The 60,948-nt window shown below is 43.7% G+C and overlaps 1 protein-coding gene across 3 annotated transcripts; it reads left to right on the top strand.

Moving 5' to 3' along the window:
• Positions 1-524: 524 nt before the first annotated feature.
• On the top strand, positions 525-30,128 carry LOC137323969 (cytotoxic T-lymphocyte protein 4-like). 3 transcript variants are annotated; one of them, XM_067988129.1, is made up of 4 exons: positions 525-854; positions 10,684-11,034; positions 15,910-16,013; positions 28,643-30,128. In XM_067988129.1, exons 1-4 carry the CDS (start codon positions 791-793, stop codon positions 28,763-28,765), a joined length of 642 nt encoding a protein of 213 aa, XP_067844230.1. In that variant the 5' UTR covers positions 525-790; the 3' UTR covers positions 28,766-30,128. The 3 variants fall into 3 exon arrangements, with proteins under 3 accessions (XP_067844230.1, XP_067844229.1, XP_067844231.1); XM_067988128.1 differs by having other exon boundaries at positions 527-854; positions 10,681-11,034; XM_067988130.1 differs by lacking the exon at positions 525-854 and adding an exon at positions 1,272-1,361 and having other exon boundaries at positions 10,681-11,034.
• The last annotated feature ends 30,820 nt before the right edge of the window (positions 30,129-60,948 follow it).

The raw sequence follows: 60,948 nt of genomic DNA, 5'->3' as shown, positions 1-60,948 counted from the left end.
ATTCTGTCCGTCTATCACATTCTGTCCCACTCTGCTACTGTTTATCACATTCTGTCCCTCTCTGTTACTGTCTATCACATTCTGTCCCACTCTGCTACTGTCTATCACATTCTGTCCGTCTATCACATTCTGTCCCACTCTGCTACTGTCTATCACATTCTGTCTCTCTCTGCTACTGTTTATCACATTCTGTCCCTCTCTGTTACTGTCTATCACATTCTGTCTGTCTATCACATTCTGTCCCACTCTGCTACTGTCTATCACATTCTCCCCCTCTATCACTTTCTCCGCCTCTATCACTTTCTCTCTCTCTCTCTACCACTGGAATTGCTCTTTCCTAGGCTCCTCGGGTCGAGGGTGGGGGAGAGAAGTGGAGAAAATCTTCCTGTCATCTGGTGCTGTGTTGCTGCCACTATTTGGGGACAGCAAAAGGGGTGCTTTCCCCACGGGACAGCCAACTTTCTGGGGTATGGAGATCTAGAGAGGTGGGGGATGGTGGGGGGGGGAGGGAGGGAGGAGGATAGAGGCAAGACAAAGTAAAACTAGTTTGAAAAGGTATTTTCATTAGGCTGTAAGCTCAGTGCCTAATGTTCCCAACATGTGATTGAAGGGGAAGGAGTGTGGGAGAGAGGGGAATGGAAGCCTTGTAATGAGTGTTTACAGTGCAGATTACAATCTCCAAAACCCACACTAACCGCTTCCTATTACTCATCACTGGATAAATAACGGGCTCTGCTCTCTTCAGTGCCATCTGAAATAAACTGAGTGCAGGTGTCAGATCGTCAGACCCATGGAGTTTCTCATCTGTCTGCTGGTGGTTTTCCTTTGGTCGCACACAGCTGAGAGGCTGGCTGGTAAGGACACCCTTTCTATGCAGTTTTCTCTAAGGAAATCTTTGTTGCCCCAGATTTCACCTCAAAAAATGTGTGTTTTTTTGGCATTTCTCTCGTAGTAAAAGCCTTGAAGGGACTCCCCCCACCCCCCTCTCACCGCCGCGCCCCGGCAATGCATCAGGTCCTGGGTCTGTGTTGGATTAGCTGACTGAGCTGGGGATTGGGGATACAATTTAGTCCTCGTGTCTGTGGAGTGGGAAGAGCAAAGGCTCTTACTTCGGATTGCTTTCCAGTGGGACCCCTGTTAGAAACGTGCAGGCATAGCCTTTTGATAAAGAGAGGAGAGGGGTCAGTTACAGTGAATCAAAGACTCACAGAATACCGGAAGCCTGCAGCAATTAAAAGAAAAAGCTTGCATTTATATAGTGCCTTCCATGTCCGGGACATCTCAAACCGCTTCGCAGCCAATAAAGTACTTCAGAAGTAATCTCTGGATTATTACCTGAGCCATGAGCAAATTGGCATAAGGTAAATAAGATTAGAGAGTTAAATTCGTGGCTCAACGATTGGTGTGGGAGAAATGGGTATTGATCCATGGAGCACTGGCACCAGTACTGGGGAAAGTGGGAGCTGTACCGTTGGGACGGCCTTCATCTGAACCGTGCTGGGGCCAGTGTTCTAGCGAATCGTACAACTAGGGCAGTAGAGAAGGCTTTAAAATAAATAGTGGGGGCGAGGGATCAAGTAAGGGAAGTTGTGATAAATTAAAGAAAGACGACAAGGCAAGAGAGCAAGGTAGCAATAAGGGAAATAATAATCAGAGAGTGGCAGGAAGGGACAGAGCATGCAAACTTAAGAGTGCGCCAGCAGATAAGGCTAGAGATTGCAAAAATAGTAAAAAGACAACACTAAAGTCTTTGTATCTGAATGCACGTAGCATCCGTAACAAAATGGATGAATTGACAGCTCAAATAGAAATAAATATGTACGATCTGATAGCCATTACAGAGACATGGCTGCAAGATGACAAAGGCTGAATATTCAAGGGTACTTGACATTTCGGAAGGACAGGAAGCTAGGAAAAGGTGGAGGGGTAGCTCTGTTAATTAAGGATGACATGAGTATAATAGAGAGAAATGACCTTAGTTCTAAAGACCAAGATGTAGAATCTGTTTGGGTAGAGATAAGAAACAGTAAAAGCATGAAGTCACTTGTGGGAGTAGTTTATAGGCCCCTAACAGTAAACACACTTTAGGACAGGGTATACAGGAAGAAATAATGGGGGCTTATGAGAAAGGAACAGTGATAATCATAGATGATTTTAATCCACATATAGATTGGAAGAATCTGATTGGCAAAGGTAGCCTGGAAGATGAGTTCATAGAGTGTTTTCGGGACAGTTTCTTAGAGCAGCACATTCTGGAGCCAACCAGAGAGCAGGCTATTCTAGATCTAGTAATGTGTAATGAGACAGGATTAATTAATGACCTCATTGTAAAGGAGCCTGTGGGTAGCAGTGATCACAATATGATTGAATTTCGCATTCAGTTTGAGAGAGAGAAGAGTAAGTCTAAGACTAGTGTTTTAAACTTAAATAAGGGCAGTTATGAGGGCATGAAGACAGAGCTGGCTAAAGTGTACTGGGAAATTAGGTTAAGGGATATGTCAGTAGAGATGCAGTGGCAGATATTTAATGAGATATTTCATAACACTCAGCAAAGATACATTCCAGTGAGAAAGAAAGACTCCAGGGGAAGGACATACCATCAGTGGCTAACTAAGGAAGTTAAAGATAGTATCAAATTGAAAGAAAAAGCATATAATTCCACGAAGATTAGTGGCCGTTCAGAAGATTGGACAGAATATAAAAAACAGCAAAGAATGACTAAAAGAATAATAAGGAGGAAGTAATTAGAGTACGAGAGAATGCTAGCTAGAAATATAAAAACAGATAGTAAGAGTTTCTACAGGTATTTAAAAAGGAAAAGAGTAAGTAAAGTGAGCGTTGGTCCTCTAGAAAGAGAGTCTGGGGAATTAATAATGGAGAATAAGGAAATGGCGGATGAATTGAACAGATATTATGCGTCCATCTTCACTGTAGAGGATACAAATAACATGCCAGAAATAATTGTGAATCAAGAGGTGAAAGGGAGGGAGGAACTTAAAACATTTACAATCACCAGGGAAAGGGTTTTGAAAAAAATCTTAGAACTAAAAGCTGACAAGTCCCCAGGTCCTGACGGACTTCATCCTAGGGTCTTAAAAGAAGTGGCTGCAGAGATCGTCGATGCATTGGTATTAATTTTCCAAAATTCCCTAGATTCTGGAAGAGTCCCATCAGATTGGAAAATAGCGAATGTAACTCCTCTATTCAAGAAAGGAGGGAGACAGAAAGCAGGAAACTACAGGCCAGTTAGCTTAACATCTGCCATAGGGAAAATGCTAGAATCTATTATTAAGGAGGTTATAGCAGGGCACTTAGAAAATCTCAATGCAATCAGGCAGAATCAACACAGCTTTGTGAAAGGGAAATCGTGTTTGACTAATTTATTAGAGTTCTTTGAGGAAGTGACAAGCAACGTGGATAAAGGGGATCCTGTGGATGTGGTGTACTTGAATTTCCAGAAGGCTTTTAACAAGGTGCCACATCAAAAGCTACTACACAAAATAAGAGCTCATGGTGTAGGGGGTAACATATTAGCACGGATAAAGGATTGGTTAACTAACAGGAAACAGAGAGTAGGCATAAATGGGTCATTATCAGGTTGGCAAGATGTAACGAGTGGAGTGCCACAGGGATCAGTGCTTGGGCCTCAACTATTTATAATCTATATCAATGACTTGGATGAAGGGACTGAATGTATGGTTGCTAAATTTTCTGATGACACAAAGGTAGGTAGGAAAGTAAGTTGTGAAGAGGATATAAAGAGTCTGCAAAGGGATATAGATAGGTTAAGTGAGTGGGCAAAAATTTGGCAGATGGAGTATAATGTGGGAAAATGTGAACTTGTCCACTTTGGCAGGAGGAATGGAAAAGCAGTATATTATTTAAATGGAGATAGATTGCAGAACTCTGAGGTACAGAGGGATCTGTGTGTCCTAGTACATGAATCACAAAAAGTTAGTATGCAGGTACAGCAAGTGATTAGGAAGGCAAATGAAATGTTGTCATTTATTGCAAGGGGAATGGAATATAAAAGTAGAGATGTTTTGCTACAGTTGTACAGGGCATTGGTGAGACCACATCTAGAATACTGCATGTAGTTTTGGTCTCCTTATTTAAGAAAGGACATAATTGCTTTGGAGGGGGTTCAGAGAAGGTTCACTCGACTGATTCCTGGGATGAGGGGGTTATCTCATGAGGAAAGGTTGGACAAGTTGGGCCTGTATACACTGGAGTTTAGAAGAATGAGAGGTGATCTTATTGAAACATATAAGGTCCTGAGGGGACTAGAAGGGGTAAATGCTGAGAGGATGTTTCCCCTTGTGGGAGAGACTGGAACTAGGGGCCACAGTTTAAAAATAAGGGGTCTCCCATTTAAGACGGAGATGAGGAGAAATTTTTTCTCTGAGGGTGGTGAGTCTGTGGAACTCCCTTCCCCAGAGAGCGGTGGAGGCAGGGTCATTGAATATTTTTAAGGTTGAGTTAGATAGATTCCTGATTAACAAGGGAGTCAAAGGTTATAGTAGGTAGATGGGAAATTAGAGTTGAGGTCACAATCAGATCAGCCATGATCTTATCAAATGGCAAAGCAGGCTCGAGGGGCCGAACGGCCTACTCCTGCTCTTAATTCGTATGTTCGTATGTAAGTGTACTTGTTACTAGTATGTACACAGGTATGCACAGTAAGATCCCACGGACAACAATAAGATAGACAACCAGTTAATCTGTTTTAGATGTTGTTTGAGGGATAAATATTGGCCAGGGCACCAGGGAGAACTCCCCTGCTCTTCTTCCAATAGTGCCATGGGATCTTTTACGTCCACCTGAGAGGGCAGACGAGGCCTTAGTTTATCCAGAAATATAATTAGAAAATAACATCCAAACAAAATACTGGGGATAATTTCAAAAGGAATGAAATAAAGGAGCAGGGAGGTAATGTTAAATTCATATAGCCCCTTGGTTAGACTACACTTTGAGTGCTGTGCACACTTGTGTTCTGATCTCAATATTACAAAAAGGATATTGAAGCACTGAATAAAGTGCAGCAAAGATGTACAAGGATGATACCAGAATTTCAAGAATGCAACTATCAGGAAAGACTGAGCAGACTGGGGCTCTTTTCTCTGAGAAAGAGACTAAGAGGAGACCTGACCGAGGTCTTCAAAATTATGAAAGAATTCGATAGAGTGGATGTGGAGAGACTGTTTGCACTTTGAGTGAGCCCAGGACATCTCTCAGCTAGCCACTAACAGATCAAATAAAGAATTTAGGAGGAATTTCTTTACACGGAGAGGGGTGAGAATGTGGAGCTCGCTGCCACATGGAGTGGATGAAGCAGATAGTATTGATGCATTTAAAGGGATGCTTGATGGATACACAGGGGAAAAGTGATTAGAGGGATAAAGGGGCAGAATGGGATGAGGTAATTAGATTGGGAGGAGGTTTGTGTGGAGTATAAACACCTGCATAGACCAGTTGGGCCGAATGCTGTATATTCTATGTAATTTCACAGACTGAGGCAGTCAGTGTAGAGAGGCTATGACTGCTAATATCGAAATTTATCCCACAATGGAAGAGGGAGGCAATAATGGTGAGTGTCATAAGATGTGAGAGCTATTTAGGGATCCAATGGTTCAGGTATCACGCTGAACAAAATTTGCGGCTTAGATTATTTGCAATGTGGCATGTATGACGAGAGGGATTTCATGATATTATTGTATGAATGTTTGATGCGTCCATATCAAATTCTACTCACTGATGATTAATGGGGTGATTAAACTCATTTCAAATGAGACAGGTTGGGCACAGAATCCAAAAGAAAGACCTGCAGTTATACTCGAGACCTGAGCTCGTCCCACAGTGCTTTACAGACAATGAAGCCCTTTTTTGAAGGGTAGTCATGTTGTAGTGAAGGAAATGCGGCAGACCCCTGAATTGAGATTGGGGGGTGGGGAAATGGGCTGTCCAGTCTTACACCAGAAGAACAGATGAGTTACTGTCTTCTGTAGAACTGTCACCCCTCCCCCCTCCACCTCCCCGGGGGGGGGGGGGGAGGGAAAAAAGTCCCCAAGAGGATAAGATCTCAATCTGTAAAATTATTGCTGCCTTGTTTCCGTGCTGAAACGATAAACAACGTCATCTGAGATGCTGAACGATGAGAACACCTCATCGACCTTTGACTTTGCTGACTTAGTTACCATTAACCTCACGTACTGTCGGAGAATTTCAGAAACAGGTTGAATTTGGCTATCGGGTTGAGATAAACCACGATGAAAGATTTCACCACCGGTGCGCCCTCTTCACACACTCGGTCAGCACCAATTCTTCATTCCACATCTTTGATTGCTGAAACCCTGTTTTTTTATTTTAAGTGTTGCTGAGTGGCAGATGCTGATGTTATATGCGGCCACTGGTTGGGAGGCGTTACTAAGACTGATGGTGTGAGTGAGCGAGCTCGATGGGCCCCAAGAAAGCCTTCAACCCACTGATATCCCCACCACCCATTTGTGTGAGCCTAGGCAGTGAACATTCAGCAATTCAGAACTGAGGGAGTGCTGCACTGTTGGAGGTGTCATCTTTCGAATGAGACGTTAAACTGAGACCCCATCTGCCCTCTCAGGTGGATGTAAAAGATCCCACGGCACTTTTTGAAGTGAGCAGGGGAGTGCTACTGGCCAACATTTATCCCTCGACCAACACCTGAAACAGATTGTCTGGTCATTATCTCATTGCTGTTTGTGGGATCTTGCTGTACGCAAATTGGCCGCTGTGTTTCCTACATTACAACAGTGACTACACTTTTAAAAATACTTCACTAGGACATCCTGAGGTTGTGAAAGGCGCTGTATAAATCTCCTGCTCTTTCTCTCTCTCTCTCTCTCTCCTTTCTCTGTCTCTTTCTCTCTGTTATTCTCTATCTCTTTTTCTCTCTCTCTCTTTCTCTCTATCAGTAGTTGCTTTTGGCCTATATTCCCTCTCCTTAGTGCAGGGGGCTGAGCCCAGTATTGTATGAAATCACTGCTTTTTGTTTGATACGATGCTTTCACTGCGGTAGTGATGGTTCCCGCGATTAAATTGCATTCCTGGAACGATGTGGGTAAAATTCAAAGTTGCCGTGATCAACTGCCATTAGAAGACTGACATTTCTAACACACGCAGATCCCACTTCCGTCAGGTCCAGGTCCAGGCCTGCTAGAAAGCCTTGCCCCAAGTCCACACGTCTTGATTGTGTTGTGAATATGCCCCCTCCAGCCCAAGACCTTTGGACCCCTAGGAGCTGAGATGCAGGGGTCCCTGGTTCACTACTGACAGAGTGGTAGAGCAGGTGCCCTGGCCACCTGCAACCATGTACTAATCCTGGGGACGGGGTCATTAGCGTGTTCGGGTGGGCACCCCAATGGAGGTCGGTCCGATTCGTTGGCACAAGGGGCTCCACTACCGACACCTGGAGGGCTTTCCCAGGCCAAAGAAAAGTGGCTGAAAGGGGTCTTTGGCTCCAATGGGAGCCATGACTCTGGTACGGTAAGGTGATGGGCCCCGACCAGAATTGATCATCTTACTGCTGCCAAGGTCTCAGGCTTTTCCTGGGGCCTCAGCAGGACTCACTCTAGATCTCAGCTGGCAAAAGTTTCACTGAAGCCTTCTGAGGGCAATGGTAGCCCGGGCGTTCCTCCCAATGTGCTCCCCAGTAATGTGGTGGGAGGGGGCTGTGGTCAGAAGACCCTCCCCATGGCCTCCCATTGGAAAAGAGCTTGAGCTAAAAACTTGGGTGAAATCCAGGTGCAGCATGGTTCTGCTCCACTTTCCGATCCCTTGACTGGAGATCTGTTCTCGTTGCACGTTAGACCGGGCTGGATTTTTAGGCTCCTGGTATTTAGCGCTACTGGATGGGGGGAATGGAGCTTAGCTGTGCTAGGGGTGGCTCTGCACTTCGATAGCACTGGGAGAATGGTCCTGGGCTTTGGCAGCACTGGGGTGGGGCTACAGGGGTCTTGGGTAGTCCTTTGATCTGGCGTCACTGTGGAAGGAGAACCTGATGTTAAGCTTTAAAAAAAAACTCAAACTAGAATAAGGAAGACACTTTGGGATAAATTTACAACTTGCCGCCTGGGTGTAAAACTGACATCGTGGATTGACCCCCCGCTATACAAACTGTCTGATTTTTATTTCCACAGTGGAAAGGAATGTCGGGGGGGATGTTTCTATAATGGGCGGCAGATCCGCAATGCCAGTTTCACACCCGGGCAGCAAGTTGAAAATCTACACCATTGCCGCCAGCTCTAAGTATCTGTCACCCTCTCGCTCAGCTTAATACACTTTCTGAAGTGGAACTTTTGCCAGCTGAGATCTGGGCGGTGATTTCAAACCCCAAGAGCGGGTGGGTTGGGGGCGGGTGGGAGTTGAAAATAGTTGTTTTTTTGGGTCGCGATCGCAACCCGGCTTTATTTCCGGGTTTAATGTCGGCGCGTAAAAGTACAGGCTTCCGACTGGGAGTGCAAAGTCTGAAAATTTTGTGGTTGCGACCCAAAAAAAACCAACTATTTTCAACTCCCACCCACCCCCAACCCACCCGTTCCTGGGGTTTAAAATCACCCCCCGGAGTGAATCCTGCTGAGGCCTGAGGGTAATTTTAACCAAACCCGCCCGACAGGAAACTGATGGGATCAGATTGGCTGCCCATTTTACACCCCACCCTGATTTTACCTTTCAGTGATTTCAATGGGTAGTGAAATCAGGGAGGCTGTGAAATTACCCCCAACTGGAAAACAACAAATAGCTTCAACAGGTGTCTAATCTGTACAGTCCATCATTTTCTCCCTCTCTCACACACAATCTCAACTTCTCTTTAAAAAAACACTCAATATAAATATAACCTGATAAAACATTTTCAAATTTATCTTCCTGATTGTCTTTGTGATTTTGAAAATCAACCAAATAGATTTTGTTAGAGACTGAGAGAGAAGCATTCTGACAAATCAAGCAGGAGTGATTGATTGTAATGGGTGTAACAAATTAAAGGGTAACGGGTGTATCAAATTGAACAAGAGTGATTGTAATGACAAACTGAACCAGAATGATTGATTGTAATGGATGTGATAAATTGAACAAGAGTGGTTGATTGTAATGGGTATAACAAATTAAATAAGAGTGATTGATTGTAATGGGTACATCAAATTGAACAAGAGTGATTGATTAATGGTTATAACAAATTGAACAAGAGTGGTTGATTGTAATGGGTATAACAAATTAAATAAGAGTGATTGATTGTAATGGGTACATCAAATTGAACAAGAGTGATTGATTAATGGTTATAACAAATTGAACAAGAGTGGTTGATTGTAATGGGTATAACAAATTGAACAAGAGTGATTGATTGTAATGGGTATAACAAATTGAACAAGAGTGATTGATTGTAAAGGATGTAATAGATTGAATAAGAGTGATTGATTGTAATGGGTATAACAAATTGAACAAGAGTGATTGATTGTAATGGTTATAACAAATTGAACAAGAGTGATTGATTGTAATGGGTATAACAAATTGAACAAGAGTGATTGATTGTAATGGGTATAACAAATTGAACAAGAGTAATTGATTGTAAAGGATGTAATAAATTGAATAAGAGTGATTGATTGTAATGGGTATAACAAATTGAACAAGAGTGATTGATTGTAATAGGTATAACAAATTGAACAAGAGTGATTGATTGTAATGGGTATAACAAACTGAACAAGAGTAATTGATTGTAAAGGATGTAATAAATTGAACAAGAGTGATTAATTGTAATGGATATAACAAATTGAACAGGAGTGATTGATTATAATGGATATAACAAATTGAACAGGAGTGATTGATTGTATCGGGTATAACAAATTGAACAAGAGTGAATGACTGTAATGAATATAACAAATTGAACAGGAGTGATTGATTGTAATGGGTATAACAAATTGAACAGGAGTGATTGATTGTATCGGGTATAACAAATTGAACAAGAGTGAATGACTGTAATGGATATAACAAATTGAACAGGAGTGATTGATTGTAATGGGTATAACAAATTGAACAGGAGTGATTGATTGTAAAGGATGCAATAAATTGAACAAGAGTGATTGATTGTAATGGGTATAAGAAATTGAACAGGAGTGATTGATTATAATGGATATAACAAATTGAACAGGAGTGATTGATTGTAATGTGTATAACAAATTTAACAGGAGTGATTGTAATGACAAATTGAACAAGAATGATTGATTGCAATGGGTGTATCAAATTGAACAAGAATGATTGATTGTAATGGGTGTATCAAATTGAACAAGAGTGATTGATTGTAATGGGTGTATCAAATTGAACAAGAGTGATTGATTGTAATGGGTGTATCAAATTGAACAAGAGTGATTGATTGAAATGGGTGTAATAAATTGAACAAGAGTGATTGATTGTAATGGGTGTATCAAATTGAACAAGAGTGATTGATTGAAATGGGTGTAATAAATTGAACAAGAGTGATTGACTGCAATGGGTATAACAAATTTAACAAGAGTGATTGATTGTAATGGATATAATAAATTGAACAAGAGTCATTGATTGTAATGGGTGTAATAAATTGAACAGGAGTGATTAATTGGAATGGATGTGTGAAAATGAACAGCAGTGATTGATTTTCCTTGAACTCTTTCCTTGTAGCAGCACTAACAGTTTCCCAGCCCATGTTCCTGGAGGCTGATAGCACCGGTGAAGCCACCTTAGAATGTGACCACAATTGCAAACAAGATGCAGAACTAAAGTTAACGATTCTTAAAGGGAGGAATGGAATCGAGATTTGTAGTGGGACAACAAATTCATCCTCCAACACTCTCAACACAATAGGACTCCTTCACTGCCGGATTAAACAGAGAGCAAACAAAGTCTCTGTCACCTTATATGGACTGAATTCTTCATTAATTGACAACTACTTCTGCAAGATTCAGAAAATGTACCCACCAATCTATGAATCCGCGACGGGGAATGGGACACTCATCCACATCAAAAACAAGAAATGTGAGGGCATTTTGGAATGTTTAAATTTCTCACCACATATTTTGTGTTAATTTGTGTGCTCATCAAGGTGAGGGATGTTCACACTGGGGAATGGAACAGTTTCCATTTCAGGCATCCTGTGTGAAAATTGAGCACTCCCAGGGCAGGTACAGCATGGGTTAGATAGAGAGGAAAGCTCCCTCTACACTGTCCCATCAAACACTCCCAGGGCAGGTACAGCATGGGTTAGATAGAGAGGAAAGCTCCCTCTACACTGTCCCATCAAACACTCCCAGGGCAGGTACAGCATGGGTTAGATACAGAGTAAAGCTCCCTCTACACTGTCCCATCAAACACTCCCAGGGCAGGTACAGCATGGGTTAGATACAGAGTAAAGCTCCCTCTACACTGTCCCATCAAATGCTCCCAGGGGTAGGTACAGCATGGGTTTGATGCAGAGTAAATCTCCCTCTACACTGTCCCATCAAAAACTCCTAGGGTACGTACAGCATAGGTTAGATACAGAGTAAAGCTCCCTCTGCACTGTGCAATCAAACACTGCCAGGGCAGGTACAGCACGGGTTAAATACAGAGTAAAGCTCCCTCTACACTGTCCCATTAAACACTCCCAGGACAGGGACAGCACGGGTTAGATACAGAGTAAAGCTCCCTCTACACTGTCCCATTAAACACTCCCAGGACAGGGACAGCACGGGTTAGATACAGAGTAAAGCTCCCTCAACACTGTCCCATCAAAACTCCCAGGGTATGTACAGCATGGGTTAGACACAGAGTAAAACTCCCTCTAAACTGTTCCCTCAAACACTCCGAGGGTAGGTGCAGCGTGGGTTAGATACAGAGTAAAGCTCCCTCTACACTGTCATAAGAACATAAGAAATTGGAGCAGGAGTAGGCCAATCGGCCCCTCGAGCCTGCTCCGCCATTCAATAAGATCATGGCTGATCTGATCCCAACCACAAATCTAAAGAACACAAGAAGTCGGAGCAGGACCCGGCCACACAGCCCCTGGGCCCTCTCCGCCACCCACAGGGCATTGACCGATCCGAACTCAGCTTCATGTCCAATTTCCTGCCCGCTCCCCATAACCCCTAATTCCCTTTACTTCTAGGAAACTGTCTATTTCTGTTTTAAATTTATCTAATGATGTAGCTTCCACAGCTTCCTGGGGCAGCAAATTCCACAGACCTACCACCCTCTGAGTGAAGAAGTTTCTCCTCATCTCAGTTTTGAAAGAGCAGCCCCTTATTCTAAGATTATGCCCCCTAGTTCTAGTTTCACCCATCTTTGGGAACATCCTTACTGCATCCACCCGATCAAGCCCCTTCACAATCTTATATGTTTCAATAAGATCGCCTCTCATTCTTCTGAACTCCAATGAGTAGAGTCCCAATCTACTCAACCTCTCCTCATATGTCCGCCCCCTCATCCCCGGGATTAACCGAGTGAACCTTCTTTGTACTGCCTCGAGAGCAAGTATGTCTTTTCTTAAGTATGGAGACCAAAACTGTATGCAGTATTCCAGGTGCGGTCTCACCAATACCTTATATAACTGCAGCAATACCTCCCTGTTTTTATATTCTATCCCCCTAGCAATAAAAGCCAACATTCCGTTGGCTTTCTTGATCACCTGCTGCACCTGCATACCAACTTTTTGATTTTCTTGCACTAGGACCCCCAGATCCCTTTGTACTGCAGTACTTTCCAGTCTCTCGCCATTAAGAAAATAACTTGCTCTCTGATTTTTCCTGCCAAAGTGCATAACCTCACATTTTCCAATATTATATTGCATCTGCCAAATCTCCGCCCACTCACCCAGCCTGTCTATATCCCCTTGCAGGTTTTTTATGTCCTCCTCACTCTCTACTTTCCCTCCCATCTTTGTATCATCTGCAAATTTTGATATGTTGCACTCGGTCCCCTCCTCCAAATCGTTAATATAGATTGTAAAGAGTTGGGGACCCAGCACCGACCCCTGTGGAACACCACTGGTTACTGGTTGCCAGTCCGAAAATGAACCATTTATCCCAACTCTCTGCTTCCTGTTCGATAACCAATCCTCCACCCATGCCAGAATATTACCCCCAATCCCGTGATTTTTTATCTTAAGTAATAATCTTTCATTACTTTCCCAGGGCAGGTACAGCATGTGTTAGATACAGAGTAAAGCTCCCTCTACACTGTCCCATCAAACACTCCCAAGGCAGTTGCAGCGTGGGTGAGATATAGAGTAAAGCTCCCTCTACACTGTCCCATCAAACATTCCCAGGGCAGGTACAGCACGGGTTAGATACAGAGTGAAGCTCCCTCTACACTGTCCCATCAAATACTCCCAGGGCGGCGACAGCACGTGTTAGATACAGAGTAAAGCTCCCTCCACACTGTCCCATCAAAACTCCCAGGGCAGGTACAGCATGGGTTAGATACAGAGTTAGGCTCCCTCTACACTGTCCCATCAAACACTCCCAGGGCAGGTACAGCACAGGTTAGATACAGAGTAAAGCTCCCTCTATACTGTCCCATCAACACTCCCAGGGCAGGTACAGCACGGGTTAGATACAGAGTAAAGCTCCCTCTACACTGTCTCATCAAACACTCCCAGGGCAGGTACAGGACGGATTAGATACAGAGTAAAGCTCCCCCTACTTTGTCCCATCAAACACTCCCAGGGCAGGTACAGCATGGGTTAGATACAGAGTAAAGCTCCCTCTACACTGTCCCATCAAACATTCCCAAGGCAGGTACAGGACGGATTAGATACAGAGTAAAGCTCCCTCTACACTGTCCCATCAAACACTCCCAGGGCAGGTACAGCACGGGATAAATACAGAGTAAAGCTCCCTCTACACTGTCCCATCAAACACTTGCAGGGCAGGTACAGCACGGGTTGGATACAGAGTAAAGCTCCCTCTACACTGTCCCATCAAACACTCCCAGGGCTGGTATAGCACAGGTTAGATACAGAGTAAAGCTCCCTCTACACTGTCCCATCAAACACTCCCAGGGCAGGTACAGCACGGGTTAAATACAGAGTAAAGCTCCCTCTACACTGTCCCATCAAACACTCCCAGGGCAGGTACAGCACGGGTTTGATGCAGAGTAAAGCTCCCTCTACACTGTCCCATCAAACACTCGCAGGGCAGGTACAGCACGGGTTTGATACAGAGTAAAGCTCCCTCTACACTGTCCCATCAAACACTCCCAGGGCAGGTACAGCACGGGTTAAATACAGAGTAAAGCTCCCTCTGCACTGTCCCATCAAACACTCTCAGGGCAGGTACAGCACGGGTTAAATACAGAGTAAAGCTCCCTCTGCACTGTCCCATCAAACACTCCCAGGGCAGGTACAGCACAGTTAGATACAGAGTAAAGCTCCCTCTGCACTGTCCCATCAAACACTCCCAGGGCAGGTATAGCACGGGTTAGATACAGAGTAAAGCTCCCTCTACACTGTCCCATCAAACACTCCCAGGGCAGGTACAGCATGGGTTAGATACAGAGTAATGCTCCCTCTACACTGTCCCATCAAACACTCCCAGGGCAGGTACAGCACGGGTTTGATACAGAGTAAAGCTCCCTCTACACTGTCCCATCAAACACTCCCAGGGCAGGTACAGCATGGGTTAGATACAGAGTAATGCTCCCTCTACACTGTCCCATCAATGTGCCTGAGCCCCAACCTCGGAACAGCTCCCCCTAATGTTTTGGTGCAACATTTTCCCCTTCCCCACACCTGCCATCCGGTGGCCTTTCTGGGTCAGATTGCCAAATTCGTCCTGCACTCTGGTTTGATCGATGTTGTGAGCCCACAGCCACTAAAAACTGGATTAAGAGATTGTGTTTTTATATTTGCACACTGATGTGACTCAGCCAATCAGCTCAGTATTTAATGCACCAATGAAAATCTCAAGTCCTCGTGCTGTGATGCTAAGAACAGTAATATCGAGCCCCTAATAAACCTAATAGGATATTAATCACATTGTACCAGATGAATCTTGAACCCTTCACCTTAACTGCTCTTCAAAGAACTGCTGAGAAAGTCCCTATCGCTCTTCTAGGAAAGCCCTGGATTTGTCAATTTGGTCACTCATACCATTTTACACCAACCGGTTCAGATTAAATTAAATAATTTGTGACAGGGGGACAGGACAAAAATGAAAGATTTTCACTCTAGGTACTCCCTCTCATGGTGATCAAAATATAATCCTTCATTCAATCTTGATAAGCCTGGGTGCTTTTACTTCCTGATGCCAACAGTGACAGATCCTTTTTCTGAGTTAAAAGAATTAACTCTTTCTGGTTTCCAGAGTTATATGAGAACATAGGGACAGGAGGAGGCCATTCTGCCCCTCGACTGTTCTGCTATTCAATTAGATCATGGCTGATCTGTATCTTAACTCCATTTACCCACCTTTGTTCTATATCCCTTGATGCACTTACCCAACAAAGAATCTATCAATCTCAGTCTTAAAAATTTGAATTGACCCCACGTCCACAACCTTTTAGGGGAGAGAGTTCCAGATTTGTGTGAAAAAGTGCTTTCTGATTGCACTCCCAATTGGCCCAGCTCTAATTTTAAGATTGTGCCTTCTCATTCTGGATTCCCCCACCAGAGGAAATAATTTATCCGTAGCTACCGTTTGAATCCCTTAATCATTTGAAACACCTTGATTAGGTCAATAGGAATGACGTGCACTCGATTTCGTGAATATCTCTGGGCATTTTTAGGTCACCAGGCCGACAATACAGACCTAAGTTTCACAGAAAGTTACAGTAGGAATCAGAGCCCTCTTGTTTTGGTTGTATTGACAGACCTGAGGCAGTGGAGAATCTCAAGCTGCAATGTGCTTTCATTTCATATTTTTGGTTGTGTTTCAGGTACCCAGTTTTTATTGCTCATAATTGTGGGAATCCTAGGCATCCTGACTCTGTTCTGCATGATCTACAACATTGTACTGACATCGGTGTCCTGCATGGCTAAAGTAAGTGCCAACTGGAAGAGAGCCAATTTCAGTGATTTGAGAAGGGATCTAGCAAAGGCGGACTGGAAACAAAGATTGGCCAGGAAAACAGTAAATGAGCAATGTCAGGCCTTCAAGGCGGAGATAGTTCGGGTACAAACCAAGCATATTCCCATAAGGTGGAGAGATGGGGCATATAAAGCTAGAGCTCCCTGGATGACAAAGGGAATAGAGGTTAAAATAAAACAGGAATAGGAGGTTTATGATAAATGTTAGGTACAGAATACAATCGAAAACCAGGCAGAATATAAAGAGTTCAGGGGGAAATCGAATAAGGATGTAAGAAGGGCAAAGAGAGAGTATGAGAAAAGATTAGCGGGTCAGATAAAAGTGAACCCAAAAATCTTTTATAAACATATAAAAAGAAGGATAGTTAAAGGAGAGTGAGGCCGATTAGGGATAGAGAAGGAAATCTTCTTGTGGAGGCAGAGGGTGTGACTGAGGGAATGAATGAGGACTTTGCATCAGTCATCACAAAAGAAGAGGATGAAGTTAATATCACAATAGAGGAGAGAGGAGTAGAGATATTGTTTAGGATAAAAATAGATAGAAAGGAGGTGCTAAATAGGTCGGCATCACTCAAAGTTAACAAGTCACCTGGTCCAGATGGGATGCATCCTAGGTTGCTGAGAGAAGCAAGGGTGAAGATAGCAGAGGCTCTGACCACAATCTTTCAATCCTCCTTGGATATGGGAATGGTGCCAGAGGACTGGAGGTTGCAAATATTACACCTCTGTTCAAAAAAGGGGAGAGGGATAAACCTGGTAACTACAGGCCAGTCAGTCAGTGGTGGGAAAACTACTAGAGACAATTGTCAAGGATAAAATTAATTCTCACTTGGAGAAGCATGGGTTAATAAGGAACAGTCAGCATGGATTTGTTAAAGGCAAATCGTGTTTGACTAATCTGATTGAGTTATTTGAAGTAACAGAGAGGGTTGATGAAGGTAGTGCAGGAGATGTTGTATATATGGACTTTCAAAAGGCATGTGATAAAGTACCACAGAACAGACTTATTCGGAAAATAGAAACACAAGGTATTAAAGGGATGGTGGTAGCTTGGATATGTAATTGACTAAGGGATAGGAGTCAGAGAGTAGTGGTGAACAGATGTTTTCCAGACTGGTGAGAAGTATGCAGTGGAGTCCCCCGGGGGTCGGTATTAGGACCATTGCTTTTCTTGCTATATATAAATGACCTGGACCTGGGTATAGGAAGTACAATTTTGAAGTTTGCGGATGATACAAAACTTGACAGTTAATAGTGAGTAGGATAGTAGCAGGCTTCAGGAGGACATTGACAGACTGGTGAAATGGGCAGACACATGGCAGATGCAATTTAATGGCCCCCTACTGTGCTGTAAGATTGTAAGATTCAATATCACCACGATCACAAATATAACGAACGGTTTAGATAAAGTAAATAAAGAAAAGCTGTTCCCATTGGTGGAAGGGTCGAGAACCAGAGGACACAGATTTAAGGTGATTGGCAAAAGAACCAAAGGTGACATGAGGAAAAGCTCTTTTACGCAGCGAGTTGTTATGATCTGGAATACGCTGCTTGAAAGGGCGGTGGAAGCAGATTCAATCGTGGCTTTCAAAAAGGAATTGGATAAATACTTGAAGGGAAAAAATTTGCAGGGCTATGGGGAAAGAGCGGGGGAATGGGACTAACTGGATTGCTCTTACAAAGAGCCGGCACGGGCTTGATGGGCCGAATGGCCTCCTTTTTCACTGTAATGATTCTATGATTCTATAAGTAGAGGCAAGGGAAGCCATCAGCACATCCCTCCATAGGAACCTACACATCACAGCATCTAGCTACCTCTCGAGTGGCTCCAGAGTTTTTGTCTCCCTCCCCTACCTGGGCCCATCCCAGGTATTGATCACTCTCTGTGTTCCACAATCAGTTTCCCAACAGCACACCTCAACTTGCCTTTTACCAGTTTGTACCCGTGTCTCCTTGCCTTGAAAAACTTCTCCGCATTAACCCTTTCTATTCCACTTTGTATCCTGTACACACCCCTCCCCCCTCGTTCTGCTCTTATCGGGGCCAGAAAATTCCTCAGAGCTAAACCTCTTTAACATGTGTGAACGGGGACCTTCCATCGCACTTCCGGCAAAGTAAGACCAGCGGAGCGGGATTGGCTCCCAAGTGTTTTCCGGCCCTGTGTTTTTCTAACGTTTCCTTATAACCCGGTCCCCCAGACAATGGAGATCGCGCCCCCCCTTCTCTGCTCCACTCCCAGTGCTTGTTTCCCTTGTACCTCAGTGAGTAGAACTGGACAGAGCATTCAAGATGCAACCTGACCAGAGCCCTGTGGAGCTTCTTCACCACATCCTCCAACCTATACTCTGTTGATTGGCTGGCTTGCTGCACATCCTGCTCCCTTTGTTGATTGGTGCTACGCGATGACTGGACTGTTGAATCCATGATCACTCAAGGATCTCTCTCAGCCTCTCCCTCGGCTAATGAAACACCATTTATTGAGTAGGTCTCCTGCTGCTCCAGTGAATTTCATCTGCCTTAGTGCTTCTCTATCTCCTTAGCTGTCTCATCAGATGCAATTGCACCAATCAAGACTCCCCTATTCCCACCCCCCACCGTCCCAGTCACCCCAGCTTAGTCTCAGCTGCAAGTCTGACCAAATTGCAATTTGCTTCTAGGTTGTCTATGTACAGCGGTAAGAGTAGGGCTCCCAGCATCAGCCCTTGGGAGTCTCCACCCAGTGCATCTCCCCAGCACATACCATGGGACACTCAGTATATCACAACATCACCAACTCCTAGGACACTCCACTCAGTCCATCTCCCCAGCACCGATCCCTAGGACACCCCATTCAGTCCATCTCCCCAGCACCGATCCCTAGGACACTCCACTCAGTCCATCTCCCCAGCACCGATCCCTAGGACACCCCATTCAGTCTATCTCCCCAGCACCGATCCCTAGGACACCCCATTCAGTCTATCTCCCCAGCACCGATCCCTAGGACACCCCATTCAGTCCATCTCCCCAGCACCGATCCCTAGGACACCCCATTCAGTCTATCTCCCCAGCACCGATCCCTAGGACACCCCATTCAGTCTATCTCCCCAGCACCGATCCCTAGGACACCCCATTCAGTCTATCTCCCCAGCACCGATCCCTAGGACACCCCATTCAGTCTATCTCCCCAGCACCGATCCCTAGGACACCCCATTCAGTCCATCTCCCCAGCACCGATCCCTAGGACACCCCATTCAGTCTATCTCCCCAGCACCGATCCCTAGGACACCCCATTCAGTCTATCTCCCCAGCACCGATCCCTAGGACACCCCATTCAGTCTATCTCCCCAGTACCGATCCCTGGGACACCCCATTCAGTCTATCTCCCCAGCACCGATCCCTAGGACACCCCATTCAGTCTATCTCCCCAGTACCGATCCCTGGGACACCCCATTCAGTCTATCTCCCCAGTACCGATCCCTAGGACACCCCATTCAGTCTATCTCCCCAGTACCGATCCCTGGGACACCCCATTCAGTCTATCTCCCCAGTACCGATCCCTAGGACACCCCACTCAGTCTATCTCCCCAGTACCGATCCCTAGGACACCCCATTCAGTCTATCTCCCCAGCACCGATCCCTAGGACACCCCACTCAGTCTATCTCCCCAGTACCGATCCCTAGGACACCCCATTCAGTCTATCTCCCCAGTACCGATCCCTAGGACACTCCACTCAGTCTATCTCCCCAGCACCGATCCCTAGGACACCCCATTCAGTCTATCTCCCCAACACCGATCCCTAGGACACCCCATTCAGTCTATCTCCCCAGCACCGATCCCTAGGACACCCCATTCAGTACATCTCCCCAGCACTGATCCCTAGGACACCCCATTCAGTCTATCTCCCCAGCACCGATCCCTAGGACACCCCATTCAGTCTATCTCCCCACTACCGATCCCTAGGACACCCCACTCAGTCTATCTCCCCAGCACCGATCCCTGGGACACCCCATTCAGTCTATCTCCCCAGCACCGATCCCTAGGACACCCCACTCAGTCTATCTCCCCAGCACCGATCCCTGGGACACTCTCTTTGCAACCCCTTCTGAATCTATGTGGGTCGACACTTCCTAGATTATTTTCATTTGGTTAATCCATGATTGTATTCCTAATGAAGGGTTGCATTATTTTCCCAGTTACTGATGTGAGACAATTTGGCTGTAGTTACCAGGGTTTGTTTTATTGGCTCTTTTGTGAAAATAGAGAGTGAGGCTTTGCTTGTTTCCAATCCAGTGGGACCTCCCCTGGTGCTTGGGCTGCTCGGCAGACGTTCAGGACAGGCGCTTGAAACTGGCTAGGCCAATTGCAGATGCAAATTGAGGGCCCCCTCCCCCCACCGGACTCTCCTGAGGCCCTCGGCCGACATTTAAGCTGGCCTGTCTTGCTGCCCCTGTGACCGCGAGTTGCCTCTGGAGCCGCGACTGGTGCCCTCAGCTCTCCGCTACTATCCGGATGAAGCCAACGGACCAATTTGCCGCGGTCTAGCCACTAAGTTTAATTGTAGAACCTCCAACCCTGGAGAGCTCTCCCCGCTTGATGCCCATTGACTGGCTGATCAGTGTAGAGACACCACAAAATGGTTCAGATCCTTCACACCCTGGGCCCCTGCGCAGCAGGATTTCGAGCTGCTTAATACACAAGCGTCTCTGCATCCATGCCCCTTTGTGTCAGGGGCTCCCACTGTTCACAATTCCCAGGTACTTTAAGTCAGCCTTGGGCCACAGTATATAAGAACATAAGAGATAGGAGCAGGAGTGGGCCATTCGGCCCCTCGAGCCTGTTCTGCCATTCGATAAAATCATGGTTGATCGTCGACCTCAACTCCACTTTCCCGCCCGATCCCCATATTCCTTGATTCCCTTGGAGTCCAAAAATCTATTCATCTCAGTCTTGAATATACTCAACGACTCAGCATCCACAGCCCTCTCGGGGAGAGAATTCCAAAGATTCACAACCCTCTGAGTGAAGAAATTTCTCCTCATCTCAGTCCTAAATGGCCGACCCCTTATCCTGAGACTATGCCCCCTAGTTCTAGATTCCAGCCAGGGGAAACAGCCTCTCAGCATCTACCCTGTAAAGCCCCCTCAGAATCTTATATGTTTCAATGAGATCACCTCTCATTCTTCTAATCTCCAGAGAGTATAGGCCCATTCTACTAAATCTCTCCTCATAGGACAACCCTCTCATCCCAGGAATCAAACTAGTGAACCTTTGTTGCACTCCCTCTAAGGCAGGTATATCCTTCCTTAGATAAGGAGACCAAAACTGTACACAGTATAAAACTGCCCTTCTCTAAACCAACATTAAATCTCAGAGGTCACCAGATGGCTGGTGTGGGTAATGAAAAAGGGTCACACTGGTATAGGAACGGCTGCAGTTTTGAGGTCAGGGCTGAGGCATTTAGTTGGGCAGAGAGGAGGGAGCTTTAGGCTGGGCTGGGTCTGGGAGTGCTTAGTACCGACGCTGGGTTGCCTGAAATGGAAAGTATCCCATTCCCCAGTACTAACATCCCTCAGCTCAGTGAGCGTATAATTCACAAAAAACACAAACCTTTTTTTTAAGGAAAAAAGACAAGAAGAGCGTGAGAGGTTGAAAAATAAAGTCGGGCTGGACGTCCTCCTTCTGGTAGTTCAGGGGGACAAGATGTGTTTGTGCTCTTGGACCGAAACCACAAAGTTGAAAAAAGCTGAAGTGCGTTCAAAAGTATAAATGGGGCAGAGCTGGCAGTGAGATGTAGGATAGTGTGTAATGTAATAGGCTAACAGCTTGATATGGGTAAAAGAACATCAATTGGTATAGAGAGAGCATTTCTGTGGAACCTTTCATAATCTCAGGACGTCCCAAAGCGCTTTACAGCCAATGAAGTACTTTTTGAAGTGTAGTCACTGCTGTAATGTAGTGAAATGCGGCAGCCAATTTGCACATAGCAAGATCCCACAAACAGCAATGAGATAATGACCAGATAATCTGTTTTTAGGTGTTGGTTGAGGGATAAATATTGGCCAGGACACCAGGAAGAACTCCTCTGCTCTTCTTCAAAATAGTGTCATGAAAAAGAAAAACAGAGTATCGCATGAGTCAAAGATATCTCTGTGCAGAAAAGATAACTTGAGCAAGATAAGGCTACTGGTGTAAAAGTAATGGCCTGTATTCTTGTAGAACTGGGTTTTGATAATAGATTCTTAGATTAAATTCATATCATGATTTTAGGAGTATATAAGTTTAAAATAGTTAAGTGGAGGGTTACCAAGTATAGCAGAAAAGTATTCAGAAAAAAAAGATGAAGCAGCCCTGAATAAGAGATGATGGGTGGAGGAGGGTTAAATTGGTTAACCCCCGAATACGGGCGCGGGCATCGCGGTGTGAGATTAACCCCCGAATACGGGCGCGAGCATCGCGGTGCGCGATTAACCCCCGAATCCGGGCGCGAGCATCGCGGTGCGCGATTAACCCCCGAATCCGGGCGCGAGCGTCGCGGTGCGCGATTAACCCCCGAATACGGGCGCGAGCATCGCGGTGCGCGATTAACCCCCGAATCCAGGCACGGGCATCGCGGTGCGCGATTAACCCCCGAATACGGGCGCGAGCATCACGGTGCGCAATTAACCCCCGAATACGGGCGCGAGCATCGCGGTGCGTGATTAACCCCCGAATCCGGGCACGGGCATCGCGGTGCGTGATTAACCCCCGAATACGGGCGCGAGCATCGCGGTGCGTGATTAACCCCCGAATCCGGGCACGGGCATCGCGGTGCGCGATTAACCCCCGAATACGGGCGCGGGCATCGCGCTGCGCAATTAACCCCCGAATACGGGCGCGGGCATCGCGGTGCGCGATTAACCCGCGCCTAGTGGTTCCAATGAAGGCAGCACGAGACATTCGTGTTACTTCTCACCAGCAGGGGGGCCCAGATATTGCATGAGTTGCTCACCCCTCTTAAAGACAGCTTCACCTCTTATTTGCAAAAAATAAAATACGGGTCCACATGGAATCTGAACGGAGATCAGATATTGCACATATAAAACACAGATGCAGGTCCCATCCCTATGTTTACAAACTGTTGAGTTATGTTAAAACATTGAATAAAGGCTGCGCACCACTAAATCCCACATCCTCCAATCTGAGTTGGTATCAGGCCTGCGAGAGATCGTGCACCAAAGTTCTCTGATGATGCACTAGAGACCTTGGTGCAAGAGAGGGGACAGATGGAGGGGCATCTTATATCCGCAGTGGGGGGGGCAATAGACCCTCCAGACATAGGCTCAAAAGGCAGTGGGAAGCAGTAGAGGACGAAGTCAATGCCAGGCGCAAAGCATCACGAACATGGATGCAGTGCAGGAAGAAATGCAATGATTTGACACGAGTCGTCAAGGTGGGTGAGTTCAACTGTCAAGTGGCATCTCCTACCAACTGCACCATGCACTAAATCCCCCATCACCCACATACCAACAAACTCTTTAAATCTGTACTCAACTCTTCTAATCAGATGCTTCATCTCACCCTCACACATTACCACTGTTGCAAGCCGCCCACCCACAACTCACAGGACACACACACTGGCAGCTATTCAACCATGAAAGGCACATCACCCAGACATCCTGCAGGACACTCTCCACCAGAGAGCACTGGTTTGGTGTGCGGACGGAATGACGAGTTGGGTGGCACACAACAAACTGCTGCCCAGCCGTGCACAGCTTAGAGGGAATAGTGGTGGGGGGTCCTCCAGGCCGTCTAAGACATGTTCAGCTGGTCATGGTTAAGACAATGCGTTGGCTAGAACATTAAGTGCCAAAATGGTATCTATCCCTTTAAATCAGCGTTGCACACTGACCTAACGCATTTTCTCCCTACTTTACATGCTGCTGGCGTTCGTTATCTGCGCCTGCGCTAACCCCTTTACCAAGATAGCGTCTACTGCACGTCACGCTAGAAGTGTGCACGTGCACTCCGGACACCATTTTGGAACTTCGGGAGGTCGCATTGCGCCTACACAGCGGGCGCTACATGGCCGAATTTCTAGCCCGGGGCCTCTTGTCTAAAGTTTTGCGCCAAGGCTAGCCAGGTGATATACTGCAGAGCTGGACAAATCTGGTTTGAGTCAGTTTTCAGACAAAGGGATAGTACATAATGCTGGGGCTACCTCATATTCTATGACCAAAAGTAGGAGTGCTATGATAAAGATGTGAAAGTAGAATAAACTGTATCGTCAGGCAGTATTTCTGATCAAGAAGGGCCTAGATAGTTGATGCTCTTGGTCCCTGATATGTATCCCACTATAAGTATGATGGACATATTTGCTTACCTGTAATCATGTTCAATAAATCTTGAAAGTTAACTTGTCTCTAGAGTCCGAGACTTTCTTAGGACTGGAGTGTAAGTCATATAAGGTTATCAGTCCAATATGAGATACCTGGGCTCGCTACAGAGTATCATAGTAGGTACAGCACAGGAGGAGGCCATTTGTCCCATCGCGCCAGTGCTGGCTCTTTGAATGAGCTATCCAATTAGTCCCATTCCCCTGCTCTTTCCCCATAGCCCTGTAACTATTTTCCCTTCAAGTATTTATCCAATTCCCCTTTGAAAGTTACTATTGAATCTGCTTCCACCGCCCTTTCAGGCAGTGCATTCCAGATCATAACAACTCGCTGTGTAAAAAAATGTTTCCTCATGTTGCCTCTGGTTCTTTTGCCGATCACCTTAAATCTGTGTCCTCTGGTTACTGACCCTTCTGCCACTGGAAACAATTTCTCCTTATTTACTCTGTCAAAATCTTTCAAAACCTTTATCAAATCTCCCCTTAACCTTCTCTGTTCTGAGGAGAACAACCTCAGCTTCTCCAGTCTCTCCACATAACTGAAGTCCCGCATCCCTGGTACTATTCTAGTAAATCTCTTCTGCAACCTCTCTAAGGCCTTGACATCCTTCCTAAATTGTGGTGCCCAGAATTGGACACAATACTCCAGCTGGGGCCTAACCAGTGATTTATAAAGGTTTAGCATAACTTGCTTGCTTTTGTACTCTGTGTCTCTAGTAATAAAACCCAGGATCCCATATGCTTTTTTAACCGCCTTCTCAACTTATCCTGGCAGCTTCAAAGATTCGTGTATGTGAACCCCCAGGTCTCTCTGCTCCCCCTTTAAAATTGTACCATTTAGTTTATATCGCCTCTCCTCATTCTTCCTACCAAAATGTATCACTTCACACTTCTCTTCATTAAATTTCATCTGCCATGTGTCTGCCCATTTCACCAGTCTGTCTATGTCCTCCTGAAGTCTGTTACTATCCTCCACATTGTTTACTACATTTCCATCGGCAAACTTTGAAATTATACCCTCTATACCCACGTCCAGGTCATTAATATATATCAAAAAGAGCAGTGGTCCTAATACTGACCCCTAGGGAACACCACTGTATAGTTCCCCCCAGTCTGAAAAACAACTGTTCACTACTACTCTCTGCTTTCTGTCCCTTAGCCAAATTTGTATCCACGGTGCTACTGACCCTTTAATCCCATGGACTTTAATTTTGCTAACAAGTCTATTATGTGGTACTTTATCAAATGCCTTTTGAAAGTCCATATACACAACATCACTGCACTATCCTTATCAACTCTCTCCATACTTCAAACTTTACTCCATCAAAGAACTCAATCAAGTTAGTCAAATACGATTTCCCTTTAACAAACCTGTGCTGACTTTCATTTATTAGCCCAGACTTTTCCAAGAGCCAATTAATTTTGTCCCGGATTATTGTCTCTAAAAGTTTCCCCACCAGCGACGTTAGGCTGACTGGCCTGTAATTGCCGGGTTTATCCCTCTCCCCTTTTTTGAACAGGGGTGTAACATTTGCAATCCTCCAGTCCTCTGGCACCTTCCTCATATCTAAGGAGGATTGGAAGATTACGGCCAGAGCCTCTGCAATTTCTATCCTTACTTCCCTCAGTAACCTAGGATGTATCCCATCCGGACCGGGTGACTTTTCTACTTTGAGTACTGCCAATCTTTTAAGTACCTCCTCTTTATCTATTTTTATCCTATCCAATATCGCTACTACCTCCTCCTAAACTGTGACATTGGCAGCATCCTCTTCTCTAGTGAAGACCGATGTGAAGTATTCATTTAGTACCTCAACCATACCCTCTGCCTCCACGAGAAGATCTCCTTTTTTGTCCCTAATCGGCATCACCCTTCCTTTGACTACCCTTTTACTATTATTATGTATATAAAAGACTTTTGGGTTCCCTTTTTATATTAGCCACTATTCTGTTCTCATACTCTCTCTCTGCCTCTTTTATTCCCTTTTTTAGATCTCCTCTGTACTTTCTGTATTCAGCCTGGTTCTCTACTGTATTATGAACCTTACATTTGTCATAAGTCTCCTTTTCATCTCTATATCTTTAGTCATTCAGGGAGCTCTAGCTTTGGATGCTTTTCCTTTCCCCCTCGTAGGGATGTGTCTACCCTGCACCCGAACCAACTCCTCCTTGAAGGCCTCCCATTGTTTAATTACTGTTTGACCTACCATGTTTGATTCCAATCCACCTGGGTTAGATCCCTTTTTAACTCACTGAAATTAGCCCTCCTTCAGTTAAGTATTTTCACATTTGATTGTTCCTTGTCCTTTTCCATAACTATTCTAAACCTAACGATATTATGATCACTGTTCCCCAAATGCTCCCCCACTGAAACATGCTCCACCTGCCCCACTTCATTAAATTGGGTATCAACATTTTAACATGCTTTAACATCAAACTATCATTTGTGTACCATCGCAGTTTGTTGTTTTCAAAATGACTACGAGCGATGTTACCGTCCAGATGTCAAACGAGCTCATTCCTCTTCCCTCTATTGCACAGACATTGTGGACTCAAGCGTGTTTCAGAGTTTGTGCAATTATATAAATCACAGACATTTGCGTGTAACATGCCCAGCCAGTCTATTGAATGTATTTAGTACCAATTACCGACTGGTTCCTCTAAAGCACAATATTTTTCTACCTCCTGCTGCCCTCTACCTGGCCTCGCTGCGCAGATTCTGAAACCTCTACCATTGTACCATCGGGTTTCTTTCTCTTGAGGAAAGAGCAGGGGGAGTGGGACTAATTGGATAGGTCTTTCGAAGAGCCGGCACAGGCACGATGGGCCGAATGGTCTCCTTCTGTGCCGTATCATTCTATGATTCTATGATTTAGAAACCAATCTCCAGTTGATTTCAGCTGTTATTTTTCTACACCCGCTCCATCGTGTAAAATAATCGGGGGGAATAGGCACAACTGTTGAGGGAGGGATGGGAGGATAAACGGGAATATTGGCTCCTCAGTGCCGCTCCCACTCCTACCTCCTGCTACTCCAGAGACACAAGATCAGGAGTCCCACCCACAGTGGCGTTTCCCTCCCCCCACCCAAACAGGGCAGCAGAGCTGACAACAGGGTTGGAAGTGGAGGGGCCATTGGAGCAGCAATTGAAGGAGGAGGGTGAAAGGTCAACTTGGACTGGGGAGGGGAGCGATTTTCCCCCCTGGACCCCACTAGAAATGTATGCATCAATGATGATGGGGGAGGGCACCGTTTTGCAAGAGGCATTTAGAATTTTAGATTTGTTCCAACAATCTTGCCCATCGCTAACCCTTGGTAACAATTCAACATTGGTAAGACCGAAGCCCCCGCCACAAACTACGTTCCCTAGCCACCGATTCCAACCCCTTCCTGGTGACTGTTTGAGGATGAGCCAGACTGTTCACAACCTCGGCGTCCTATTTGACTTTGAGATGAGCTTCTGACCCCATATTCTCTCCATCACCAAGACCGGCTATTTCCACCTCCGTAACATCGCCCGTCTCCGCCCCTGCCTCAGCTCATCTGCTGCTGAAACCCTCATCCGTGCCTTTGCTACCTCTAGACTCGACTATTCCAATGGACTCCTGGATGGCCTCCCATCTTCCATCTTCCATAAACTTGAGCTCATCCAAAATTCTGCTGCCCATAACCTAACTCACACCAAGTCCTGATCTGCCATCACCCGTGTTCGCTGACCTACATTGGCTCCTGATCTGGGAATGCCTCGATTTGAAAATTCGCATCCTTGTTTTGAAATCTTTCCATGGCCTCGCTCCTCCCTATCTCTGTCACCTCCTCCAGCCCTACAACCCTCTGAGATCTCTGCTCTCCTCCAATTAGGGCCTCGTGCGCATTCCCCACTTCCTTTGCTCCACCATTGGCGGCCGTGCCTTCAGCTGTCAAGGCCCTAATCTCTGAAATTCCCACCGTAAACCTCTCCTTCCTCTCCACCTCTCTCTCCTCCTTAAATCTTATCTCTTCGACCGAACTCTTCGTCACCCTTCCTAATATGTCCTTCTTTGGCTCGGTGTCAAATTTTTTCTGACAACACTCCTGTGAAGCGCCTTGGAATGTTTTCCTAGGTTAAAGACGTTATATAAATGCAGATTGTTGTTGTTATACCTGCCAGTGTCTCAGAATTAGCTGCTGTGTGTAACTGCAAGGTACGACTTGCAGTGACCTTGTAAATATGTGGTTTTTTTTTTTGCAGAAACCGAGAAAGAAAGAAGAAGAGAACGTGGTGTATGAGCAGATGGCTCCCAGCACAGGTGGAGATCAGAGCAGGAGGAACACTGAGCTGGCTGCAACTCTTTTGGCCTCACGCAAATACTGAAAAAAAATGGTTAAACAGGGTGAGCACAGAAGACTCGTTGCAATGGTTTAACCATCTCTTATGGCATTTCGTCAAGGGAGAGTTGATGCGGTAGATTGCTGGCACTAATTCATCCTTCACAATCTTAACAGATCTTCAGCAGAAATACTGCAGTATGATGTAAATATGTTACCTCTGTACTATTTGTGTTCTCAAACCTGCCAATCTTAACACCTGAGTTATCTTTGAATCAGTGTTGTGGTTCCTCGCCCGAGGTATTGAAGGTATGACATTGGAGAGTCAAGATAAGGGAATTTATTACACCAGGGTCGGGGTGGATAACTGGAACTCACTTGATCTGATAACGAGGTAGCTATCTCAAAGGGTACAGTAGCCTAGTGGTTCTGGGTACTGGACTCGCAACCCAAAGGTTAGTGAGTTCAAATCCCACAATAGCAAGTTGTGTGAATTGGAAGTTAACAAATAGTCTGGTGCTGACAGAATGACCATGAAAGTGGGCAGATTGTTGTAACAACCCAACAGTGCACTGTCACTCCTACCCAGTCTGCAGTCTGGATAGTGGGAACTTTCACAGCAACCTGCCATGGTCTGGTCTTACATGTGACTCCCGTCCCACACTCTGTGGTTTACTCGTAATACCCTCCATAAATCAGTGCCTTCAGGGACTAATTGGGGCCAAATTGAAGGAGAATGAAAATAGTACCAGCTAACCATTACCCCCACCCCAGGTGCGAGAGGTGGGCTCTCCCTCCTGTTTCAGCTCTTCAGGTGTTAGAGCGGAATATGGAGCCAGGGCAACAGTTCAACCAGCATGTCAAAATGAAACAATCGAGGCCCAGTCACGTACAAACAGTGACTGCCATTGTCATATGAGGCAAGAGTGCCACTTTGGGGGGGTGGATGGTGGGGAGAGGCTTCACTCTTGTACTTTGTATCTGTTGTAGGCCCCACTATTACCCTGCTCAGGATCGCTGTGCTTAGTGTTTTGATGCTCGTAGTTGAACTGAACCCCATCCCGTGCATTCGTTCTGGGGGAGCTTTACGATTAAAGCTTCTCCATCAAAACGCTTTATACTTTAGGATTAGCTCCAGCAAGCTCTTTTTTTCAATCGTTCTCGATAAAATGATCTAATTTCCTGTATTGGGTTTCTGTGTATTATTGTCCTGGAACGTCTGCGATTTGATAAAAGCCACCCAAACATGCTGTCTTCATTTACGTGAAATCAATTATTTCATTTCCTTAACGTGTTAGATTAAATCTCGGTGGTAGGCACAGACGAGTTTAAAAGCAGGCATGAGGTGGGTGTTTTGTTGCCTAGTTTCGAATCATCAAAAGATTTATCAATAAATTTCAGAACCCTGAGTGATTGTGAAAGTTTTCTGACATCTGCTTCAGATCCAAGGACGGAAGATGAAGCAACAGTCAGTAATCACACGCCAACTCCTCTGATAGCAGAACTTTCACAGCTACAAGGAGCCCCGGGTTAGTCCCTTGGCACTGAGTGGGTTAGATACTGGTTTTCACCTCTGGCTTCAAATCCAGCTCAAGTAGTTGGCGTGCATGCTAGTCTAGAAAACTGGTAAAAGCTGAGCCAGAGCTTCACTGATTCCTCACTGATTCCAATAGTCACTCCACACCGATTCAATTACTCACTCTGCACCGATTCCAAAACTCACTCCACACCGATTGCAATAGTGACCCTTCCATGATTCCAATACTCGCTCTTCATCGATTCCAATTCTCACTCTTCAATGATTCCAATAATCACTCCTCACCGATTCCAATACTCACTCTTCACTGATTCTAATACTCACTCCTCACTGATTCAAATCATCACTCCTCACCAATTCCAATACTCACTCTTCACTAATTCCAATATTCACTCATCACCAATGCCAAAACTCACTCTTAAGCAATTCTAATACTCACTCTTAACCAATTCTAACACTCACTCTTCACTGATTCCAATTCTCACCCTTCACTAATTCCAATAGTCACTCCTCACCGATTCCAATACTCACTCCTCACTGATTCCAATAATCACTCCACACCGATTCCATTACTCACTCTACACCGATTCCAAACTCACTCCACACTGATTGCAATAGTGACTCTTCACTGATTCCAATAATCACTCCTCACCGATTCCAATACTCACATATCCATGATTAAATTGCTCACTCTTCACTGATTCCAATACTCATTCCTCACCGAGTCTAATACTCACACTTTCATGATAACAGTGCTCACACTTCTATGATTCCAATACTCACTCTACCCTGATTCCAATACTCACTCTTCCCCGATTCCAATAGTCACTCGTCACTGATTCCAATACTCACTCTTCCCCGATTCCAATACTCACTCCTCACTGATTCAAATAATCACTCCTCACCGATTCCAATACTCACTGTATCCTGATTCCAACACTCACTCTTCACCGATTCCAACCCTCATTCCTCACTGATTCCAATACTCACTCTTCACCACTTCAAATACTCACACTACCCTGATTCCAATACTCACTCCTCACCAATTACGATGCTCACTCCTCACTGATTCCAATACTCACTCCTCATTGATTCCAATACTCACTCCTCACCGATTCCAATACTCACTGTATCCTGATTCCAACCCTCATTCCTCACTGATTCCAATACTCACTCTTCACCACTTCAAATACTCACACTACCCTGATTCCAATACTCACTCCTCACCAATTACGATGCTCACTCCTCACTGATTCCAATACTCACTCCTCACCGATTCCAAGACTCACTGTATCCTGATTCCAACCCTCATTCCTCACTGATTCCAATACTCACTCTTCACCACTTCAAATACTCACACTACCCTGATTCCAATACTCACTCCTCACCAATTACGATGCTCACTCCTCACTGATTCCAATACTCACTCCTCACTGATTCCAATACTCACTCCTCACTGATTCCAATACTCAATCCTCATTGATTCCAATACTCACTCTTCGCCGATTCCAATACTCACTCTTCACTGATTCCAAGACTCACTCCTCACCGATTCCAATACTCACTCTTCACTGATTCCAAGACTCACTCTTCGCCGATTCCAATATTCACTCCTCACTGATTCCAATACTCACTTCTCACTTATTCCAATACTCACTCTTCACCGATTCCAATACTCACTCCTCACTGATTCCAATACTCACTCCTCACCGAATCCAATACTCACTCCTCACTGATTCCAATACTCACTCCTCACTGATTCCAATACTCACTCTTCACCGATTCCAATACTCACTCCTCACTAATTCCAATACTCACTCCTCACTGATTCCAATACTCACTCCTCACCGATTCCGATGCTCACTCCTCACTGATTCCAATACTCACTCCTCACTGATTCCAATACTCACTCCTCACTGATTCCAATACTCACTCCTCACTGATTCCAATACTCACTCCTCACCGATTCCGATACTCACTCCTCACTGATTCCAATACTCACTCCTCACCGATTCCAATTCTCACTCTTCACGATTCCAATACTCACCCTTCGCCGATTCCAATACTCACTCCTCACTGATTCCAATACTCACTCCTCACCGATTCCAATACTCACTCTTCACCGATTTCAATACTCACTCCTCGCTAATTCCAATACTCACTCCTCACTGATTCCAATACTCACTCTTCACCGATTTCAATACTCACTCCTCGCTAATTCCAATACTCACTCCTCACTGATTCCAATACTTACTCTTCACCGATTCCAATACTCACTCCTCACTGATTCCAATACTCACTCCTCGCTAATTCCAATACTCACTCCTCACTGATTCCAATACTCACTCTTCACCGATTTCAATACTCACTCCTCGCTAATTCCAATACTCACTCCTCACTGATTCCAATACTCACTCTTCACCGATTTCAATACTCACTCCTCGCTAATTCCAATACTCACTCCTCACTGATTCCAATACTTACTCTTCACCGATTTCAATACTCACTCCTCGCTAATTCCAATACTCACTCCTCACTGATTCCAATACTTACTCTTCACCGATTCCAATACTCACTCCTCACTAATTCCAATACTCACTCCTCACTGATTCCAATACTCACTCCTCACCGATTCCGATGCTCACTCCTCACTGATTCCAATACTCACTCCTCACTGATTCCAATACTCACTCCTCACTGATTCCAATAATCACTCCACACCGATTCCATTACTCACTCTACACCGATTCCAAACTCACTCCACACTGATTGCAATAGTGACTCTTCACTGATTCCAATAATCACTCCTCACCGATTCCAATACTCACATATCCATGATTAAATTGTTCACTCTTCACTGATTCCAATACTCATTCCTCACCGAGTCTAATACTCACACTTTCATGATTACAGTGCTCACACTTCTATGATTCCAATACTCACTCTACCCTGATTCCAATACTCACTCTTCCCCGATTCCAATAGTCACTCGTCACTGATTCCAATACTCACTCTTCCCCGATTCCAATACTCACTCCTCACTGATTCAAATAATCACTCCTCACCGATTCCAATACTCACTGTATCCTGATTCCAACACTCACTCTTCACCGATTCCAACCCTCATTCCTCACTGATTCCAATACTCACTCTTCACCACTTCAAATACTCACACTACCCTGATTCCAATACTCACTCCTCACCAATTACGATGCTCACTCCTCACTGATTCCAATACTCACTCCTCATTGATTCCAATACTCACTCCACACCGATTCCAATACTCACTGTATCCTGATTCCAACCCTCATTCCTCACTGATTCCAATACTCACTCTTCACCACTTCAAATACTCACACTACCCTGATTCCAATACTCACTCCTCACCAATTACGATGCTCACTCCTCACTGATTCCAATACTCACTCCTCACCGATTCCAAGACTCACTGTATCCTGATTCCAACCCTCATTCCTCACTGATTCCAATACTCACTCTTCACCACTTCAAATACTCACACTACCCTGATTCCAATACTCACTCCTCACCAATTACGATGATCACTCCTCACTGATTCCAATACTCACTCCTCACTGATTCCAATACTCACTCCTCACTGATTCCAATACTCAATCCTCATTGATTCCAATACTCACTCTTCGCCGATTCCAATACTCACTCTTCACTGATTCCAAGACTCACTCTTCACCGATTCCAATACTCACTCTTCACTGATTCCAAGACTCACTCTTCGCCGATTCCAATACTCACTCCTCACTGATTCCAATACTCACTCCTCACTTATTCCAATACTCACTCTTCACCGATTCCAATACTCACTCCTCACTGATTCCAATACTCACTCCTCACCGAATCCAATACTCACTCCTCACTGATTCCAATACTCACTCCTCATTGATTCCAATACTCACTCTTCACCGATTCCAATACTCACTCCTCACTAATTCCAATACTCACTCCTCACTGATTCCAATACTCACTCCTCACCGATTCCGATGCTCACTCCTCACTGATTCCAATACTCAATCCTCACTAATTCCAATACTCACTCCTCACTGATTCCAATACTCACTCCTCACTGATTCCAATACTCACTCCTCACCGATTCCGATACTCACTCCTCACTGATTCCAATACTCACTCCTCACCGATTCCAATTCTCACTCTTCACGATTCCAATACTCACCCTTCGCCGATTCCAATACTCACTCCTCACTGATTCCAATACTCACTCCTCACCGATTCCAATACTCACTCTTCACCGATTTCAATACTCACTCCTCGCTAATTCCAATACTCACTCCTCACTGATTCCAATACTCACTCTTCACCGATTTCAATACTCACTCCTCGCTAATTCCAATACTCACTCCTCACTGATTCCAATACTTACTCTTCACCGATTCCAATACTCACTCCTCACTGATTCCAATACTCACTCCTCGCTAATTCCAATACTCACTCCTCACTGATTCCAATACTCACTCTTCACCGATTTCAATACTCACTCCTCGCTAATTCCAATACTCACTCCTCACTGATTCCAATACTCACTCTTCACCGATTTCAATACTCACTCCTCGCTAATTCCAATACTCACTCCTCACTGATTCCAATACTTACTCTTCACCGATTTCAATACTCACTCCTCGCTAATTCCAATACTCACTCCTCACTGATTCCAATACTTACTCTTCACCGATTCCAATACTCACTCCTCACTAATTCCAATACTCACTCCTCACTGATTCCAATACTCACTCCTCACCGATTCCGATGCTCACTCCTCACTGATTCCAATACTCACTCCTCACTGATTCCAATACTCACTCCTCACCGATTCCAATTCTCACTCTTCACGATTCCAATTCTCACTCTTCACGATTCCAATTCTCACTCTTCACGATTCCAATTCTCACTCTTCACGATTCCAATTCTCACCCTTCGCCGATTCCAATACTCACCCTTCGCCGATTCCAATACTCACTCCTCACTGATTCCAATACTCACTCCTCACTGATTCCAATACTTACTCTTCACCGATTTCAATACTCACTCCTCGCTAATTCCAATACTCACTCCTCACTGATTCCAATACTTACTCTTCACCGATTCCAATACTCACTCCTCGCTAATTCCAATACTCACCCTTCGCCGATTCCAATACTCACTCCTCACTGATTCCAATACTCACTCCTCACCGATTCCAATTCTCACTCTTCACCAATTCCAATACTAACTTCTCACTGATTCCAATATTCACTCCTCACCGATTCCAATACTCACTCTTCTATGATTCCAATAATCACTCCTCACCAATTCGAATACTATCTCTTCACTGATTCCAATAATCAATCTTCAGCGATTCCAATACTGACTCACCTCCTGACTCCCCAGAGCCTTTCCACCATCTACATGGCACAAGTCAGGAGTGTGATGGAATACTCTCCACTTGCCTGGATGAGTGCAGCTCCAACAACACTCAAGAAGCTCAACACCACCCAGGACAAAGCAGCCCGCTTGATTGGCACCCCATCCACCACCCTAAACATTCACTCCCTTTACCACCGGCGCACTGTGTTTGCAGTGTGTACGATCCACAGGATGCACTGCGGCAACTCGCCAAGGCTTCTTCAACAGCACCTCCAACCTCGAAGGACAAGAGCAGCAGGTACATGGGAACAGCACCACCTGCACGTTCCCCTCCAAGACACACACCATCCTGACTTGAAAATATATTGACGTTCCTTCATCGTCGCTGGGTCAAAATCCTGGAACTCCCTTCCTAACAGCACTGTGGGAGAACCTTCACCACACGGACTGCAGCGGTTCAAGAAGGCGGCTCACCACCACCTTCTCAAGGGCAATTAGGGATGGGCAATAAATGCCGGCCTCACCAGCGACACCCACATCCCATGAACGAATAAAAAAACCTCACTTTTCCCCTATTCCAATACCCACTTTTTTCTGATTCCAGTACTCACTCTTCACCGATTCAAATACTCACTCCACACCGATACCAAAATTTGCTCCTCACTGAATCGAATACTCACTCTTCACTGACACCAATACTCACTCCTCACCGATTCCAATACTCACACTTCTATGATTCCAATACTCACTCTACCCTGATTCTAATACTCACTCGGCATCAATTCCAAAACTCATTCCACATTGATTCCACTAGTGACTCTTCACCGATTCCAATGCTCACTCTTCAACGATTCCAATAGTCACTCCTCACTGATTCCAATACTCACTCTTCACTGATTCCAATACACACTCCTCACCGATTCCAATACGCACAATTCCAGGACTCACTCTTCCCTGATTGCAATACTCACATTTCCCTGATTCCAATACTCACACTTTACCATTTCCTCGACTCACTCTTCACCAATTCCAATACTCAGAATCCACTGATTCCAATACTCACTCCTCACCGATTCGAATACGCACACTTCACTGATTCCAATAATCAATCTTCAGTGATTCAAATACTCACATTTCCCCGATTCCAATACCCACTTTTTTTTGATTCCAGTACTCACTCTTCACCGATTCAAATACTCACTCCACACTGATCCCAAAATTTGCTCCTCACTGATTCGAATACTCACTCTTCACCGATTCCAATACTCGCTCCTCACTGATACCAATACTCACTCCTCATCGATTATAATACTCACACTTCACCAATTCCAGTACTCTCCCTTCACTGATTCTATTACTCACCCTTCACCGATTGCAATACTCTCTCCATACAGGTTCCAATGATCAATCTTCACTGATTCCAATACTCACCCTTCACCGATTCCAAAGCTTACTCCACACCAATTCCATCAGTGACTCTTCACTGATTCCAACATTCACTCTTCACTGATTCCAATACTCACTCTTCACCGATTACAATGCTCACTCTTCACTGATTCCAATTCTCACTCTTCACCGATTCCAATACTCACAATTCCATGATTCTAATACTTACTGTTCCCTGATTCCAATACTCACACTTTACCGTTTCCTATACTCACTCTTCACCGATTCCAAAACTCACTTTTCCCTGATTCCAATACTCACTCTTCACCGATTCCAAAACTCACTTTTCCCTGATTCCAATACTCACTCTTCCCTGATTCCAAGGCTCACTCTTCCCTGATTCCAAGGCTCACTCTTCACTGTTTCCAATACTCACTCCTCATTGATTCCAATGCTTACTCTTCACCAATTCCAATATTCGCACTTCCATGATTCTGATACTCGCTCTTCCCTGAATCGAATACTCACTCTTCACTGATTCCAATACTCACTCTTCACCGATTCCAATACGCAGACTCCACTGATTCCAATACTCACTCCTCACCGATTCGAATACTATCTCTTTATTGAATCCAACAATCAATCTTCAGCGATTGCAATACTGACTCACCTCCTGACTCCCCAAAGTCTTTCCACCATCTACAAGGCACAAGTCAGGAGTGTGATGGAATACTCTCCACTCTCACTCTTCACTGATTCTAATACTCACTTTTCCCTGATTCTAATACTCACTCTTCACCGATTCCAATACTCACTCTTAACCGATTCCAATACTCACTCTTCACTGTTTCCAATACTTACTCTTCACTGAGTCCAGTACTCTCTCTTCACCGTTTCTAATACCCACTCCTCCCTGATTCTAATACTCGCCCTTCACTGATTCCAATACTCACTCTTTGCCGATTCCAATATTCAGTCTTCACCGATTCCAATGCTCACTCTTTGCCAATTCCAATCCTGACTATTCACTGATTCCAATAGTCATTCATCATCGATTCAAATTCACACTCATCACCAATTTCAAAACACACTCCTTAACGATTCCAATCCTCACTCCTCACCGATTCCAATGCTTACTCTTCACCGATTCCAATATTCACTCTTCCATGATTCCGATACTCGCTCTTCCCTGAATCGAATACTCACTCTTCACTGATTCCAATAATCACTCTTCACAGATTCCAATACTCACTCTTCACAGATTCCAATTCTCACTCTTCACAGATTCCAATTCTCACTCTTCACAGATTCCAATACTCACTCTTCACTGATTCCAATATTCACTTTTCATCGATTCCAATACTCACTCCTCACCGATTCGAATGCTATCTCTTCACTGATTCCAATAATCAATCTTCAGCGATTCCAATACTCACATATCCCCTATTCCAATACCCACTCTTTTCTGATTCCAGTACTCACTCTTCACCGATTCCAATACTCATTCCACACCGATCCCAAAATTTGATCCTCACCGATTCTAATACTCACCCTTCAACAATTGCATTACTCTCTCTTTACCGATTCCAATGATCAATCTTCACTGATTACAAATCTCATCCTTCACTGATTCTAACACTCACTCTTCACTGATTCCAATACTCACTCTTCATTGATTCCAATACTCACTTTTCACTGAATCCAATATTCACTCTTCGCCGATTCCAGTGTTCACACTTCACTGATTCCAATACTGACTCTTCTCTGATTCTAATACCCACTCTGCACTGATTCAAGTACACTTTCTTCACTGATTCCAATGTTCACCCTTCACCGATTCCAATACTCACAATTCCATGATTCTAATACTCACTCTTCCCTGATTCCAATACTCACACTTTACCAGTTTCTATACTCACTCTTCACCGATTCCAATTCTCACTCTTCACTGATTCTAATACTCACTCTTCATTGATTCCAATACTCACTCTTCACTGTTTCAAATACTCACACTTCACTGATTCCAATACTCACTCTTCACCGATTCCGATTCCCACTCTTCACTGATTCCAATAGTCACTCTTCACTGATTCCAATACTCACTCTTCACTGATTCCAATATTCACTCTTCACTGTTTCCAATACTCACTCTTCACTGTTTCCAATACTCACTCTTCACTGTTTCAAATACTCACACTTCACTGATTCCAATACTCACTCTTCACCGATTCCGATTCCCACTCTTCACTGATTCCAATACTCAGTCTTCCCTGATAACAATACTCACTCTTCACTGATTCTAATACTCACTCTTCACTGATTCTAATACTCACTCTTCCCTGATAACAATTCTCACTCTTTACTGATTCTAATACTCACTCTTCCCTGATAACAATACTCACTCTTCACTGATTCTAATACTCACTCTTCACTGTTTCCAATACTCACTCTTCACTGTTTCAAATACTCACACTTCACTGATTCCAATACTCACTCTTCACCGATTCCGATTCCCACTCTTCACTGATTCCAATACTCACTCTTCACTGATTCCAATACTCACTCTTCACCGATTCCAATATTCACTCTTCACCGATTCAAATACTCACTCTTCACTGATTCCAATTCTCACTCTTCACTGATTCCAATATTCACTCTTCACCGATTCAAATACTCACTCTTCACTGATTCTAATACTCACTCTTCCCTGATAACAATTCTCACTCTTCCCTGATAACAATACTCACTCTTCACTGATTCTAATACTCACTCTTCACTGATTCTAATACTCACTCTTCCCTGATAACAATTCTCACTCTTCACTGATTCTAATACTCACTCTTCCCTGATAACAATACTCACTCTTCCCTGATTCTAATACTCACTCTTCCCTGATACCAATACTCACTCCTCACCGATTCCAATACAATTCAATGATTCCAATACTCACACTTCCATGATTCCAATACTTACTCTTCACCGATTCCAATTTTCACTCTTCACCCTTTCGAATACTCACACTTGATCAATTCCAATATTCACTCTTCACCGATTCCAATACTCACTCTTCATCGATTCCAGTGCTCACACTTCCCTTATTCTAATACCCACTCTACACTGATTCCAGTACACTTTCTTCACTGATTCCAATACTCACCCTTCACCGATTCCAATACTAATTCTTCACAGATTCCAATACTCACTCCTTTATGATTCCAATACTCACTCCTTTATGATTCAAATACTCAATCATCCTTCACTCCAATACTCACTCTTCCCTGATTCCAATACTCACTCTTTCCAGATTTCCCATTTCACTCTTCTTTGGTTCCAATACTCACTCTTCACTGATTCCAAAACACACATCCTCAACGTTTCAAATATTGAATCTTCACCGATTCCATTACAGACTCTGTACTGATTCCAATACTCACTCCTCACTGATCCTAATATTAACAGTTCACCAATTCCCGTACTCGTTCTTTGCCAATTCCAAATTGCACTCTCTGATTCCATAACTCACTCATCGTCGATTCCAATACTCACTTTTCCCTGAATCGAATACTCACACTTCACCCTTTCCAATATTGATTGCTCACTGATTCCAATACTCACTCCTCACCAATTCCAATACTCACACTTCCATGATTCCAACACTCACTCTTCACCGATTTCAATTCTCACTCTTCACTGATTCCAACACTCACTCTTCCCTGATTCTAATACCCAATCTTCACTGATTCTAGTACACACTCTTCACTGATTCCAGTGCTCACTTTTCACAAATTCCAATACTCACTATTCACCGATTCCAATTCTCACTCTTCGCCGGTTCTAATACTCACTTTTCCCTGATAACAATACTCACTCTTCACTGATTCTAATACTCACTCTTCACTGATTCTAATACTCACTCTTCACTGATTCTAATACTCACTCTTCCCTGATAACAATACTCACTCTTCACTGATTCTAATACTCACTCTTCACTGATTCTAATACTCACTCTTCTCTGATTCTAATACTCACTCTTCCCTGATTCCAAGACTCACTCTTCACTTTTTCCAATACTTACTCTTCACCGATTTCAATACTCACTCCTCGCTAATTCCAATACTCACTCCTCACTGATTCCAATACTTACTCTTCACCGATTCCAATACTCACTCCTCGCTAATTCCAATACTCACCCTTCGCCGATTCCAATACTCACTCCTCACTGATTCCAATACTCACTCCTCACTGATTCCAATACTTACTCTTCACCGATTTCAATACTCACTCCTCGCTAATTCCAATACTCACTCCTCACTGATTCCAATACTTACTCTTCACCGATTCCAATACTCACTCCTCGCTAATTCCAATACTCACCCTTCGCCGATTCCAATACTCACTCCTCACTGATTCCAATACTCACTCCTCACTGATTCCAATTCTCACTCTTCACCAATTCCAATACTCACTCCTCACTGATTCCAATACTCACTCCTCACCGATTCCGATACTCACTCCTCACTGATTCCAATACTCACTCCTCACCGATTCCAATTCTCACTCTTCACGATTCCAATACTCACCCTTCGCCGATTCCAATACTCACTCCTCACTGATTCCAATACTCACTCCTCACCGATTCCAATACTCACTCTTCACCGATTTCAATACTCACTCCTCGCTAATTCCAATACTCACTCCTCACTGATTCCAATACTCACTCTTCACCGATTTCAATACTCACTCCTCGCTAATTCCAATACTCACTCCTCACTGATTCCAATACTTACTCTTCACCGATTCCAATACTCACTCCTCACTGATTCCAATACTCACTCCTCGCTAATTCCAATACTCACTCCTCACTGATTCCAATACTCACTCTTCACCGATTTCAATACTCACTCCTCGCTAATTCCAATACTCACTCCTCACTGATTCCAATACTCACTCTTCACCGATTTCAATACTCACTCCTCGCTAATTCCAATACTCACTCCTCACTGATTCCAATACTTACTCTTCACCGATTTCAATACTCACTCCTCGCTAATTCCAATACTCACTCCTCACTGATTCCAATACTTACTCTTCACCGATTCCAATACTCACTCCTCACTAATTCCAATACTCACTCCTCACTGATTCCAATACTCACTCCTCACCGATTCCGATGCTCACTCCTCACTGATTCCAATACTCACTCCTCACTGATTCCAATACTCACTCCTCACTGATTCCAATAATCACTCCACACCGATTCCATTACTCACTCTACACCGATTCCAAACTCACTCCACACTGATTGCAATAGTGACTCTTCACTGATTCCAATAATCACTCCTCACCGATTCCAATACTCACATATCCATGATTAAATTGCTCACTCTTCACTGATTCCAATACTCATTCCTCACCGAGTCTAATACTCACACTTTCATGATTACAGTGCTCACACTTCTATGATTCCAATACTCACTCTACCCTGATTCCAATACTCACTCTTCCCCGATTCCAATAGTCACTCGTCACTGATTCCAATACTCACTCTTCCCCGATTCCAATACTCACTCCTCACTGATTCAAATAATCACTCCTCACCGATTCCAATACTCACTGTATCCTGATTCCAACACTCACTCTTCACCGATTCCAACCCTCATTCCTCACTGATTCCAATACTCACTCTTCACCACTTCAAATACTCACACTACCCTGATTCCAATACTCACTCCTCACCAATTACGATGCTCACTCCTCACTGATTCCAATACTCACTCCTCATTGATTCCAATACTCACTCCTCACCGATTCCAATACTCACTGTATCCTGATTCCAACCCTCATTCCTCACTGATTCCAATACTCACTCTTCACCACTTGAAATACTCACACTACCCTGATTCCAATACTCACTCCTCACCAATTACGATGCTCACTCCTCACTGATTCCAATACTCACTCCTCACCGATTCCAAGACTCACTGTATCCTGATTCCAACCCTCATTCCTCACTGATTCCAATACTCACTCTTCACCACTTCAAATACTCACACTACCCTGATTCCAATACTCACTCCTCACCAATTACGATGCTCACTCCTCACTGATTCCAATACTCACTCCTCACTGATTCCAATACTCACTCCTCACTGATTCCAATACTCAATCCTCATTGATTCCAATACTCACTCTTTGCCGATTCCAATACTCACTCTTCACTGATTCCAAGACTCACTCTTCACCGATTCCAATACTCACTCTTCACTGATTCCAAGACTCACTCTTCGCCGATTCCAATACTCACTCCTCACTGATTCCAATACTCACTCCTCACTTATTCCAATACTCACTCTTCACCGATTCCAATACTCACTCCTCACTGATTCCAATACTCACTCCTCACCGAATCCAATACTCACTCCTCACTGATTCCAATACTCACTCCTCACTGATTCCAATACTCACTCTTCACCGATTCCAATACTCACTCCTCACTAATTCCAATACTCACTCCTCACTGATTCCAATACTCACTCCTCACTGATTCCAATACTCACTCCTCACCGATTCCGATACTCACTCCTCACTGATTCCAATACTCACTCCTCACCGATTCCAATTCTCACTCTTCACGATTCCAATACTCACCCTTCGCCGATTCCAATACTCACTCCTCACTGATTCCAATACTCACTCCTCACCGATTCCAATACTCACTCTTCACCGATTTCAATACTCACTCCTCGCTAATTCCAATACTCACTCCTCACTGATTCCAATACTCACTCTTCACCGATTTCAATACTCACTCCTCGCTAATTCCAATACTCACTCCTCACTGATTCCAATACTTACTCTTCACCGATTCCAATACTCACTCCTCACTGATTCCAATACTCACTCCTCGCTAATTCCAATACTCACTCCTCACTGATTCCAATACTCACTCTTCACCGATTTCAATACTCACTCCTCGCTAATTCCAATACTCACTCCTCACTGATTCCAATACTCACTCTTCACCGATTTCAATACTCACTCCTCGCTAATTCCAATACTCACTCCTCACTGATTCCAATACTTACTCTTCACCGATTTCAATACTCACTCCTCGCTAATTCCAATACTCACTCCTCACTGATTCCAATACTTACTCTTCACCGATTCCAATACTCACTCCTCACTAATTCCAATACTCACTCCTCACTGATTCCAATACTCACTCCTCACCGATTCCGATGCTCACTCCTCACTGATTCCAATACTCACTCCTCACTGATTCCAATACTCACTCCTCACCGATTCCAATTCTCACTCTTCACGATTCCAATTCTCACTCTTCACGATTCCAATTCTCACTCTTCACGATTCCAATTCTCACCCTTCGCCGATTCCAATACTCACCCTTCGCCGATTCCAATACTCACTCCTCACTGATTCCAATACTCACTCCTCACTGATTCCAATACTTACTCTTCACCGATTTCAATACTCACTCCTCGCTAATTCCAATACTCACTCCTCACTGATTCCAATACTTACTCTTCACCGATTCCAATACTCACTCCTCGCTAATTCCAATACTCACCCTTCGCCGATTCCAATACTCACTCCTCACTGATTCCAATACTCACTCCTCACCGATTCCAATTCTCACTCTTCACCAATTCCAATACTAACTTCTCACTGATTCCAATATTCACTCCTCACCGATTCCAATACTCACTCTTCTATGATTCCAATAATCACTCCTCACCAATTCGAATACTATCTCTTCACTGATTCCAATAATCAATCTTCAGCGATTCCAATACTGACTCACCTCCTGACTCCCCAGAGCCTTTCCACCATCTACATGGCACAAGTCAGGAGTGTGATGGAATACTCTCCACTTGCCTGGATGAGTGCAGCTCCAACAACACTCAAGAAGCTCAACACCACCCAGGACAAAGCAGCCCGCTTGATTGGCACCCCATCCACCACCCTAAACATTCACTCCCTTCACCACCGGCGCACTGTGTTTGCAGTGTGTACGATCCACAGGATGCACTGCGGCAACTCGCCAAGGCTTCTTCGACAGCACCTCCAACCTCGAAGGACAATAGCAGCAGGTACATGGGAACAGCACCACCTGCACGTTCCCCTCCAAGACACACACCATCCTGACTTGAAAATATATTGACGTTCCTTCATCGTCGCTGGGTCAAAATCCTGGAACTCCCTTCCTAACAGCACTGTGGGAGAACCTTCACCACACGGACTGCAGCGGTTCAAGAAGGCGGCTCACCACCACCTTCTCAAGGGCAATTAGGGATGGGCAATAAATGCCGGCCTCACCAGCGACACCCACATCCCATGAACGAATAAAAAAACCTCACTTTTCCCCTATTCCAATACCCACTTTTTTCTGATTCCAGTACTCACTCTTCACCGATTCAAATACTCACTCCACACCGATACCAAAATTTGCTCCTCACTGAATCGAATACTCACTCTTCACTGACACCAATACTCACTCCTCACCGATTCCAATACTCACACTTCTATGATTCCAATACTCACTCTACCCTGATTCTAATACTCACTCGGCATCAATTCCAAAACTCATTCCACATTGATTCCACTAGTGACTCTTCACCGATTCCAATGCTCACTCTTCAACGATTCCAATAGTCACTCCTCACTGATTCCAATACTCACTCTTCACTGATTCCAATACACACTCCTCACCGATTCCAATACGCACAATTCCAGGACTCACTCTTCCCTGATTGCAATACTCACATTTCCCTGATTCCAATACTCACACTTTACCATTTCCTCGACTCACTCTTCACCAATTCCAATACTCAGAATCCACTGATTCCAATACTCACTCCTCACCGATTCGAATACGCACACTTCACTGATTCCAATAATCAATCTTCAGTGATTCAAATACTCACATTTCCCCGATTCCAATACCCACTTTTTTTTGATTCCAGTACTCACTCTTCACCGATTCAAATACTCACTCCACACTGATCCCAAAATTTGCTCCTCACTGATTCGAATACTCACTCTTCACCGATTCCAATACTCGCTCCTCACTGATACCAATACTCACTCCTCATCGATTATAATACTCACACTTCACCAATTCCAGTACTCTCCCTTCACTGATTCTATTACTCACCCTTCACCGATTGCAATACTCTCTCCATACAGGTTCCAATGATCAATCTTCACTGATTCCAATACTCACCCTTCACCGATTCCAAAGCTTACTCCACACCAATTCCATCAGTGACTCTTCACTGATTCCAACATTCACTCTTCACTGATTCCAATACTCACTCTTCACCGATTACAATGCTCACTCTTCACTGATTCCAATTCTCACTCTTCACCGATTCCAATACTCACAATTCCATGATTCTAATACTTACTGTTCCCTGATTCCAATACTCACACTTTACCGTTTCCTATACTCACTCTTCACCGATTCCAAAACTCACTTTTCCCTGATTCCAATACTCACTCTTCACCGATTCCAAAACTCACTTTTCCCTGATTCCAATACTCACTCTTCCCTGATTCCAAGGCTCACTCTTCCCTGATTCCAAGGCTCACTCTTCACTGTTTCCAATACTCACTCCTCATTGATTCCAATGCTTACTCTTCACCAATTCCAATATTCGCACTTCCATGATTCTGATACTCGCTCTTCCCTGAATCGAATTCTCACTCTTCACTGACACCAATACTCACTCCTCACCGATTCCAATACTCACACTTCTATGATTCCAATACTCACTCTACCCTGATTCTAATACTCACTCGGCATCAATTCCAAAACTCATTCCACATTGATTCCACTAGTGACTCTTCACCGATTCCAATGCTCACTCTTCAACGATTCCAATAGTCACTCCTCACTGATTCCAATACTCACTCTTCACTGATTCCAATACACACTCCTCACCGATTCCAATACGCACAATTCCAGGACTCACTCTTCCCTGATTGCAATACTCACATTTCCCTGATTCCAATACTCACACTTTACCATTTCCTCGACTCACTCTTCACCAATTCCAATACTCAGAATCCACTGATTCCAATACTCACTCCTCACCGATTCGAATACGCACACTTCACTGATTCCAATAATCAATCTTCAGTGATTCAAATACTCACATTTCCCCGATTCCAATACCCACTTTTTTTTGATTCCAGTACTCACTCTTCACCGATTCAAATACTCACTCCACACTGATCCCAAAATTTGCTCCTCACTGATTCGAATACTCACTCTTCACCGATTCCAATACTCGCTCCTCACTGATACCAATACTCACTCCTCATCGATTATAATACTCACACTTCACCAATTCCAGTACTCTCCCTTCACTGATTCTATTACTCACCCTTCACCGATTGCAATACTCTCTCCATACAGGTTCCAATGATCAATCTTCACTGATTCCAATACTCACCCTTCACCGATTCCAAAGCTTACTCCACACCAATTCCATCAGTGACTCTTCACTGATTCCAACATTCACTCTTCACTGATTCCAATACTCACTCTTCACCGATTACAATGCTCACTCTTCACTGATTCCAATTCTCACTCTTCACCGATTCCAATACTCACAATTCCATGATTCTAATACTTACTGTTCCCTGATTCCAATACTCACACTTTACCGTTTCCTATACTCACTCTTCACCGATTCCAAAACTCACTTTTCCCTGATTCCAATACTCACTCTTCACCGATTCCAAAACTCACTTTTCCCTGATTCCAATACTCACTCTTCCCTGATTCCAAGGCTCACTCTTCCCTGATTCCAAGGCTCACTCTTCACTGTTTCCAATACTCACTCCTCATTGATTCCAATGCTTACTCTTCACCAATTCCAATATTCGCACTTCCATGATTCTGATACTCGCTCTTCCCTGAATCGAATACTCACTCTTCACTGATTCCAATACTCACTCTTCACCGATTCCAATACGCAGACTCCACTGATTCCAATACTCACTCCTCACCGATTCGAATACTATCTCTTTATTGAATCCAACAATCAATCTTCAGCGATTGCAATACTGACTCACCTCCTGACTCCCCAAAGTCTTTCCACCATCTACAAGGCACAAGTCAGGAGTGTGATGGAATACTCTCCACTCTCACTCTTCACTGATTCTAATACTCACTTTTCCCTGATTCTAATACTCACTCTTCACCGATTCCAATACTCACTCTTAACCGATTCCAATACTCACTCTTCACTGTTTCCAATACTTACTCTTCACTGAGTCCAGTACTCTCTCTTCACCGTTTCTAATACCCACTCCTCCCTGATTCTAATACTCGCCCTTCACTGATTCCAATACTCACTCTTTGCCGATTCCAATATTCAGTCTTCACCGATTCCAATGCTCACTCTTTGCCAATTCCAATCCTGACTATTCACTGATTCCAATAGTCATTCATCATCGATTCAAATTCACACTCATCACCAATTTCAAAACACACTCCTTAACGATTCCAATCCTCACTCCTCACCGATTCCAATGCTTACTCTTCACCAATTCCAATATTCACTCTTCCATGATTCCGATACTCGCTCTTCCCTGAATCGAATACTCACTCTTCACAGATTCCAATTCTCACTCTTCACAGATTCCAATTCTCACTCTTCACAGATTCCAATTCTCACTCTTCACAGATTCCAATTCTCACTCTTCACAGATTCCAATACTCACTCTTCACTGATTCCAATATTCACTTTTCATCGATTCCAATACTCACTCCTCACCGATTCGAATGCTATCTCTTCACTGATTCCAATAATCAATCTTCAGCGATTCCAATACTCACATATCCCCTATTCCAATACCCACTCTTTTCTGATTCCAGTACTCACTCTTCACCGATTCCAATACTCATTCCACACCGATCCCAAAATTTGATCCTCACCGATTCTAATACTCACCCTTCAACAATTGCATTACTCTCTCTTTACCGATTCCAATGATCAATCTTCACTGATTACAAATCTCATCCTTCACTGATTCTAACACTCACTCTTCACTGATTCCAATACTCACTCTTCATTGATTCCAATACTCACTTTTCACTGAATCCAATATTCACTCTTCGCCGATTCCAGTGTTCACACTTCACTGATTCCAATACTGACTCTTCTCTGATTCTAATACCCACTCTGCACTGATTCAAGTACACTTTCTTCACTGATTCCAATGTTCACCCTTCACCGATTCCAATACTCACAATTCCATGATTCTAATACTCACTCTTCCCTGATTCCAATACTCACACTTTACCAGTTTCTATACTCACTCTTCACCGATTCCAATTCTCACTCTTCACTGATTCTAATACTCACTCTTCATTGATTCCAATACTCACTCTTCACTGTTTCCAATACTCACTCTTCACTGTTTCCAATACTCACTCTTCACTGTTTCAAATACTCACACTTCACTGATTCCAATACTCACTCTTCACCGATTCCGATTCCCACTCTTCACTGATTCCAATACTCACTCTTCACTGATTCCAATATTCACTCTTCACTGTTTCCAATACTCACTCTTCACTGTTTCCAATACTCACTCTTCACTGTTTCAAATACTCACACTTCACTGATTCCAATACTCACTCTTCACCGATTCCGATTCCCACTCTTCACTGATTCCAATACTCAGTCTTCCCTGATAACAATACTCACTCTTCACTGATTCTAATACTCACTCTTCACTGATTCTAATACTCACTCTTCCCTGATAACAATTCTCACTCTTTACTGATTCTAATACTCACTCTTCACTGTTTCCAATACTCACTCTTCACTGTTTCAAATACTCACACTTCACTGATTCCAATACTCACTCTTCACCGATTCCGATTCCCACTCTTCACTGATTCCAATACTCACTCTTCACTGATTCCAATACTCACTCTTCACCGATTCCAATATTCACTCTTCACCGATTCAAATACTCACTCTTCACTGATTCCAATTCTCACTCTTCACTGATTCCAATATTCACTCTTCACCGATTCAAATACTCACTCTTCACTGATTCCAATTCTCACTCTTCACTGATTCCAATATTCACTCTTCACCGATTCAAATACTCACTCTTCACTGATTCCAATTCTCACTCTTCACTGATTCCAATATTCACTCTTCACCGATTCAAATACTCACTCTTCACTGATTCTAATACTCACTCTTCCCTGATAACAATTCTCACTCTTCCCTGATAACAATACTCACTCTTCACTGATTCTAATACTCACTCTTCACTGATTCTAATACTCACTCTTCCCTGATAACAATTCTCACTCTTCACTGATTCTAATACTCACTCTTCCCTGATAACAATACTCACTCTTCCCTGATTCTAATACTCACTCTTCCCTGATACCAATACTCACTCCTCACCGATTCCAATACAATTCAATGATTCCAATACTCACACTTCCATGATTCCAATACTTACTCTTCACCGATTCCAATTTTCACTCTTCACCCTTTCGAATACTCACACTTGATCAATTCCAATATTCACTCTTCACCGATTCCAATACTCACTCTTCATCGATTCCAGTGCTCACACTTCCCTTATTCTAATACCCACTCTACACTGATTCCAGTACACTTTCTTCACTGATTCCAATACTCACCCTTCACCGATTCCAATACTAATTCTTCACAGATTCCAATACTCACTCCTTTATGATTCCAATACTCACTCCTTTATGATTCCAATACTCAATCATCCTTCACTCCAATACTCACTCTTCCCTGATTCCAATACTCACTCTTTCCAGATTTCCCATTTCACTCTTCTTTGGTTCCAATACTCACTCTTCACTGATTCCAAAACACACATCCTCAACGTTTCAAATATTGAATCTTCACCGATTCCATTACAGACTCTGTACTGATTCCAATACTCACTCCTCACTGATCCTAATATTAACAGTTCACCAATTCCCGTACTCGTTCTTTGCCAATTCCAAATTGCACTCTCTGATTCCATAACTCACTCATCGTCGATTCCAATACTCACTTTTCCCTGAATCGAATACTCACACTTCACCCTTTCCAATATTGATTGCTCACTGATTCCAATACTCACTCCTCACCAATTCCAATACTCACACTTCCATGATTCCAACACTCACTCTTCACCGATTTCAATTCTCACTCTTCACTGATTCCAATATTAACTCTTCCCTGATTCTAATACCCAATCTTCACTGATTCTAGTACACACTCTTCACTGATTCCAGTGCTCACTTTTCACAAATTCCAATACTCACTATTCACCGATTCCAATTCTCACTCTTCGCCGGTTCTAATACTCACTTTTCCCTGATAACAATACTCACTCTTCACTGATTCTAATACTCACTCTTCACTGATTCTAATACTCACTCTTCACTGATTCTAATACTCACTCTTCCCTGATAACAATACTCACTCTTCACTGATTCTAATACTCACTCTTCACTGATTCTAATACTCACTCTTCTCTGATTCTAATACTCACTCTTCCCTGATTCCAAGACTCACTCTTCACTTTTTCCAATACTTACTCTTCACCGATTTCAATACTCACTCCTCGCTAATTCCAATACTCACTCCTCACTGATTCCAATACTTACTCTTCACCGATTCCAATACTCACTCCTCGCTAATTCCAATACTCACCCTTCGCCGATTCCAATACTCACTCCTCACTGATTCCAATACTCACTCCTCACTGATTCCAATACTTACTCTTCACCGATTTCAATACTCACTCCTCGCTAATTCCAATACTCACTCCTCACTGATTCCAATACTTACTCTTCACCGATTCCAATACTCACTCCTCGCTAATTCCAATACTCACCCTTCGCCGATTCCAATACTCACTCCTCACTGATTCCAATACTCACTCCTCACTGATTCCAATTCTCACTCTTCACCAATTCCAATACTCACTCCTCACTGATTCCAATACTCACTCCTCACCGATTCCGATACTCACTCCTCACTGATTCCAATACTCACTCCTCACCGATTCCAATTCTCACTCTTCACGATTCCAATACTCACTCCTCACTGATTCAAATAATCACTCCTCACCGATTCCAATACTCACTGTATCCTGATTCCAACACTCACTCTTCACCGATTCCAACCCTCATTCCTCACTGATTCCAATACTCACTCTTCACCACTTCAAATACTCACACTACCCTGATTCCAATACTCACTCCTCACCGATTCCAATACTCACTGTATCCTGATTCCAACCCTCATTCCTCACTGATTCCAATACTCACTCTTCACCACTTCAAATACTCACACTACCCTGATTCCAATACTCACTCCTCACCAATTACGATGCTCACTCCTCACTGATTCCAATACTCACTCCTCACCGATTCCAAGACTCACTGTATCCTGATTCCAACCCTCATTCCTCACTGATTCCAATACTCACTCTTCACCACTTCAAATACTCACACTACCCTGATTCCAATACTCACTCCGCACCAATTACGATGCTCACTCCTCACTGATTCCAATACTCACTCCTCACTGATGCCAATACTCACTCCTCACTGATTCCAATACTCAATCCTCATTGATTCCAATACTCACTCTTCGCCGATTCCAATACTCACTCTTCACTGATTCCAAGACTCACTCTTCACCGATTCCAATACTCACTCTTCACTGATTCCAAGACTCACTCTTCGCCGATTCCAATACTCACTCCTCACTGATTCCAATACTCACTCCTCACTTATTCCAATACTCACTCTTCACCGATTCCAATACTCACTCCTCACTGATTCCAATACTCACTCCTCACCGAATCCAATACTCACTCCTCACTGATTCCAATACTCACTCCTCACTGATTCCAATACTCACTCTTCACCGATTCCAATACTCACTCCTCACTAATTCCAATACTCACTCCTCACTGATTCCAATACTCACTCCTCACTGATTCCAATACTCACTCCTCACCGATTCCGATACTCACTCCTCACTGATTCCAATACTCACTCCTCACCGATTCCAATTCTCACTCTTCACGATTCCAATACTCACCCTTCGCCGATTCCAATACTCACTCCTCACTGATTCCAATACTCACTCCTCACCGATTCCAATACTCACTCTTCACCGATTTCAATACTCACTCCTCGCTAATTCCAATACTCACTCCTCACTGATTCCAATACTCACTCTTCACCGATTTCAATACTCACTCCTCGCTAATTCCAATACTCACTCCTCACTGATTCCAATACTTACTCTTCACCGATTCCAATACTCACTCCTCACTGATTCCAATACTCACTCCTCGCTAATTCCAATACTCACTCCTCACTGATTCCAATACTCACTCTTCACCGATTTCAATACTCACTCCTCGCTAATTCCAATACTCACTCCTCACTGATTCCAATACTCACTCTTCACCGATTTCAATACTCACTCCTCGCTAATTCCAATACTCACTCCTCACTGATTCCAATACTTACTCTTCACCGATTTCAATACTCACTCCTCGCTAATTCCAATACTCACTCCTCACTGATTCCAATACTTACTCTTCACCGATTCCAATACTCACTCCTCACTAATTCCAATACTCACTCCTCACTGATTCCAATACTCACTCCTCACCGATTCCGATGCTCACTCCTCACTGATTCCAATACTCACTCCTCACTGATTCCAATACTCACTCCTCACCGATTCCAATTCTCACTCTTCACGATTCCAATTCTCACTCTTCACGATTCCAATTCTCACTCTTCACGATTCCAATTCTCACTCTTCACGATTCCAATTCTCACCCTTAGCCGATTCCAATACTCACCCTTCGCCGATTCCAATACTCACTCCTCACTGATTCCAATACTCACTCCTCACTGATTCCAATACTTACTCTTCACCGATTTCAATACTCACTCCTCGCTAATTCCAATTCTCACTCCTCACTGATTCCAATACTTACTCTTCACCGATTCCAATACTCACTCCTCGCTAATTCCAATACTCACCCTTCGCCGATTCCAATACTCACTCCTCACTGATTCCAATACTCACTCCTCACCGATTCCAATTCTCACTCTTCACCAATTCCAATACTAACTTCTCACTGATTCCAATATTCACTCCTCACCGATTCCAATACTCACTCTTCTATGATTCCAATAATCACTCCTCACCAATTCGAATACTATCTCTTCACTGATTCCAATAATCAATCTTCAGCGATTCCAATACTGACTCACCTCCTGACTCCCCAGAGCCTTTCCACCATCTACATGGCACAAGTCAGGAGTGTGATGGAATACTCTCCACTTGCCTGGATGAGTGCAGCTCCAACAACACTCAAGAAGCTCAACACCACCCAGGACAAAGCAGCCCGCTTGATTGGCACCCCATCCACCACCCTAAACATTCACTCCCTTCACCACCGGCGCACTGTGTTTGCAGTGTGTACGATCCACAGGATGCACTGCGGCAACTCGCCAAGGCTTCTTCAACAGCACCTCCAACCTCGAAGGACAAGAGCAGCAGGTACATGGGAACAGCACCACCTGCACGTTCCCCTCCAAGACACACACCATCCTGACTTGAAAATATATTGACGTTCCTTCATCGTCGCTGGGTCAAAATCCTGGAACTCCCTTCCTAACAGCACTGTGGGAGAACCTTCACCACACGGACTGCAGCGGTTCAAGAAGGCGGCTCACCACCACCTTCTCAAGGGCAATTAGGGATGGGCAATAAATGCCGGCCTCACCAGCGACACCCACATCCCATGAACGAATAAAAAAACCTCACTTTTCCCCTATTCCAATACCCACTTTTTTCTGATTCCAGTACTCACTCTTCACCGATTCAAATACTCACTCCACACCGATACCAAAATTTGCTCCTCACTGAATCGAATACTCACTCTTCACTGACACCAATACTCACTCCTCACCGATTCCAATACTCACACTTCTATGATTCCAATACTCACTCTACCCTGATTCTAATACTCACTCGGCATCAATTCCAAAACTCATTCCACATTGATTCCACTAGTGACTCTTCACCGATTCCAATGCTCACTCTTCAACGATTCCAATAGTCACTCCTCACTGATTCCAATACTCACTCTTCACTGATTCCAATACACACTCCTCACCGATTCCAATACGCACAATTCCAGGACTCACTCTTCCCTGATTGCAATACTCACATTTCCCTGATTCCAATACTCACACTTTACCATTTCCTCGACTCACTCTTCACCAATTCCAATACTCAGAATCCACTGATTCCAATACTCACTCCTCACCGATTCGAATACGCACACTTCACTGATTCCAATAATCAATCTTCAGTGATTCAAATACTCACATTTCCCCGATTCCAATACCCACTTTTTTTTGATTCCAGTACTCACTCTTCACCGATTCAAATACTCACTCCACACTGATCCCAAAATTTGCTCCTCACTGATTCGAATACTCACTCTTCACCGATTCCAATACTCGCTCCTCACTGATACCAATACTCACTCCTCATCGATTATAATACTCACACTTCACCAATTCCAGTACTCTCCCTTCACTGATTCTATTACTCACCCTTCACCGATTGCAATACTCTCTCCATACAGGTTCCAATGATCAATCTTCACTGATTCCAATACTCACCCTTCACCGATTCCAAAGCTTACTCCACACCAATTCCATCAGTGACTCTTCACTGATTCCAACATTCACTCTTCACTGATTCCAATACTCACTCTTCACCGATTACAATGCTCACTCTTCACTGATTCCAATTCTCACTCTTCACCGATTCCAATACTCACAATTCCATGATTCTAATACTTACTGTTCCCTGATTCCAATACTCACACTTTACCGTTTCCTATACTCACTCTTCACCGATTCCAAAACTCACTTTTCCCTGATTCCAATACTCACTCTTCACCGATTCCAAAACTCACTTTTCCCTGATTCCAATACTCACTCTTCCCTGATTCCAAGGCTCACTCTTCCCTGATTCCAAGGCTCACTCTTCACTGTTTCCAATACTCACTCCTCATTGATTCCAATGCTTACTCTTCACCAATTCCAATATTCGCACTTCCATGATTCTGATACTCGCTCTTCCCTGAATCGAATACTCACTCTTCACTGATTCCAATACTCACTCTTCATTGATTCCAATGCTTACTCTTCACCAATTCCAATATTCGCACATCCATGATTCTGACACTCGCTCTTCCCTGAATCGAATACTCACTCTTCACTGATTCCAATACTCACTCTTCACCGATTCCAATACGCAGACTCCACTGATTCCAATACTCACTCCTCACCGATTCGAATACTATCTCTTTATTGAATCCAACAATCAATCTTCAGCGATTGCAATACTGACTCACCTCCTGACTCCCCAAAGTCTTTCCACCATCTACAAGGCACAAGTCAGGAGTGTGATGGAATACTCTCCACTCTCACTCTTCACTGATTCTAATACTCACTTTTCCCTGATTCTAATACTCACTCTTCACCGATTCCAATACTCACTCTTAACCGATTCCAATACTCACTCTTCACTGTTTCCAATACTTACTCTTCACTGAGTCCAGTACTCTCTCTTCACCGTTTCTAATACCCACTCCTCCCTGATTCTAATACTCGCCCTTCACTGATTCCAATACTCACTCTTTGCCGATTCCAATATTCAGTCTTCACCGATTCCAATGCTCACTCTTTGCCAATTCCAATCCTGACTATTCACTGATTCCAATAGTCATTCATCATCGATTCAAATTCACACTCATCACCAATTTCAAAACACACTCCTTAACGATTCCAATCCTCACTCCTCACCGATTCCAATGCTTACTCTTCACCAATTCCAATATTCACTCTTCCATGATTCCGATACTCGCTCTTCCCTGAATCGAATACTCACTCTTCACTGATTCCAATACTCACTCTTCACAGATTCCAATTCTCACTCTTCACAGATTCCAATTCTCACTCTTCACTGATTCCAATACTCACTCTTCACAGATTCCAATTCTCACTCTTCACAGATTCCAATTCTCACTCTTCACAGATTCCAATACTCACTCTTCACAGATTCCAATTCTCACTCTTCACAGATTCCAATACTCACTCTTCACAGATTCCAATTCTCACTCTTCACAGATTCCAATTCTCACTCTTCACAGATTCCAATTCTCACTCTTCACAGATTCCAATACTCACTCTTCACTGATTCCAATATTCACTTTTCATCGATTCCAATACTCACTCCTCACCGATTCGAATGCTATCTCTTCACTGATTCCAATAATCAATCTTCAGCGATTCCAATACTCACATATCCCCTATTCCAATACCCACTCTTTTCTGATTCCAGTACTCACTCTTCACCGATTCCAATACTCATTCCACACCGATCCCAAAATTTGATCCTCACCGATTCTAATACTCACCCTTCAACAATTGCATTACTCTCTCTTTACCGATTCCAATGATCAATCTTCACTGATTACAAATCTCATCCTTCACTGATTCTAACACTCACTCTTCACTGATTCCAATACTCACTCTTCATTGATTCCAATACTCACTTTTCACTGAATCCAATATTCACTCTTCGCCGATTCCAGTGTTCACACTTCACTGATTCCAATACTGACTCTTCTCTGATTCTAATACCCACTCTGCACTGATTCAAGTACACTTTCTTCACTGATTCCAATGTTCACCCTTCACCGATTCCAATACTCACAATTCCATGATTCTAATACTCACTCTTCCCTGATTCCAATACTCACACTTTACCAGTTTCTATACTCACTCTTCACCGATTCCAATTCTCACTCTTCACTGATTCTAATACTCACTCTTCATTGATTCCAATACTCACTCTTCACTGTTTCCAATACTCACTCTTCACTGTTTCCAATACTCACTCTTCACTGTTTCAAATACTCACACTTCACTGATTCCAATACTCACTCTTCACCGATTCCGATTCCCACTCTTCACTGATTCCAATACTCACTCTTCACTGATTCCAATACTCACTCTTCACTGATTCCAATATTCACTCTTCACTGTTTCCAATACTCACTCTTCACTGTTTCCAATACTCACTCTTCACTGTTTCAAATACTCACACTTCACTGATTCCAATACTCACTCTTCACCGATTCCGATTCCCACTCTTCACTGATTCCAATACTCAGTCTTCCCTGATAACAATACTCACTCTTCACTGATTCTAATACTCACTCTTCACTGATTCTAATACTCACTCTTCCCTGATAACAATTCTCACTCTTTACTGATTCTAATACTCACTCTTCCCTGATAACAATACTCACTCTTCACTGATTCTAATACTCACTCTTCACTGTTTCCAATACTCACTCTTCACTGTTTCAAATACTCACACTTCACTGATTCCAATACTCACTCTTCACCGATTCCGATTCCCACTCTTCACTGATTCCAATACTCACTCTTCACTGATTCCAATACTCACTCTTCACCGATTCCAATATTCACTCTTCACCGATTCAAATACTCACTCTTCACTGATTCCAATTCTCACTCTTCACTGATTCCAATATTCACTCTTCACCGATTCAAATACTCACTCTTCACTGATTCTAATACTCACTCTTCCCTGATAACAATTCTCACTCTTCCCTGATAACAATACTCACTCTTCACTGATTCTAATACTCACTCTTCACTGATTCTAATACTCACTCTTCCCTGATAACAATTCTCACTCTTCACTGATTCTAATACTCACTCTTCACTGATTCTAATACTCACTCTTCCCTGATAACAATTCTCACTCTTCACTGATTCTAATACTCACTCTTCCCTGATAACAATACTCACTCTTCCCTGATTCTAATACTCACTCTTCCCTGATACCAATACTCACTCCTCACCGATTCCAATACAATTCAATGATTCCAATACTCACACTTCCATGATTCCAATACTTACTCTTCACCGATTCCAATTTTCACTCTTCACCCTTTCGAATACTCACACTTGATCAATTCCAATATTCACTCTTCACCGATTCCAATACTCACTCTTCATCGATTCCAGTGCTCACACTTCCCTTATTCTAATACCCACTCTACACTGATTCCAGTACACTTTCTTCACTGATTCCAATACTCACCCTTCACCGATTCCAATACTAATTCTTCACAGATTCCAATACTCACTCCTTTATGATTCCAATACTCACTCCTTTATGATTCAAATACTCAATCATCCTTCACTCCAATACTCACTCTTCCCTGATTCCAATACTCACTCTTTCCAGATTTCCCATTTCACTCTTCTTTGGTTCCAATACTCACTCTTCACTGATTCCAAAACACACATCCTCAACGTTTCAAATATTGAATCTTCACCGATTCCATTACAGACTCTGTACTGATTCCAATACTCACTCCTCACTGATCCTAATATTAACAGTTCACCAATTCCCGTACTCGTTCTTTGCCAATTCCAAATTGCACTCTCTGATTCCATAACTCACTCATCGTCGATTCCAATACTCACTTTTCCCTGAATCGAATACTCACACTTCACCCTTTCCAATATTGATTGCTCACTGATTCCAATACTCACTCCTCACCAATTCCAATACTCACACTTCCATGATTCCAACACTCACTCTTCACCGATTTCAATTCTCACTCTTCACTGATTCCAATATTAACTCTTCCCTGATTCTAATACCCAATCTTCACTGATTCCAGTACACACTCTTCACTGATTCCAGTGCTCACTTTTCGCAGATTCCAATACTCACTCTTCACCGATTTCAATTCTCACTCTTCACTGATTCCAACACTCACTCTTCCCTGATTCTAATACCCAATCTTCACTGATTCTAGTACACACTCTTCACTGATTCCAGTGCTCACTTTTCACAAATTCCAATACTCACTATTCACCGATTCCAATTCTCACTCTTCGCCGGTTCTAATACTCACTTTTCCCTGATAACAATACTCACTCTTCACTGATTCTAATACTCACTCTTCACTGATTCTAATACTCACTCTTCACTGATTCTAATACTCACTCTTCCCTGATAACAATACTCACTCTTCACTGATTCTAATACTCACTCTTCACTGATTCTAATACTCACTCTTCTCTGATTCTAATACTCACTCTTCCCTGATTCCAAGACTCACTCTTCACTTTTTCCAATACTCACTCTTCACCGATTACATTACTCACTCTGCACCAATTCCAATACTCACTTTTCACTGATTCCAATTCCCACTCTTCACTGATTCCAATACTCACTCTTCACCAATTCCAATTCTCACTCTTCACTGATTCCAATTCCCACTCTTCACTGATTCCAATATTCACTCTTCCCTGATTCCAAGACTCACTCTTCACTGTTTCCAATACTCACTCTTCACTGATTCCAATACTCACTCTACACCGATTACAATTCTCACTCTTCACTGATTCCAACACTCACGCTTCACCGATTCCAATTCTCACTCTTCACTGATTCCAATTCCCACTCTTCACTGATTCCAATACTCACTCTTCGCTGATTCCAATACTCACTCTTCACCGATTCCAATTCTCACTCTTCACTGATTCCAATACTCACTCTTCACTGATTCTAATACTCACTCTTCCCTGATTCGAAGACTCACTCTTCATTGTTTCCAATATTAACTCTTCACCGATTCCAATACTCACTCTTCCCTAATTCTATTACTCATTATTCACTGTTTCCAATATTCACTCTTGGCCGATTCCAATACTC

This window comes from Heptranchias perlo, chromosome 7 (assembly GCF_035084215.1).
Source record: "Heptranchias perlo isolate sHepPer1 chromosome 7, sHepPer1.hap1, whole genome shotgun sequence".
Taxonomy (NCBI): domain Eukaryota; kingdom Metazoa; phylum Chordata; class Chondrichthyes; order Hexanchiformes; family Hexanchidae; genus Heptranchias; species Heptranchias perlo.
This window is presented reverse-complemented; position numbering and strand designations above follow the sequence as displayed.

Coding starts and splice junctions, on each gene's coding strand:
- LOC137323969 (XM_067988128.1), top strand. CDS start 791: ATGGAGTTTCTCATCTGTCTGCTGGTGGTTTTCCTTTGGTCGCACACA. Junction 11,035..15,909: donor CCACATCAAAAACAAGAAAT/GTGAGGGCATTT, acceptor GTTGTGTTTCAG/GTACCCAGTTTTTATTGCTC. Junction 16,014..28,642: donor CGGTGTCCTGCATGGCTAAA/GTAAGTGCCAAC, acceptor TTTTTTTTGCAG/AAACCGAGAAAGAAAGAAGA.